Here is a 72,089-nt window from a genome sequence, read left to right as displayed (position 1 = left end):
TAATCAAATGACGAAGCCGTGAATACGAGCCAGGATCTGATAGATGAAAGTCGCGAAGCCGCCCTTGTTTGGTTGGCCGCTCAAAAACAACATATTGAGAGGTATTACAATCGAAGATCCAACATTCAACATTTCAATATCGGTGACTTAGTGTTAAGGAAGGTCACGCTAACCACCCGAACGAAGGGAAATTAGGGCTGAACAGGGAAGGTTCTTATCAGATTAGCGAGTTCACCGGAAAGGGATCATACAAACTCGGAACAATGAACGGTGAAAAACTACCGAACAACTGGAACATAACTTACTTGAAGTGATATTACTGCTAAGGTACGACCCAATTCATTCATTTCACTTATTTGCATTTTTAACTAACACTTGCAGGCGACCGTCAAAGAACGATAACATTTTTAGGCCTGAAAGCACGAATTGCACTATTTTTCCCTTGAACCGGTTTTGTCCCAAATGGGTTTTCCGATAAGGTTTTTAACGAGGCAACAGTAAATCATGCTAACTTAGAATTGAAGGCCGGCTACGAACCGGTGTTGAATATCACGACAATAGTATTCGGGGCTTCTTTATGATCGTCCTCGAACAATGGGGGCATCACCCTCGGATAACGACTTTAGCAAGGAAAGAAACTTTGTGATCGAATGGTCTCGGCTCGATCGATAGGATTTACTGTAAGGGCCAAATGGTGAAATTAACCGTGCCAACATAGACTGCTCGAGTCCTGACACAAATCTTGTACACATGTGTAACCATATATATTACGCACAGAAAAAAAAATTCTACCTTGCGGATAAATATCTTGTCCCTTAAAAAAATCCTTTCTTTCTTTTCTCTTAAGGAATTTCCTACATTCGATCCCCTAAATATATCGAGCCCAAGGGCCACCTTTATCCGGGTTCAAAGGATCACTCTTACTCGGGGAATGCCATCCAAATACAAACTCGGATAGCCCGGGCTATCGGAGCCCGGGGGCACAAGGCATATTAGGCAGTGCCCGAACCTTAAAGGCTATGGCCATCCCCATTCGGGAACTGTTATCTTGAGCAAGCTCGAATAACTCGGGGTAACCAGTTCACTGGGCAACACCCGACATAAAAAGGCTACGTCCATACTAAAATGGCTCGGAGACGTACGAGACTCGTAACAAAAAAATAAGGCCTTCAAAATTTCTAAACCGGTTCAAAAAGGCTACCTTCAACATAATTATTATATAAAAAGTTCTAAGTATTTTGGGGAAAGCTTCCTGTCATACCGAGCCCCGACAAATCGTAAACAAAATAATATCGAAAGAAAGGCTTGTTCGAACCTCCGGGTAAGACCTAAATATTACATGCTAAGGCATTTCGATATCTTCACAATCATAAAGAAAAAAGTGAAAAGAAGCAAGCTTAGAAACTGTCGAAGGGAAAAAACCTTATATATATAAAAATATCATTACAAAGGCCAAACGGCCTCAACAAAAAGCACAGAGGTGCAAAAACAAAGAAAATTTTACAAAGGCAAAACAACCTCGACAAAAAAGTACAAAAACAAGGAAAAACTATACAGAGTACTTAAACGACTTGGTCTCCACCGGAGCCCGCCTCGTCACCGGTACCATCGGAGTCTTCTCCGACTTTGGATCCTCCGAATCCCTCGAAGTATTCTTCATCCTCAGGGTACGTCAACTTCTTGGCCTCGGCCTCGAACCCCTTAGCGGTCGCGATCTCGGCTGACACACCGAAACCTCGAGAATGAACCTCCTCGAGGGCCTCCCTTCGAGGCTACCACCTCGTGTATTCGACCATAATTCTTACACGGTCCTGGTATGCCTCGACGTCGGCTTTATACTGGGCCACCATCTCATCGGCATCCATTTTGGTCACTTCAACCACCGACTTGGCCGTTTTGAGCAACTTGGCAAGGTTTTCTCGATCGGAGACGCCCGAGCTTAGATGAGACTGGAGCTCCTTAAATTTTTGGGCCTGCACCTCGGCTTCTTCCTTTGTTGCCGATGTTGGACCTCTACCGAGGTCAACTGCGCCCGGGCAGTATCCTTTTCCGAGGCCAGGCGGTCCATCCTGCCTCTCTATTCGTCGGCCTCGACCTTGACTGCATCCATCTCGGCTCGGAGTTGGTCGATCCGATAGATCTTCTGTTGGATGTGTGGGTTACGAATGTTAGTCACTATGTCTAGATTATCATCACTAACTTCAAATATTTTTACCTGTTCAACCAGGTCGGCGTGTTCCTTCCGAACCACCTCCAACTCAGCTCGAAGGCTCGTAGCCTCTCCTTCACGTTACTCGTTGAGGAGTCTATATGTGTCTCTCTTCTCAGTGAGACCTCGGACTTCGGTTTCTAGCTGGTTCAGCTCATCCGGATATCGAAGGAAATTTCATGATGAAGCACTGAGGCCTACAAATACAAAGAAAAATGTTAGGATTATTTATGGATTAGTCTAAGTACAAAAATAGAAATTGAAGTCATCGAGAGATATATGGAGTTACCTCGAATAGGAAAGGCGCGTCTACACTCGTTCATCTTGGCTTGGTCTTCCTCGGTCACCATGCACCGAAGATAACTAGCCATCCCTACGGGGGCAGAGAGGACCCGAGCATCCTCCGGAACAGAGATGATGATGGATCGCTTCCGGTCAGGATCCACACTCGGAGCTGGGAACCGGTTGATCTGTTTCGGGCTCGAGGAAGACCCGCTTGATCCCGAAGATGGACTCTTCTTCGGTACCTCTAAGTCACCCGATTCGGTGACATCCTCCATGGCGGTGGAATCCATGCCATCAAAAACGCCGCAGAAGGGGTCGTCTGCTCCACGGGCCCCCTCATTGGGATGCGCTTTCACTGTTAGGGCCTCGTTATACATGGACTCAGTAAACTAGGGAGATTCGGTGATGTCTATCACATCGAGTTCTTCATTTGAGGCACTGCCCACATCCCGGGAAGCCTCATCCCCAGCCTCCTCATCGACCTCCTTAACTTAAGGCAGGTCGGTCTCGAGGTTCTCTGGTTCGGAGGCCCCTTGCCCTTCGAGCTGGGACGTCACGCGGGCCATCAGGACAAAGGTTTATTCTTCTTCTTCGGATTCTTCTCTCAGCCGGTAGAGCGAATCCGAAGGTGGTGCTCGGGCACTGCTGCTGCCTTTTGGCTTGCGCACCAGCCTTCTTCTTGTTTTCTTTTTATTCGAGCTCTGGGAACTCAGAGCCCTCTTTCTTTTCTTCTCTTAGGCCTGCCTCAGAGCAGGGGACTCGGTAGGTAAGTCCTCGCTATCGGTTGGAGGACTTAGTTCGGCATCCTTGGATAAACCTGTGAAAAGAAGTAAAGGGAGTAAGGACTTAATGATAAAAGAGGAATCCAAATATTACCTACTCGGGAAAGGAGTCTCACCATGGGAACGGGCCTCCCAACGGCTCTTCGAGAGCTTGCGCCAAGAGCGTTCGGAGTAGGGCATCTGCGATACGATACCCTCAACCCACTCCTTGAGTCGAGGGACAGCATTTGGGTCCCGAGCGATGGTTGCACCGCCATAAAACATCAATAAGAAAGAAGGAAATAAGTATAAAATCAACTTTTGAAAATAAAATTTTACTTACGTGATGTATTCCACTTCTTGGGGAATGGCATGCGCTCAGCTGGGATCAGGTCGGAAGTCCTCACTTGGACAAAACGGCCTTGCCAACCCAGATCACGGTCTTCATCAATACTCGAGAACAGAGCTTTGCTCGCCCGGCGCACGAGCTTTATCAGTCCCCACAGGAAGATTCGAGGACTGTACAAGCATAGAAGATGGTCGATGGTGAACGAGCACTCATCGATTCTGCTCACGAAGAACTAGAGGAGGATCACGATCCTCCAGAACAAAGGATGAATCTGACCGAGGCATACCTCGTACCTCTTACAGAAATATATGATGACCGGGTCCATTGGCCCAATGTAAAGGGATAAGTGTAAACACTTTGGTATCCCTCGACATGGGTGGTAATGGCTTCATCGGGGTCAGGGATGACAATGCCCTTATCAGCCTAGTTGCAGCCTTTTCGGACCGTAGGGAGGACTTCTTCAGTGATCGAGCAAATGTATATCGAGACCTCCTTACACCGGCCTTGTACGGAGGAAGATTTCTCAACCTTGAAATCGGCATTAACCGAACATCTTCGAGGGATGAACATTTTCAAAGGGGGTTCCAGTACTGGTTCATCGATGGGAGTATGCGAAACAGTCTCATCGGCCTCAGTAGTCGGCCGCAAAGTAGAAGGGGTTTCTTTCTGGGGAACGATTTTCGAAGTCTTTGCCATTTCTTTAAAAAAATGGAGGGAAAATGAAGAAAGAAAGGAAGCTGAAGGATTGTAGTTTTGGCTTGAGATGAAGATTAAACAAGAGTTCTTGCAAAGGATCTCAGATAACCGGAGTGAAAGCGCTAGAAAGTATTGAAATCTTAAGGATACGAAGCTATAAGGTTTGGATGTAAAGTTAAAATGAACAAGGAAGAGGTATTTATAGTATTTCAGCGACGGTTCGCATCCAGGAGTGGCCGGCTAACATGCATTTAATGCCATCAAGACTTGACTGATGAGACGTTTAGGTTGTTTTGTCGTTTCTGTCATGATGTATCAAAGTAAGAATCAGAAGCTCATGTCGTTTCTCGTCGTCTACTCTCCGAAAAACGAGGGGACTATCTGTGTACGGTCAAAATCGAGCTCGTGATGCATCCTAATCTCCGATATGGTAAGCCAGGCTCGAGACATGACAATAAAGGACTAAAGATCAACCCCAAGTCCCACTAGGCAAGAACCCGGAGACAGCACCCCTGCCTTCGAGAATATCGAGGCCACATTCCCGGAATCGGTCCTAGCCGCAAACGACTTTGAAGAAACATTGTCAGCGTAGCCAACATAAAACCGAAATATCTGTGATCGGACGGATATTATGACAGGAATCTCGGCACGTACCGATAAAGAACCAGCAATCAGTAAATTAAAAGTTTTTTTTTACCTTTTAATAGAATTGTACCTAAAGTAGGACTTATCTACTATATAAATGGGGTTTGATAATTCATAAAGTACATTGTAATACACATTCCAAGGCAATATATTATTATTTTTTCTGTTATTAGTTCTTTTGTTGTCGTTCGTGAGTGCTTGTTGTTATGAGCCCGGATCGAGGGCAAATATTTCACCAAGGCTTAAATCGTCTTTCTCGTGTGGTTCGAGCTTACTTCATCCTTAATTATTTAATTTATCTTCATTTACTGCTTTGTCAAATAAATCAGTGTATCCTTAAAACCACTTACAAATTCAATTGTTATCCGATTTTGAGGGTAAACAACATATATATGTAGCAAAATGATATTCAAACTACCAAAGGTTGAGGTGAAGTGGTAAGTGTCCCTCTATCGTTAATTAAAGGTGTCAGACTCAAGTCATGAGTTTAGAATCGCCTTTAGTAGAAAGCGTTTTATCCCCAGAGTGGGACTTTTTGGCGCAAACCTTGGTTAGTCAGACTTAGAGCAAATACCAGAAACTAAGTAGACAATCAAATAAAAAATTATTCAAAATTCTACTACATTATTAGCTAAGGAAATGAGACGCATTTCTTTTGTTTAATTTCATTTCAGAAGAATAGAAAACAAGAGTGTAAAGGAGCATAAGTCCATATCTATGGTATGTCTAGCTGTTAAGTAGGGCTACATTGATTTTGATTACTTTTAAGCCATGAACTAATTAATAAAAACAGAAAACAAGAAAAAGTAGTATAATTGACATCATTTGAGTGGAACTATAGAAAAGAGGGTTTGATGATGCACTAGACTTTTAGTAAAAATCAATCTTCTTGGGATTCTATTCTTTTAATGTTTTTTTCTTTTTTCTTTTTCTTTTTTTAAATAAAAAAAAAGATAGTACGAATATGGAATGAGCAAATATTGCACATAATTTTGTTGCTGGCACGCATTGCCTTCTTCATCCTTGCCATGCTTGTGTTACCCATACGCTTCTCTGTTTATCAAGAATTCTCTTTCTTGAATTTCTTTGTTCTCTCATTTATCAATTTGGTAATTATTCATCATGAGTTAAAGGTTTTATACGTTGACAATATTAATAAATTTGCAATATCATGTTACTTAAAGGCTAATTGCAAATAATTATTCTGTTAGTTGAATTAGTAAACAAGATTAAATGTGTGTCAGCTTTGTAACGGCGAGAACATATTGATCTCAACTTTTAACGGAGGATAAAAATAAATTATTTCACAAACTGTAAAAGCAATTTTGGATTTTTTTTTTTCCTTTATTTATTTATCTTGTCCCATTTAAACAATTCTTTATTGGGGTCCTTTGCTTACCCATGATTTCATGAAATTCATGTGAATGAATAGAAGAGGCTTTAACTTATCAACCGAATGTTCCCTTTTCATTTTCAAGCAAAACATCATCCTGGAAAGATTTTTTGTTTCTTTCATACGTTTGTTTGTGTCTGTCTAGCACAGAACTAGAGAAAGCAAAACAGCGAAAAAGAAAAAATAAAGGATTTCGAGTGTTTCTTAATATATAGTATATATCTCTCTTAATATGTACTCTCCGGTGCACGGTCATTTTATCTTTTTATTTTGATCCAAAATAAATGTCCATTTGCATAATGAAAAAGGAATTAATTTTATTTTTCTAGAAGTTGCCGTTATTTACATATTTCAATGTATTAATGTATTAATTAATTAAGGTTAATTTAGTGAATATATATTTTTTCTCTCTAGGAATTTGTATTTCTTAATGGGTGTGTCAAAACTAAAATGGTCACTTATTATGAATCGGACGAAATATTAATTATTAACAAACTCTAAAAGCAACTCACTTGTCCTTTTTTCTTTCTTTTTGTTGGTGAGCGATGCCTAGAACAGAAAACAGGTAGAATTGAAGAGCAAACAATGAGAACCGCAGCAACTCTATATAATCTGGACGTGAAAATGACACCAGGTAGTCATTTTTAAATACCCTATTTAAAATATATTAACAATTTATAATGTATTTAAAGATTAGTCAATTCGTTCAAATTTTAGAATACCGTGTCCTAAAGTTTAAACCTCAAAGTTCAAACTTCAGAATATCGTGTTCTAAAATTCGAAAATTGTGTTCAGAAATTTGAATCTTATGTCCTGAATTTTAAAGTAGTAGTTCAAAAATTCTGGATACTTAGTCCTGAATTTCAAATTAACAGTTCAAAAATTTAAAACATTAAGTCCTGAATTCCAAATTAGCAGCTCAAAAACTCAGGATACAAAAATTCAGGATATTTATTCCTGAAGTTTGGATGAATTAACTAATCTTAAAATATATTACAAATTATAGATATATTTTAAACAATATACTTAAAAGTGGCTACTGGTTCACTTCGCTCTAGCAGGACTTCTTAAGATATCGGTTAAAAATCATCTCCTCCTTCAACTTTCTTTAAACAGAAAAGGTTCAAATATATCCATGTACTATGAGAAAGGGTCTAAATATACCCTTCGTTATACTTTAGATCCAAATATACCCCTATCTTTATACTATTGGTTCAAATATACCCATTTTTCATTAAGTTTGTCCAAGGTGGACATCCAATCCTACGCGGCACTGACATTTGATGAGGTGGATACTACGTGGCATGCTACCCCAACCTCCTCCCTCCCCCCCCCCCATTTTACCCCTCTTTTATTTTATTTTTTTCACCACTAAAATTTTCTTCCTTTCCGCCACAATTGCCATCATTACCACCACCATATATTTTAAAGTTTAGTCTTTTATATATATTTGTTTCTACATTCATCGCTCACATTGGATTTAATACAATAAGAAGCTTCTCGAATTTCAAGTGAAGTTCTCTTCTTAGAGAAACTAGATAATCTCTTTATGTACTACTAGTGTGCGTGATATTGGGGGTGACTAATTGAAGTATTTTTAATTTTTTTGCAAACCCAGGTGCTCAAAGCATTTATAGATGGGCAGCATTCAGTCTCATACTGTTCAGATGCTGCGATTTAGTATGAGTTTACTAGCTGAAAATTCAATATTGTTCATGGTGGCAGTTATGGTGGCAATGGTGGTAGGGGAAAAGAAAATTTTAGTGGTGAAAACAAATAAAGGGGAAGGGTAAAATGGGTTAGGGGCGCTGAGGTAGCATGACACATGGTATCCTCATCATCAAATGTCAGTGCTACGTAGGATTGGATGTCTACCTTGGACAAACTTAACAAAAGAGGGATATATTTAAACCAATAATATTACGACAGTGGTATATTTGGACCCAAAGTATAGCGAGTGATATATTTAAATCTTTTGTCGTAGTATAGAAATATATTTGGCATTTTTCCGTTCTTTAAAATAAATAGATTCTTCCTTTTACTTTAAAAAATACATTTTTCCCATCCTATCCTAAGTAATATCTAACTTTACCCGTGATACTTCCAGCCTCGCTATATGTATTATTCAGTTTTTTATTATAGATGATTTTTTTTCTAAGTGTTTTACTTTTAACATAAGTTATACCTTATTCAAGTAGTGATTTAAGTTTATTTCAAAAGGGAAAAATATTTATTATTCAAAGTAAGAGGTTAGGGGAGTGTTGGGTGTGTGAACGAAATCCCACATTGGTAGCTGAAAAGATTGAGAACCTATATATAAGGTGTAGGGATTTTTTAATGGTGTGAAGCCTTTGGGGAGAAAACTATGCGGGTTTGACCCAAAGCGGACAATATCACACCATGTTATGAGTTTATCATTGGGTTGTCTTAGCCCAACAACTGGTATCAGAGCCCTGGTTCAATGAAACGAGTATAGTGATGGCAGAGTGATGGTGTGAGACTCGATTTGAAGACGCGCACACAAAAAGAAGCTAGTTGCGGGTTTCAGTTTCCATAAATACTCTAAAAATATGGGTGATATACTTGAGCCGTGGATCGTGATAATAGGCCACATGGAACTTAGTTCGAGGGGAAGATTGTTGGGTCTGCAAATAAAGTCTCACATTGGTAGCCGAAAAGACTAGGAGCCTACATATAAGGTGTAGTGATATTTTAATGGTGTGAGACCTTTTGGAGAAAAACCATGCGGGTTTGGCCTAAAGCGAACAATATCATACCATGTTAAGAGTGTATCATTGGGTTATTTCTTCGACATAGTTGAGTGAGGAAAATGCTTTTCACCCTAAAAATTATTTCAAATGATCTTCTAGTACGTTTTCTTTTCACGTTTTTGTGTTGAATATTATATTGGTTAGTTTGTGATTTCTTACATAAGCTAATTCTTTATTTGGGTTTTCAGGGTGGAAATTTACGCCATATAGCTAACTTATACACTATATTTATTATATATAGTTACACTTTTAAAAAAATTACCAATCATAGCTATTATTTGAGTTTATAGAAAATTCACTCACATGTCTAATCAGAATTTTTCTTTGCTCTCCCAATCTCAATAATGCAAAGGCTCCAGATCCATAACCTCCATCATTGAAGGTCTAAAATCCGGTCGTGCTCCTTCTCCCTTACTCCGGCAAAGCTTTGTCTTCTCAGGCAAACGGCCATCACTGGCCAATGTTTAGATACATCGAAGGATTTCATAGATCTGGCCGTATTTTCGAATGGAAAATATAAACTAAATACTCCCTCCATTTCAATTTAGATGAGATAGTTTGACTTGGCACGCACTTTAAGAAGAAGAAAAAAGACTTTTGAAACTTGTGGTCTTAAAAGTTTAAGGGGTAAAAGTTTTATGGGGCCATGACATTTGTGTGTTATAAAAGCTTCTCATTAAGGGTAAAATGAGTAAAATGAAGAGTTTAAAGTTGAATTATTTCCAAATTTAGAAATATGTCATTTATTTTGGAACAGACTAAATAGGAAAGTACCTCATCTAATTTGAAACGGAGGGAGTATATTTTATTCTTAGATCTGACCGGGTTTTCGATATAGTTTATTCTTAGATCTGGCCGGATTTTCGTACGTCCCTAGTAACGCGAAGCCTGAAAGTCTGATTCTCAGATCTAATCGAATTTTTGAATGGTAAATACAATGTATTTGTTGAACATATGGATAAGAGTCGGACGTTCCTATCTAGTTAATTATTAATTGATATTGATAAAGATACAAGATCTTATTGTATTTGAGGTAGAGTAGAACTCATGTATCCTAGTAAGAGTAGAACATCTAGGCAGTCATCTGTTTATGCATATAAATATACACTTAATGTACTCACTTAAATATACTGAATACAAGCATATTCTCTTCTCCTAAATAACTAAGTTTCTACATGGTATCAGAGCTTTATCTCTCCATTGCACAACTCTACTCCAGATCTAAAAAAACATGACAAACTCCTCTTCATCAAACCAAACACCAGCCCCATCAACCGCGCTCTCACTCTTAACATCCTCACTTCACCATCTTATTGCCTCATGTCTAATCAAGTTGAAGCTACCAAACTATTTGATTTGGTGCACCCAAAAATTGTAGTTGATTCAAGCCATGAAACTGACTAGTTTTATCAAAGAAGGAAAAGTAGCGTCAAGCACTGTTGTGACTATGGGTGGAGGATTAACCACTACTGAAATTGTAGAAGTGATGAATGTTTGGGAAGAAAAGAATGTCTTGCTGCAAAGTTGGATCTCAGGTACATGACAGAAGAAAGTATGTTCCTAGTTGTTGGATGTTCCTCGGCAAATGAAATGTGGGACAACATTGAGGAAACCTATCTTCAGACAAAAATAAGGAATGTCAACTCAAACAACAGTTGTAGAACATTAAACTTTGTTCCAGAACAACTGATGAATATCTGAAGGAGTTTAAGAACATCTGTGATGGTTTAGCAGCCATACACAAGCATGTGGACGAGGACAACAAAGTGATTAACTTTACTAGAGGATTATGATACGAACGCGGAAGCAAAATTACAAGAACACAAATAAAATATAAAAAGATAGAGATTTAGTAAAGAACCAACTAAGAAAATTGAAAGAGCATTTGAAATAAATAAATACCCAATCAATTTAAGACTTAATTGATCCAAAACTATAGAAACAACCCTCAAGGGGAAGCAATTCCCTTGCAAGTTCACCTTAACAAGTAATCAACCAATATAGGAATTCATCCTAAACACTTTCAATGAATTTTCATTCACAATATCAAAATAAGCTAACTCTAAAATGAGAGCCTTAATGGCTATTTATAGTAGGGAGTTAAATATTATAAATATAGCCATCAAATATAATGTAGTCTTTAATTGTTGGTGTAATTATACATATAGCCGCCCCGTTATGAAAGTAGCATACAATTAGAATCCAAATTGCCCGATGGCTATCTAGATTGTATTATCCTCCCTCCTTTAAAAGAAATTCATCCTCGAATTTGGGGCTTTAAACAAAAGAAAGGGAGCTTCATTAGTAAAATTTTAACTTGGACATAAACAAGTGCCTCAAACTAACTAGTAAACCATATTTTAGTAAATTTATGGTATACCCAAGCATCCAAACCAATAAGTAAGACAAATCTATCATTCAAACCAAAATCTAATGATATCCATGGACAAAACAAAGCATAAAAGCTACCCAAAATATGAGAATTGTCATAAAATACCTCCAATCTACACACCAAGTGTGCCCCAATATAAGAATCATCAAGAAAAGTATTAACTCTTATAACTTTATCAAGTCCAAGCATAAGCATAAGCCAAATAAACAAGCCATTCTTGAATTCAAGCGGACAAGAAAAATCAAGAATAAGAATGGTATATTCAAACAAAATAAATCTTTTGGATTCACCAATATTATCATTCAAGAAAAATTTAGCATGCTTTTTAGTAAAATCATCACACCAATCCACATAAAAGTTATCAACTTATTTTAAATTCAAAGCACTAGTGTAGTGGAACAAATTAGCTCTATCAAATATATGAGTGAAAAAAGTTAGAAAGTTTACACAAAGTAAAGAACTTTCATCTTTTTCAAAAATTTTAGCTTCCAAAACAATCTCATTAGTAATCTCAAACAACTTCTCAAAAATGGAACCTTTGATCGGTAAATCCAATCAAACTCAAAAGATTCCATCTCACAATCAAACAAGAAGAATTAAATGGCTTAAAGCTTGAAACTTTACCACTCAATTCACCTTCAAATAAGAAATCATCACCAATTAAAGAATGATCCTCAAAATAGAAAGCATGAACCATAGGAATCAATGGATCAAACTCAACAAAACCACATAAAGATGCAACCTTTGCGCTTTCCTCAACCTCAATCAATACTTCTTCATAAGCAAATAGGTCATTCAAACCATCAAAACAACTAGAATCACTATGTAGTGTATCTTCACAACTCAAAGAACCGTTAGAATCAATAAATGTACCCAAACTAACACTTGAAATATCACTATGCTCATCACAAGAAGAAAATGTGTTAAGCTTAGAAATCATACCTTGATGCACTTCTAAAGATTCTATTTTACCTCCTTGAAGAATCGAAGAATCTTCACTTTGGGCTAGGGTGTATTCGGTCATCCCACTTGGAGTTCTTTCTTGAAGACTTTCACTTGAATGTTTCTTCAAATGATCTACACAATAAGCCAAACAACTAGCAAGAAAAACATTAGTCATGAAAGAATTATAAGAAGGATGTTCCTCACTTGAACTCTCTTATTTTCTCTCTTCTTTCTTTTCATTCTTCTTTTCAATCTTTTCCTTTCCTTATTTCTTGGATTTCTCACTCAATTCATTCATGTGCTTATAACCTTCACTCACTTGAAATGTATACAAAGGAGTAAGGACTATTTTTTTTGTCATTTTTCTCAAAAGAATATTTATTAGTACTTCCATCATGTAGAGCACCCTTGTCATATTTCCACGGCCTCCCCAACAATAAATGACTTGCTTGCATGGGCACCACATCACAAAGAATATCATCAATATACTTTTCAATTTTGAAACTCACCAAGACTAGTCTAGTCACTTAAGTTCACCACATTCATTAAGCCATTAAAGTTTATAAGGACAAGTATGTCTTTGAGTCTTCAAGTTCAATTTGTCAACCATAGAAGTACTAGCAACATTAGCACAACTACCATCATCAATAATCAAAGAACACACTTGATCTTTAATCTTACATCTTTCATTAAACAAGTTCCCTCTTTGGTTCATATCTTCAATCATTTGTACACTCAATACTCTCCTAACAACATACAAAAGTAGATTAGGAGTGTCATATTCTACCTCACTATCACATTCGGCCTCCTCTTCTTCACATGATTCTCTACTTTTTTCTCTTTCATAAGCTTCTTCCATAAGGATTATGGTTCTTCTATTAGGACATTTACTCATTTTATGACCATATCCTTGACATTTGTAGCACCTATTAGAGTTAGGATTTTAGAAATAAGGTTTAAAATTTGTTACCTCCCTCCTTAGCCTCCACCTTTGGTTTGCCTTTGTCATTTTGTCACTTGGAGTCAACTTTTGACTTGTTGTCATTTGAAAGAGATTGCCAAATTTCCTTGTTTTTGCTCCATGGAGTGTTGTAACTTTTACATTTGCTTTCTTTGAGTTTCCTCTCTTCTTGGAGTTTATTTTCAACTTTGATATCCCCTTGAAGTGCTTCATGTATAATAACACATTTGTGCAAAGTTATTTGGCTAGAGATTTCATGCTTAAGCTCCGCCCAAAATCTAGAAATCATGAGTCTTCCATTATCATCAAGATTGGATATAACCCTAGTTGTCTCCAACTCTTCAAAGTAAGTCTCCACATTCTTATTTTCTTGCTTCATGTTGTAAACTTTTGTAAGCAAGTCATTCACATATTCTTCGGGCACAAATCTTGCTCTCATAACCACCCTAAGAAACCCCCAAGAATCAATAGCAATATCTCCATTTCTATTTCTATCCCATTTCTCTTTCTCCCACCAAGAAGAAGCATAACCAACAAGTTTAGAAATGACATGCTTGAACCTCTTTGTATCGGATATATTGTTAACCTCAAACATCCTTTCCATTTGTATTTCCCATTCTAAAAATTCCTCTGGGTCACTACTTTCCTTGAAAGTAGGAAGTGAAGTCTTGATGTTATTAAGACCCCGATATTCTTCGTCTCCCTAACTTCTACCATGTTCTTCATTACCAATATTTTCATCATAAGCATCATTCAAGTTTCTACCTTGATAATTCCTACCATGCCTTCCACCTCTCCCTCTAAAGCCTCCTTGTCTATTCCTTCTAGGTTGGACTCTAACCGGTTCATCATATTGCTCGTCATAGTCCAAATCATCATCAAAGTTATTTTGCGGTTGTTATGGCCTAAGCGGGGTTGATGTTGATGCTTAACTCTTGCTTGTCTACCTTGTGGAAGTGGACCTTATCTTGGTACTTGATTATTAACACCTTTTAGTCCAGTTGTTAAAGCCACTACAATAAGAGTTATTTTCTCAATTGATGTGACATTATGTTGGCCTATAAGGCAACTATATGTAAAAAAATATATTTCTTCATGGCTCCTTATAAAAGGAAGTTTACATGTTCCAACCTCCAGGATTCATTGATCCCAAATATCCAGATCATGTGTGCCTACTAAAGAATATCTTATTCATCTTGGTTTTAAGTGCAATCGAGCAGATTCTTCTCTGTTTATTCTACACTGCAAAAAAAGGATAGTACTTCTACTTATTTATGTAGATGATATCATTTTAACAGGAAATAACTCTAAGCTTATTTCTGAGATAATTCAGCAGCTTGGAAGAGAGTGTGCTATGAAGGATCTTGGTTCCTTGAATTTTTTCTTAGGCATTGAAGTTACATACTTCACATGGGGTATTCAACTAAACCAAAGCAAGTATGCACCTGACTTGTTGAAGAAAACTCATATGCTACATGTTAGAAAAATGAAGACACCCTTAACTCAAGAACATGGACTGCAGGAAGTAGTTGAAAATCCAGTTGATCCATCAATCTACAGAAGCATTGTTGGTAGTCTGTAGTATCTTACACTTGCTAAACCAGATATAACACATGCAGTAAATCTAACTAGTCAATTCATACATAAGCACAATAAAGTACATTTACAGGAAGTAAAAAGGATACTTAGATATATCAAGGGTACATTGGACTATGGTCAGAAATTTATACAATAATCACCTCTCATATTATATGGTTTTTCAGATGCAGATTGAGCTAGTTGTTCTTAACAAGGAGATCAACTACATGCTACACTATCTGCCTAGGAGCAAACTTCATCTCAAGGTCTTCAAGAAAGTAACATACAATAGCTAGGTCTACTGCAGAAGCTGAATATAGAGCATTAGCTTCCACTACGACTGGGCTAAAATGGATCACCTATATCCTACATGATATTGGCATGTACTTGAAAACACCTCCAATACTATTCTGCGACAATCTTAGTGCTCTTTACATGACTACAAATCTTGTCATGCATGCTAGGACAAAGATGTAGAACTTGATTATCATTTTGTGAGAGAAAGGGTGGCACAATGACAACTTGTTACTTAGTTTATGCGATCCAAAGATCGGCTTGCTGACATCCATACAAATGCCCTCCTTAAGGATCAATACACTGCTTTTCGAGACAAGCTAGGGGTAGTGAAAACACCCCTCACTAGGTTTAGGGAAAATGTTGAAGATATGGATAAGAGTAAGAAATATATGTTTCTATCTAGTTAGTTATTAATTGATATTGATAAAGATACAAGATCTTTACACAAGATCTTATTGTATTTGAGGTAGAGTAGAACTCATTGTATCCTAGGAAGAGTAGAACATCTGGGCAGTCATTTGTTTATGCGTATAAATATACGCTTAGTGTACTCACTGAAATATACTGAATACATGTATATTTTCTTTTCTTAAATAACTAAGTTTCTACAGTATACAATGTATTTTTAGGTGTGGCCTCCATATTGAAGTAAATACAGTGTATATAGTATTTTTCTTGGCCGGAAGATGCCATCTCCGCAGACTTTCTTCTATTCTCTACTATTGAGTCAAATACAATGATATAGTATATACATTATATTCTCATATCTGGTCGGATTTCGAATGGTAAATACACGAGTGTATTCTTAGATATGGTCGGATTTTTGTTCGTCTCTGGTGACGTGAAGCCTGGAAGCCTGATTCTCATATGTGGTCGGATTTCAAATGGTAGATACAGTATATACAGTGTATTCACAGATCTGGTCGAATTTTTGTTCGTCTCTATTTCGAGCGTAAACACAATTTATACAGTGTTTTCCTTGGCCGGAAGACACCATCTTCGGCGAATTTTCTTCTCTTCTGGAGTCATATACAATGATACAATGATTGTATGTATCACTATATTTTAGTGTATTGTATGCAAGTGATACAAGCTGGTAACAATTTAACAGTATTTACGAATTGTAATTAGGCAAACTATAGTTACATATAATAATTAGGCTTTAAGTTGTAGTGCTTTATGAAAATTCCTCTTATCTTGTCATGACATATAAAGGAAACAGAACGACTCGACATCTCCATTGCAAGATTTATTTTCTTGTGATTCATATTTGGTAAATTGAAAAATGCTGAGAAAAAGAATTAATAAAGAATATAAAGTCATTAGAAAACAAGAAGACCACATAGGAGAATATATAAGACTCGCATAATAAATACCAGTTACAATCATAGAAGCAACAGAGATCGCACATAATAGTTTTGTTCAAAATCAACTTCTGTTCCAACTAATTATTATTCTTTCATTTGGGACAATATATAAAATGACTCAATAAAATAACTTTTGTTTGTCTTATACCAATAAAATCATTCAGGTTTTCCAAATTATCCTACAAATTAAAATAACTCCTACAATATGTCAAGCAATAGAAAATGACATAAATGATCCCTTAAGTTTAAGAGGATTAAGCATTTCCGTTTCATGTTAACACTGACAGTTAAAATTAAGGGCCAATCTCCTGGGGAAGATGCTGTGCAGTTTTCCGATACTTTCCTTTCATATTCCAAATAAAGTTTCCCAACCCTGAACCACAATTCACTCATAGTAAAAGTAAATTTTCCATATTAATATATGTACACCATTAAATACCAGCCTCATGTCTGTTCCAGTTAAGGATTTTGCTGCACATGGCCTTCATTTTCATATTCCAATTTTATAGTTGGACTCATTGAATATTTTTATCATCCCATCCAAGTCCATATTCCCAATAAGCTATAATTCATTTTGGCCGCTTAAAATTTTGATGCACCATTATTTTCCATCTATCATTTTTTTTTCTTTTTTTCAGATATTTTTCACAAAACCTGGGATTGCATCCCAGTAAAAGGAATTTATCTTGATCAAAATTATTAGTTAACATTGAGAATTCGATCTGAGTTTGATGCAAAATTGGGTTAGGACTAATTAATTTAATCAGCCGTCCCGTCATCCATCTAAAACTAATTAAATTATCAGAAGTTGTAAATACCCTTTAGTAGCCATTTATATTTTTCTTGTTTCACTCAGTATTTTAGATACGAGATCTATTTTAGATGTATTTAGCAAAAAGTAATAGAGGTCCAACTGATGAGAGATTTAAGTACTAGACATGGCGATTTGAATTGTAATTTCTTGACCTCTAAAACAAAATGAGATTTTGGAAGTAAACTAAAATTGAGTCCTCCATATCCTCAAATATGGTCATATTCCATATTCCAATATGTACAGTTTCCTTAGCACGTGATAGTCTTTCTGTTTTCTTTTCTTTTTATCTGTACCTAATATGCTTTTTTAAGATTCATGTTTGAAATGTTGAAAAAAAAAAATACTCCTGACAATATGATTTCTTTTCTATTATATCCCATGCTCTCATTCTTATTTCTTCTTTAAGAAATATGTCTAGACACTGCTAGGTTTTTTATTTTTTAAACATTACTTTAGTTTATATCGACTATCTTCGAGTTTATCTTAATCTTCTACTACCTCCGTTTTAATTTATATGAACTTATTTCCTTTTTAGTCCGTGCAAAAAATAAAAACTTCTTTCCTTATTTGGATGTAATTTACCTTTATGCAATGATTTATAATCACACAAAATATATATGTCTCATTTTACACCACAAATTCAAAAAACTTCTATATTTTCTTAAATTTCGTGCACAGTCAAATGAGTTCATATAAATTGAAAACGGAGGGAGTATTAAACAAAACAAATTTTAAAAAAACATAGTTGGAAATGTTAGTTTAACATACTACTATAACTTACAAGAAAAAATTTAATTTAACATACTATAACTAAAGCCGGTATTTTGATACTATTTTTGTATATACTATATATATAAATCTCTCTACTCTTTATATTATATCTCTATTTTTTAGCGTTTATTTTCATTTTCAAGGAACACAAACGATATATGAAGGTCAATGCATGTTTCATTTGCCCAAAAAAGCTTTATTTTTCCTATTTATTTTCTTAAATTTTCTTTTCAAACTTTTGCCCCCACAAATCCTAATCTTTTTCACTTTTTACCACCGCAAAATTTGGCCATAATCTAAAGAATAACTTGTCTTTTCTTAAACAGTGGATTCCCTTGTACTTTATAAACAACACTGCACCCATTTCCCTTTCAACTCCTTAAAATCATATACCCCACTTTTAAATAACTCCATTAGAAACCTCCTTGCTTCAAAGCTCTGAACAATAAAACACAAAGTTCAGAGCTTTTAAGGTACGTAGTTTTCAACTTCCGTTTTGGTTCATTCTGGTATGCTTCACTTACCCTTTTCCTTTCATATTTCAGTTGTTTTAATACCACAAAATGGAATCTTGAACGGACATTTTTTGTGATGTTGTATAATTAAGGGTGTGAAAAAAAAAACAATCTTGTTTTTATCTCTTATCTTCATTGTGCTGGCAAAGAAATGAGGGACTTCCCATCTTGTTTTGGTGAAAATGGGGTTCAAGTTGCTGATGCTTCTTGTTCAGCTGTTGGGGGTGTGACTAAAACCCCACAGAATTTAGTCACATGTGTTTATCAGTGTAAACTACTTGGGAAATCTTGTCTGATCACTATTGTTTGGACCAAGAGTTTGATGGGTCAATGCCTTAGTGTTGAAATTGATGATATGTCTCATCAGTGTCTTTGTAAAGTTGATGTAAAGCCTTCTCTCTTCTCCAAAAGAAAAGGGTCAAGGTCTTTAGAAGTAAATTCTTGTAAAATTGACCTACATTGGGACTTTTCACTAGGCAAGTTTGGATCTGGGCCAGAGCCTATTGAAGGGTATTATTTAGCTCTAGTTTGCAAAGGACAAATGGTTTTGGTCATTGGGGATCTGAGGAAAGAAGCATTTAAAAAGACTAATGCAACTCCTAGTTTTTCAAATGCAATGTTCATTTCTAAAAGAGAGCACATATTTGGGAAGAGGGTATTTGGTACAAAGGCTCAATTTTGTTATACAGGTCCAATTCATGACATTACAATTGAATGTGACTCTAATGGCATTGACGATCCGTGTCTTTTGGTCCGTATTGACTCTAAAACTGTAATGCAAGTGAAGCATTTGCGGTGGAAGTTTCGCGGTAACTATACTGTTTTAATTGATGGACTCCCTGTTGAAGTCTTTTGGGATGTTCATAACTGGTTGTTCAGTAGCAATTTTGGGAATGCAGTGTTCATGTTTCAAACTTGTTTATCGGCCGAGAAGTTGTGGACCACACAAACTTTGTCGGATCTCTCTGTGATGCCTTGGTCTTACACAGAGAGTTTCAGCAATTCCAAATCATCTGGTTTGGGTTTTTCTTTGGTTTTGTATGTTTGGAAGAACGAGTAATTGGAGTGTTCTTCTAGTATTCCCAACAAAGATATATTTTTTAAGATCTTGTTTGTGAACTTGGTTGAGTTAATTTCTAATGAATATACTTTTTTTTCCCCTTCTTTTTACCTTCTGTTTCATCTTCATGCTATGATTATTTGCATATGACCTTTTATCTTACTCCGCAAAAGAGTCAATTTCTTTTTATTACTCGTTGTCATCTAATAGTATGAGTAATAATTATGTCCATAAAGTAGAACTTTCCTTTGAGTATAAGCAAACAAATCTGCATCATTTGAGACTAATCAGTGATTCTAGTCCGCTGAGCTTGTAATGATGGTAGTCTTTAACATCATAACTTTGTATAAGCCAAAATTAATGAGTGACCTACCTAAACAAAAGAATTTTAATTGTTATTGGCACATTGATTATGTTCTAGCTTCTTGCTGAGGTAGAGAAGGGATAGGTATGGAAAAATTTCAGGTAATTGACCTAGATCTTTACAGCTTTTAATATACTATCTCTTGGTGAGTGTGTGTATGTATGTATGTTTAAGAAAAATGTGGGGATTTGTTATATATATTACTTTCAGGTTTTTAGATTGTTGTCTTTGGACTTATGTTAAGAGGCTTCTATAGTAAACCATAAAGTTATAGGGTCATGAACATTATTAAGCAGCTTCTATGTAAAAATGGAAAAGAAAACAAATCATGATTGAGCTTTTCTGTAGAAGCGGATTGGATCTCCAATTAATATCTTATAATTGCTTAAGTTATTGCAAAAGGTTCAAGCTCTGCGTGGTAAAATGTGAAATGACTCCTCAAACTGGGAAAAACACCTATAACCAAGTCCTGTGGAGAGCCCCGAACTTGAAAAGTTTGTGATATGGTTTCGAATTATGTATCCCATCTTAAGCTGATGACTGTTATGATAAATAACTTGGTCGCTGATTTTAAACTTCTTACTGTAACTTGCTGTGAGATAAAGAACATGAACATTGCATACTTTTGAGTTCAATTGGTCTGCAATTAGATCTTTAGGTGCAAGAAATGATATCTGGTTCAGAGATTTGCTGGTATAATCTTTTGAAGTAGCAGTGGCACTGAAATGGAATGACATCCATAAATTTGATTGTTGTGTAAATGAAAACTGGTGATTTTTTATTTCAATTTTCTTTTTCTGTTACCCCATTTCAGTGTGAGAAACTTAGTGGTGAAGAGACTTGAATCTTGATCATTTCTATCCAAACATTAAGCCATCAAGTATATGTAATTTCATATGCTGTCTCATTAAGTTTTCCGATATGCAAATTTATACGATTTTATATTTTCTCCTTGAGAATCTGGTGGATATCTTGTCTCTCTGACTGGTTTGCTTGTTTAGGCCTTAACGGTGAGCTGCTGCATTTGATTTTCTCATTTTTCCTTTCTTTTACTGTCTTTTAAGGTTAGCAATGTCATCCAATGATTCCTGGAGGATAACTTTTTATCTCCAAACGTTAGATCTGTTTGTCCTGTTGCATTAGAAGTGCTGTGATTCTAGGCAGCCAACTTTACATGGAAGATTTCAGCATTTAGACTTCACAAAAATTTAATATATTAAGAAAAAAAAAACAGTGAAAGCTTTCAGGATTAAAATATTAAATCAATTAATCAATCAAACTAGTCGGGTTAGCTACGTGCTTTGAACCCACACGATAACCTGTATGGCCAAACTTCTCCAATTCTAGAAGCATTTGTTTTTTTTACAAAGTATTTTTTTTTCAAAGTTGAAGTGTTTGGTCAAACTTTTAAAAGGAAAAAAAATGCTTTAGAGGAGAAGCAGAAAAAAATAATTTCTCTTCAAAAGCAGTTATTTGAAAAACACTTTTGAAAAAAATACAATCAACAAGACAAGCTCATCCTTGTTGTATTCAACGAGCTCGACACACACAAAAAAGTTGTCGGTCCGTATTCATAAGTCAACTGGACAAACTGGGATCAAATAAATCTCAGACTAATTAAGTTTATAACAACGAAAATTCGATTCCAATACTAATTATTTGTTGTTTAAGCGAATTAAGGGTTGCCGATTCTGTAATCTGTAAATCTAAATGAGCAAACTGAAACAACATAAATCTAATTGACAAAAGAACTACATACCAGGAGTTTAGCTTGATCTACTGATGTGTGGCTATAATTCCGTAGTTTCGTACATTATTTGCATTGCATTTTATATGCTTTAATGATAAACTACACTTTAATTGTGCTTAACGGAGTCTATTTTATGTGTAGGTGAATTGGAGATGAAAGTAGAGAAAAAAAGGATACTTACAAGTCGAAAGCGTGCGCGGGAGCAGTTGAATAGGAGAAGCTGGCGAAGCCAGGCTTGTAGCTGGCGAGAGACCTGGCGAGGCGAGGCAGTAGGCGAGATCGAGCAGGCCTTATACCTGGCAACGCCAGGCCTGGGGCTAGGTCCACCAGGCGTTATGCCTCGCGAGGCTAGGTTTGGGCGTGTACATTCTGAGCTTTGAAGACTTATTTCGTCTCCGGATTTGACTAGGACTTGGCCTACACGTTTAGGTCTTTTCCTACACATATAAATAGACCTAAATATGCCACTCTTCAGTACTTTTGCAACCGGAGGCAAGGATAGCTCATGGAACAACCGTTGGGAGTCAGACTCATCGATTTCTATATCTCTTTATCCTTACTTTGTAATTTAATTATGCAAAATACTTTGGATATTGTGATTATGAGTATGAGTAGCTAAACTCATAATCTAGGGTTTTAATGGAACCTATTGGAGGATGATTTTCCTGTTACATTAATATAGATTTGCCGTAGTATTTTCTCTATTTGTTCAACTATATTATTATTGTTGTTGATTGAAGGGTCCTCAATCGACTGTGCCTATTTAGTGTGTATTACTCGAAAGAGAGTGCATATTTAGGTAGTTGTTGAACAACATCACTCCAAACGTATATGCGGGATCAATATGAAGGGTTTAAAGGTGAGATTAGGGATAACAAAATCTTGGTGCAATCCGAGTGAGCCGTAATTAATGCCAGCTAGCGTAATTCGGGAGAATATGTCTAGTAAATTGTAGTAATTACTCGGGAGAGAGTTAAGACAGTCAGAGTGCTCATGATCGATAGAGAAAGCTTAGGCAAATTTATAAAAAACATAGCGGAAAAGATTCCGACAATAGGAGAAATCATAACCTTAGATCATTCCAATTCTTATCTACAACCCGTAGTAGTTAGTTATTAATTATTGCACTTTTATTACGTAATATTTAGTTAGTAAACATCCAAATTGTCACTTAAATATTTCTGAAGATTGATTGCGTGAGTTCGTGCGAGTTTAGTAGGTATGTTTGATAGGTTAATTTTCTGTGGGATTCGACTCCGGACTTATTAGCCGAAATTATTTGCAACGACCGCTTAGACCTTTTTATAAGGCATAGTTGGACGTGATCAAATTTTAGCGCCGTTGCCGGGGAGATAACGGTGTATTAATTGTAGCTAAAAGAATTGCTAGAATTCTTAATTTAGTCAAGCTTCTTCATTTTAAACCAAATACATTAAAATTTTAACGTTTGTAGTCTTGGGTGTTACAGGTGCATGCCTAGGAAGTCCTCGAGAACTGGTGAATTGTTCGAAGCATTATCAGATCATGAGAAAGTTTTCAAGGCATTGAATCGTGCAAATAAGAAGGACAAACATCAATAGAACTCAACAGAACGAATTGAACTAGACATGGATGACGTAATAGAAAATCCAAATAACAGAAATAATGCGAATGACCCGAACAATCAGGGTGTGGTGCCTCTTGTGCCAGAAGCAGCCTTGTATGATTGGGCATAACCCACCGTCGAAAATCTGGCAACCGCAATTGCAGTCCCTCAAATACAAGCGGAATCATTTTAAACCACAAACAACATGCTACATTTATTGCAGAACAAGGGACTGTTTTCAGTGTCTTACATTGAAGATCCTCAGCAACATCTAAAAAACTTTTCTGTCGATATGTGTCACACAAAGGCAACTTAATGTGACACCGGAAGCAATAAAGTTGTTATTGTTTCCATTTTCGGTGACAGGAGAGGCTCAGACGTGGCTCAATTCACTTCCCATAAACTCCATCACTACTCGGGAGAAATTAGTCAAGAAATTTGTAAACAAGTTCTACCCACCCAATAAGACTGCCAAACAAATTGATGAGATATTGAGCTTCAGGCAGAGAGCAACAGAAACACTACAAGAAACATGGGAGAGGTTCAAGGGTATGCTGGTTAAGTGTCCACATCATGGCATTATAGAGCAAATGTTGGGGCAGAGGTTCTACATGGGATTGGCAGACAGCTTAAAGGCCAATGTTGATGCTTCAGTAGGTGGAGAATTTTTGAGCAAAACATTCAGAGAATGAAAGATCCTAATTAATAAGATGGCCCAAAACTCAGGATGGATGACAAGAGACTCTACAATCACTCTTGTAGTTCATTCAGTAGCTTTGGACCCAAACAACTTCATAGCTGAAAATATGGCCACTCTAATAACGCAAATGAGTATTCTTACCAAAAATATCGATGAATCATGCCATAAGCAGCAGGTACACATAGTAGATGCAACTAATGGGGGCTTACGTACACCATGCATTAACCAACCATATGTTTGCTCATGGAGTGCGGAAGGTGAAAACCAACACTATCAGGAAGATATGAACTATGTAGCCAACTATGGGGGACAGAGGCAAGGTGGTCAGAATTGGGGGCAACAGAATCAACAATATAGACCGGCACAACAACAGTAAAATAACAGCAACAATCCTGGAGCTATGCGACCACAGGGTCAAGTGGTGCCTTACCAAAGGCAACAAGGTTACAACCAGCAAAATAAGCAGTTGGCTTATCAACAACCTTAACAACAACAGATTGTGAGACAAGATGATGGGTTCACTGAACTTAAGGGAATGATGGACAGCAACAACAGAATGTTGCAACAACTGATTGGGTCCTCTGGAAAAATGCAAGAGAGAGTAGACTCACATGAATCAGTGATAAAGGGTATTGAGGTTCAATTAGGACATATTTCTATGGATCTAAACAATCGTCCCCAAGAGACGTTACCTGCAGATACACAAATCAATCCAAAAGATCAGGGCCTGAAACAGCTTATGGTAGTGAGTCTACAAAATGGTAGAGACCTAGATCTGGAGGAAGAGATTGCTCGCGAAAGCCGACCTACTGAAACACTTGTTCCAGTACCCATTGAGATCGATGATTCAACAGGGTTAATTGAGGTGACGATACAACATGCACAAGAGAGCACAAGCAAAGAAAAAGAGGTTGCGAAAGAGACTGAGGTAGCACAAGAAACGATAGTAGAAGCAGTGCCTGAGCAAGATAAAACTCAAATCACAAGAAAGAAGCGACCTCCAGCACAATTCCCGCAAAGATTAGCAAAATATCATAAGGACGAGCAATATAAGAAATTCATGGAGATGTTGAAACAAATACAGGTGAACATTCCACTGATTGATGCGTTGCGAGAGATGCCTGGTTATGCCAAAATGATGAAAGATTTAATGCCTCGAAAATTCCACTTCCAAGACCTGTCCACACAGACCTGTAGTGCAGTCATGACGAGACCCATAGCTGAGAAGTTATCAGACCTAAGGAGCTTCACAATCCCATGCACGATAGGAAGCTATGCTTTTGCTAAAGCATTGTGTGATTTAGGGCAAGAATAAACTTGATGCCCTTGGCTATCTACAAAAGGTTAGGCATAGGAAGAGCTAGACCCACGTCTATGTTACTACAGCTAGCCGACCGGATAGTGAAGAGGCCCTCTAGTATCGTTGATGATGTATTAGTCCAGGTTGGAAAGTTTGTGTTCCCAGCAGATTTTATCATTCTAGACTGTCGGGTTGACGAGGAGATTCCCATAATTTTGGAAAGACCATTCTTGGCCATTGGAGAGTTTTAATTGACTTTGAAACTGGAGATCTAAAATTGAGACTAAATGATAAAGAGATAACATTCACATAAATCTATGCGGCGACCAAGTGAATTTGCTAACTGCTCTCTAATAGAAGCCGTGGATGTAATTTTGGAGGAGGAAGATGAGACCTTGAACGCAAAAGACCCTCTAGCAGCCCGTCTCTTGAACTTAGATGAGGTAAATGGAGAGGATTTGGCGGAGAGGGTGCTGGCTCTTGAAGGCCAAGGGTTTTGGAAAAGAGAGCTCGAATTTGAGCTTGTAATGATGGTAGTCTTTAACATCATAACTTTGTATAAGCCAAAATTAATGAGTGACCTACCTAAACAAAAGAATTTTTAATTGTTATTGGCACATTGATTATGTTCTAGCTTCTTGCTGTGAGGTAGAGAAGGGATTGGTATGGAAAAATTTCAGGTAATTGACCTAGATCTTTACAGCTTTTAATATACTATCTCTTGGTGAGTGTGTGTATGTGTGTTTAAGAAAAATGTGGGGATTTGTTATATATTACTTTCAGGTTTTTAGATTGTTGTCGTTGGACTTATGTTAAGAGACTTCTATAGTAAACCATAAAGTTATAGGGTCATGAAAAACAAATCATGATTGAGCTTTTCTGTAGAAGCGGATTGGATATCCAATTAATATCTTATAATTGCTTAAGTTATTGCAAAAGGTTCAAGCTCTGCGTGGTAAAATGTGAAATGACTCCTCAAACTGGGAAAAACACCTATAACCAAGTCCTGTGGAGAGCCCCGAACTTGAAAAGTTTGTGATATGGTTTCGAATTATGTATCCCATCTTAAGCTGATGACTGTTATGATAAATAACTTGGTCGCTGATTTTAAACTTCTTACTGTAACTTGCTGTGAGATAAAGAACATGAACATTGCATACTTTTGAGTTCAATTGGTCTGCAATTAGATCTTTAGGTGCAAGAAATGATATCTGGTTCAGAGATTTGCTGGTATAATCTTTTGAAGTAGCAGTGGCACTGAAATGGAATGACATCCATAAATTTGATTGTTGTGTAAATGAAAACTGGTGATTTTTTATTTCAATTTTCTTTTTCTGTTACCCCATTTCTCTGACTCAACTTTTCGACAACCACATTCAATCTCTTACCAACTATCTTTCTGGATGTAGATGTCATTGTATAATGAATAAAATAAAATTTAGGAGTTTGAATTTCTTACAACTGAGCTCTACCACACGTTCTAGAGTAAGAAGAAAAAGTGAGAGTCCTAAATGCCCTATAGCCTCCTGCTTGTAAGTGTGGTGCACAACACACCCATAAACAAGACTCTACTAGACACGGCTTGTAGACTCCTTAGAACAGAACTGCTCTGATACCACTTCTATCACGACCCAAACTGCAGGGCCGCGACGGGAACCCGATGCCTTACACAACCGAGTACCAACGTAACATATCTTTCTTATCTTACCGTCATGGGTAAGTGGGCCAAAAGGGTCGTCATGAGGTAACGGGAATAAAACATAAGGGAATACTAGACATAGGACGACCCAACATAATATAAAACTTATACATGTGACATACGAGCCTATAAGGTCGACATGATCATTTGTATACTCAAAACATAGGCCAATAAGGCCATACAAGTATCCATATACATGATATTTGTCTACAAGCCTCTAAGAGTACATAAATGTCATAAAGGTCGGGACTGGGCCCCCCATACCAATCAATACATATTCGAATCATACTAACCAAATAGGCAACTCCGGAGCAAGTGGAGTACACAAACACCTTCCGCTGAGCTGATAGCCTACTAAGAGGACTCTTAACCTGTCTATCAGGACCCGCGGGCCTGAAACGCAGTGTCCCCAGGTAAAAGGGATGTCACTACAAATAAAGTACCCAGTATGTAAGGCATGAAAGTAGTATATGAAAGACATGAAAGAAACATGGAGGAAAGAACTCAACATGTAATTCTGAATAGCTCTGTGAATCATGAAAAATTTATAATATCATGCATGTGCGTATAAATGTCATACCATACATATGTATATACGTACATAACATCATCAAGCCTCTAAGGGCATCCCATCATATCATCCCAGCCACTGTGGGAGAAATCATCAACGTATACCAGCTGATCATGTGGTGGTGCGCATATAACGTCATAACATTTCCCCATATCCCATATACAAATAATATACGTGTATATAACGCCATCTGATCATGGGTCAATGTACATGTATAAATGAATGCAGTGCATAATGAAGTAAGTCAGTAAGATTTCTCGGAATGTCATAAGAGCAATATGCCTTCGGATAAACTTTAGCAACTTACGCATTTTTCTGATACCCATGAACAGAAGATATAATAATAGGACACATGGGGAATCAAGAACATAGGCACTCCTAGTCCGCTGAGCTTGTAATGATGGTAGTCTTTAACATCATAACTTTGTATAAGCCAAAATTAATGAGTGACCTACCTAAACAAAAGAATTTTTAATTGTTATTGGCACATTGATTATGTTCTAGCTTCTTGCTGTGAGGTAGAGAAGGGATTGGTATGGAAAAATTTCAGGTAATTGACCTAGATCTTTACAGCTTTTAATATACTATCTCTTGGTGAGTGTGTGTATGTGTGTTTAAGAAAAATGTGGGGATTTGTTATATATTACTTTCAGGTTTTTAGATTGTTGTCGTTAGACTTATGTTAAGAGACTTCTATAGTAAACCATAAAGTTATAGGGTCATGAAAAACAAATCATGATTGAGCTTTTCTGTAGAAGCGGATTGGATATCCAATTAATATCTTATAATTGCTTAAGTTATTGCAAAAGGTTCAAGCTCTGCGTGGTAAAATGTGAAATGACTCCTCAAACTGGGAAAAACACCTATAACCAAGTCCTGTGGAGAGCCCCGAACTTGAAAAGTTTGTGATATGGTTTCGAATTATGTATCCCATCTTAAGCTGATGACTGTTATGATAAATAACTTGGTCGCTGATTTTAAACTTCTTACTGTAACTTGCTGTGAGATAAAGAACATGAACATTGCATACTTTTGAGTTCAATTGGTCTGCAATTAGATCTTTAGGTGCAAGAAATGATATCTGGTTCAGAGATTTGCTGGTATAATCTTTTGAAGTAGCAGTGGCACTGAAATGGAATGACATCCATAAATTTGATTGTTGTGTAAATGAAAACTGGTGATTTTTTATTTCAATTTTCTTTTTCTGTTACCCCATTTCAGTGTGAGAAACTTAGTGGTGAAGAGACTTGAATCTTGATCATTTCTATCCAAACATTAAGCCATCAAGTATATGTAATTTCATATGCTGTCTCATTAAGTTTTCCGATATGCAAATTTATACGATTTTATATTTTCTCCTTGAGAATCTGGTGGATATCTTGTCTCTCTGACTGGTTTGCTTGTTTAGGCCTTAACGGTGAGCTGCTGCATTTGATTTTCTCATTTTTCCTTTCTTTTACTGTCTTTTAAGGTTAGCAATGTCATCCAATGATTCCTGGAGGATAACTTTTTATCTCCAAACGTTAGATCTGTTTGTCCTGTTGCATTAGAAGTGCTGTGATTCTAGGCAGCCAACTTTACATGGAAGATTTCAGCATTTAGACTTCACAAAAATTTAATATATTAAGAAAAAAAACAGTGAAAGCTTTCAGGATTTAAATATTAAATCAATTAATCAATCAAACTAGTCGGGGTTAGCTACGTGCTTTCAACCCATAGGATAACCAGTTTGGCCAAACTTCTCCAATTCTATAAGCATTTGTTTTTTTTACAAAGTATTTTTTTTTCAAAGTTAAAGTGTTTGACCAAGTTTTTGAAAGGAAAAAAAATACCTTTGAGGAGAAGCAGAAAAAAATAATTGCTCTTCAAAAGCAGTTATTTGAAAAACACTTTTGAAAAAATACAATCTACGAGACAAGCTCATCCTTGTTGTATTCAACGAGCTCGATACACACGAAAAAGTTGTCGGTCTGTATTCATAAGTCAGCTGGACAAACTGAGATCAAATAAATCTCAGACTAATTAAGTTTATAACAACAAAAATTCAATTCCAATACTAATTATTTGTTGTTTAAGCGAATTAAGGGTTGCCGATTCTGTAATCTGTAAATCTAAATGAGCAAACTGAAACAACACAAATCTAATTGACAAAAGAACTACATACCAGGAGTTTAGCCTGATCTACTGATGTGTGGCTATAATTCCGTAGTTTCGTACATTATTTGCCTTGCATTTTATATGCTTTAATGATAAACTATACTTTAATTGTGCTTAACGGAGTCTATTTTATGTGTAGGTGAATTGGAGATGAAAGTAGAGAAAAAAGGATACTTACAAGTCGAAAACGTGCGCGGGAGCAGTTGAATAGGAGAAGTTGGTGAAGCCAGGCTTGTAGCTGGCGAGAGACCTAGCGAGGCGAGGCAGTAGGCGAGATCGAGCAGGCCTTATACCTGGCAACGCCAGGCTTGGGGCGAGGTCCAGCAGGCGTTATGCCTCGCGAGGCCAGGTCTGGGAGTGTACATTCCGAGCTTTGAAGACTTATTTCATCTCCGGGTTTGACTAGGACTTGGCCTACACATTTAGGTATTTTCCTACACATATAAATAGACCTAAATATGCCACTTTTGAGTACTTTTGCAACCGGAGGCAAGGATAGCTCGTGGAACAACCGTTGGGAGTCAGACTCATCGATTTCTATATCTCTTTATCCTTACTTTGTAATTTAATTATGCAAAATACTTTGGATATTGTGATTATGAGTAGCTAAACACATAATCTAGGGTTTTAATGGAAACTATTGGAGGATGATTTTTCTGTTACATTAATATAGATTTGCCGTAGTATTTTCTCTATTTGTTCAACTATATTATTATTATTATTGTTGTTGATTGAAGGGCCCTCAATCGACTGTGCCTATTTAGTGTGTATTGCTCGGGAGAGTATGCATATTTAGGTAGTTGTTGAACAACATCACTCCAAACGTATATGAAGGATCAATATGAAGGGTTTAAAGGTGAGATTAGGGATAACAAAACCTTGGTGCGATCCGAGTGAGCCGTAATTAATGCCAGCTAGCGTAATTCGGGAGAATATGTCTAGTAAATTATAATAATTACTCGGGAGAGAGTTAAGACAGTCAGAGTGCTCATGATCGATAGAGAAAGCTTAGGCAAATTTATAAAAAATATAGCGGAAAAGATTCCGATAATAATGGAAATCACAACCTTAGATCATTCCAATTCTTATCTACAACCCGTAGTAGTTAGTTATTAATTGTTGCACTTTTAGTTAGTAAACATCCAAATTATCACTTAAATATTTTTGAAGATTGATTGCGTGAGTTCGTGCGAGTTTAGTAGGTGTGTTTGATAGGTTAATTTCATGTGGGATTCAACTCCGTACTTATTAGCCAGAATTATTTGCAACGGCCGCTTAGACCTTTTTATAAGGCATAGTTGGACGTGATCAAATTTTGGCGTCGTTGCCGAGGAATTAACGGTATATTAATTGCAGCTAAAAGAATTGCTAGAATTCTTAGTGTAGTCGAGTTTCTTCATTTTAAACCAAATACATTAAAATTTTAACGTTTGTAGTCTTGGGTGTTACAAGTGCATGCCTAGGAACTCCTCGAGAACTGGTGAATTGTTTGAAGCATTATCAGATCATGAGAAAGTTTTAAGGCATCGAATCGTGCAAATAAGAAGGACAAACAGCAACAGAACTCAACAGAACGAATCGAACTAGACATGGATGACGTAATAGAAAATCCAAATAACAGAAATAATGCGAATAACCCAAACAATCAGGGTGTGGCGCCTCTTGTGCCAGAAGCAGCCTTGTATGATTGGGCACAACCCACTGCCGAATATTTGGCAACCGCATTTGCAGTCCCTCAAATACAAGCGAAATCATTTTAAATCACAAACAACATGCTACATTTGTTGCAGAACAAGGGACTGTTTTCAGGGACTTACATTGAAGATCCTCAGCAACGTCTAAAAAAATTTCCTGCCGATATGTGTCACACAAAGGCAACCTAATGTGACACCGGAAGCAATAAAGCTGTTATTGTTTTCATTTTCGGTGACGGGAGAGGCTCAGACGTGGCTCAATTCACTCCCCATAAACTCCATCACTCCTTGGGAGGAATTAGTGAAGAAATTTGTAAACAAGTTCTACCAACCCAATAAGATTGCCAAACAAATTGATGAGATATTGAGCTTCAGGTAGAGACCAACAGAAACACTACAAGAAACATGGGAGAGGTTCAAGGGTATGCTGGTTAAGTGTTCACATCATGGCATTATAGAGCAAATATTGGGGCAGAGGTTCTACATGGGATTCGCAGACAGCTTAAAGGCCAATGTTGATGCTTCAGTAGGTGGAGCATTTTTGAGCAAAACATTCAGAGAATGCAAGATCCTAATTAATAAGATGGCCCAAAACTCAGGATGGATGACAAGAGACTCTACAATCACTCTTGTAGTTCATTCAATAGCTTTGGACCCAAACAACTTCATAGCTGAAAATATGGTCACTCTAATGATGCAAATGAGTATTCTTACCAAAAATATCGATGAATCAGGCCAGAAGCAGCAGGTACACATAGTAGACGCAACTAATGGGGGCTTACGTACACCATGCATTAACCAATCATATGTTTGCTCGTGGAGTGCGGAAGGTGACAACCAACACTATCAGGAAGATATGAACTATGTAGCCAACTATGGGGGATAGAGGCAAGGTGGTCAGAATTGGGGGCAACAGAATCAACAATATAGACCGGCACAACAGCTATAAAATAACAGCAACAATCCTGGAGCTATGAGACCAGTGGGTCAAGTGGTGCCTTACCAAAGGCAACAAGGTTACAACCAGCAAAATCAGCAGTTGGCTTATCAACAACCTCAACAACAATAGATTGTGAGACAAGATGATGGGTTCACTGAACTTAAGGGAATGCTGGACAGCAACAACATAATGTTGCAACAACTGATTCGGTCCTCTGGAAAAATGCAAGAGAGAGTAAACTCACATGAATCAACGATAAAGGGTATTGAGGTTCAATTAGGACAGATTTCTATGGCTCTAAACAATCGTCCCCAAGGTACGTTACCTGCAGATACAAAAATCAATCCAAAATATCATGGCCTAAAACAACTTATGGCAGTGAGTCTACGAAATGGTAGAGACCTAGATCTGGAGCAAGAGATTGCTCGCGAAAGCTGACCTACTGAAACACTTGTGCCAGTACCCATTGAGATCGATGATTTAATAGGGCTAACTGAGGTGACGGTACAACATGCACAAGAGAGCACAAACAAAGAAAAAGAGGTTGCTAAAGAGACTGAGGTAGCACAAGAAACGATAGTAGAAGCAGTGCCTGAGCAAGAAAAAACTCAAATCACAGGAAAGAAGCGACCTCCAGCACCATTCCCGCAGAGATTAGCAAAATATCATAAGGACGAGCAATATAAGAAATTCATGGAGATGTTGAAACAAATACAGGTAAACATTCCACTGATTGATGCGTTGCGAGAGATGCCTGGGTATGCCAAAATGATGAAAGATTTAATATCTCGGAAATTCGACTTCCAAGACCTGTCCACTGTTACATTGACACAGACCTGTAGTGCAGTCGTGACAAGACCCATAGCTGAGAAGTTATCAGACCTAGGGAGCTTCACAATCCCATGCACGATAGGAAGCTATGCTTTTGCTAAAGCATTGTGTGATTTAGGGGCAAGCATAAACTTGATGCCCTTGGCTATCTACAAAACTTGATGCCCACGTCCATGTTACTACATCTAGCCGACCGGACAGTGAAGAGGCCTTCTAGTATCCTTGATGATGTATTAGTCCAGGTTGGGAAGTTTGTGTTCCCAGCAGATTTTATCATTCTAGACTGTCGGGTTGACGAGAAGATTCCCATAATTTTGGGAAGACCATTCTTGGCCACTGGAGAGTTTTAATTGACTTTGAAATTGGAGAGCTAAAATTGAGACTTCAACGCGCAGAAATCTACGCGGCGACCAAGTGGATTTGCTAACTGCTCTCTGATAGAAGCCGTGGATGTAATTTTGGAGGAGGAAGATGAGACCTTGAATGCTAAAGACCCTCTAGCAGCCCGTCTCTTGAACTTAGATGAGGTAAATGGAGAGGATTTGGCGGAGAGGGTGCTGGCTCTTGAAGGCCAAGGGTTTTGGAAAAGAGAGCTCGAATTTGAGCCTTTACACTTAGAAGAAAGAAAAATTCCTCCAACCAAGCCATCGATAGAAGAGCCACCAAAGTTGGAATTGAAATTGTTACCACCTCACCTCAGGTATGCTTTCTTGGGACCTAACTCAACTTTACCTGTTATTATCTCATTTGGTTTGTTAGATTTGCAGAAAGAACAGCTTTTTCACGTATTGAGTGAGTGCAAAACTACAATTGGTTGCACCATTGCAGACATTAAGGGGATCAACTCGGCCTTCTGTATGTATAAGATTCTACTGGAAGATGGCCACAAACCTTCCATAGAACATCAAAGAAGGCTGAACCCCAACATGAAGGATGTTATGAAAAAGGAAGTGATAAAGTGGTTAGATACGAGGATAATTTTCCCCATCTCCGACATAAACTGGATCAGCCCAGTCCAATGTGTGCCTAAGAAAGGTGGGATGACTGTAGTGCAAAATGTGAACAATGAGTTGATATCAACAAGAACAGTCACGGGATGTCGAATTTGTATGGATTACAGAATATTAAACAAGGCCACTCGAAAAGACCACTTTCCCTTGCCGTTCATTGATCAAATGGTAGATAGATTGGCCGGGAAGTCCTACTTTTGCTTTCTGGATGGATACTCGGGGTATAATCAAATCTCCATTGCCCAGGAAGATAGAGAGAAAACATTATTCACCTGTCCATATGGCGTTTACGCCTTCCGGAGGATGTCGTTCGGCCTATGCAATGCACCTTCCACATTTCAAAGGTGCATGGTGGCCATCTTCCCGGATATGGTAGAGGACATCATGGAGATCTTTATGGATGATTTCTCGGTGGTGGGAGACTCATTCAATGATTGCCTAATGAATTTGAAAAGAGTGATGAAAAGATGTGTCGAGACTAATCTGTTGCTCAATTGGGAAAAGTGCCATTTCATGGTACAGGAAGGTATAGTCTTGGGGCACCTAATGTGGAGTAAGGGTATTGAGGTAGATCGTGCAAAGGTTGATGTGATCGAAAAGCTTCCACCACCCACTTCCGTCAAAGAAATAAGAAGTTTTCTTGTCCATGCTGAGTTCTATAGACGGTTTATAAAAGAGTTTTCCAAAATTGCTAACCCCTTATGTAAATTGCTTGAAAACGATCACCCTTTTGTGTTCTCTGCTGACTGCAGGGTGGCTTTTGAGGAATTGAAGAAGCGGCTGGTGACAACACCTATCATAGTTGCTCCTGACTGGGAGCAACCATTTGAGATGATGTGTGACGCAAGTGATTATGTTGTGGGAGCAGTACTTGGGCAGCTCAAAGACAAAGTCATGCATCCAATATATTACGCAAGTAGAACTTTGAGTGGTGCAAAACTAAATTACACAGTGACCAAGAAGGAGATGCTAGTAGTGGTGTTAGCATTTGACAAATTCAGGTCATACCAGATAGGATCGAAGGTAATTATTTATACTGACCATGCTGCTCTCAGGTACCTAATTGATAAGAAGGAGTCAAAGTCGCGCCTGATTCGATGGTTGCTACTGCTGCAAGAATTTGACTTGGAAATCCGTGACCGAAAGGGAACAGAGAACCAAGTGGATGATCACTTGTCTAGGCTGGAAGGAGCCGAAAATAAGGTTGAGGGGGAAGAGATTGTGGAGACTTTCCCGGATGAACAACTACTAGCCACGAGCCTTGAGGTAGCACCATGGTATGCAAACATTGCAAACTACCTGGCAAGCGGTATTGTTCCTTATGACCTTTCCTCTGTTCAAAAGAAAAAGTTCTTTCGTGACTGTCACATGTATTATTGGGATGAACCTTATCTGTTCAGGATTTGTGTTGATAACATGATCCGGAGATGTATCCCCGAAATAGACCATGAAGAATATATTCACCCGATTTGGCATTCCAAGGGCAATAATCAGTGACGGAGGTACTCATTTCTGTAATCGAGCCTTCACAAAGTTGTTAGAAAAGTGTGAGATACGCCATAAGGTTACCACCCCATATCATACACAGACTAGTGGGCAAGTGGAAGTTTCGAACAGAGAAATAAAGAGTGTTTTGACAAAGACTGTGAATGCTACAAGAACGGATTGGGCGAGAAAGTTAGATGATGCACTCTGGGCCTATCGTACCGCTTTTAAAACTCCGATCGGTATGTCGCCGTACAAATTAGTTTTTGGGAAGGCGTGTCACTTACCAGTGGATTTTGGAGCCTAGAGCTTTGTGGGCATTGAGGCAGCTAAATCTTGATATAGTAGTTGCCGGCACAAGTAGAGTCACAGAGTTGCACGAGCTTGATGAGTTTCGCTACCACGCTTTTGAGAGCACAAGACCATACAAGGAGAGAATGAAGATGATGCATGACAATAATATTCTTGATCGGAGTTTTAGACCCGGAGATATGGTATTGCTATACGATTCAAGATTGAGGTTATTTCTGGGCAAATTAAAGTCAAGATGGTCAGGACCATTTTGTGTGGTAGAGATTCACCCCATTGGTGCCATAGAGATTGCTGCGGAAAATGACTCCCGCACGTTCAGAGTCAATGGGCACATGTTAAAACATTATTTGGGCATGGATGACACGAAAGTAGTGTCGGTGACTCATTTGCTAGAGCCACCAAGGTTAAGCGAGCCTTAAGTGCAATCTCCTGCATCGTGTCGCGACATTAAATCAGGCGCTTCATGGGAGGCAACCCATTGTAATGTTGTAATGTTGTAATGTTGTATTCGTCGTGCCGTGATATTAAATAAGACGCTCATTGGGAGGCAACCCAATTCGTAATTGATTTTTAGTGTAGTTATAATTTTTCTTTTCGTTTTTAGGTACTAACAAGTTTTCAGGTGATTAAGCGGCGCATGAAGAAGACCAAGCGAGGAAGGGGCATTCAAGATTTGGGGTTGAGCTATGTATTCAAGAACACATGGGACATTAATCTCAATCTAGTTCGAGAATTCTATGCAGGGTTTGATCCGCAGAATATTGAACAGCTGGTGCCGATTCGTGGACGATTGATAGATTTTTTTAGCCACAGCCATATGTAACTTTTTAGGTGCTCTGGATGTTCCTGTGGAGCCATTGGACCACTTCATTCGCCAGCCTACATATAGAGAGATGAGACACACGCTTTGTCGTGTCGATTCTACGGCAGCATAGGTCCGGGATAAGAAAACAAATCGGCACAAGAGGTTCCCCAGGAAGAAGATGAGGGCGGATGCTCAAGTGTGGCTTAAACTGATAAATGCACCGTGAAATCATGACATGCTCATTAGCCGTGAGAGGACCTGTGCGCTCTACTTCCTCATGACGGGTCAAAGGGTGAATGTGGGTCATCTGATCCGCTACCGGATGTCTTTAGTCAGAACGAGTAAGAAGGTCGATCGAATGCCATTTGCCAAATTTTTTAACTTAATTCTTAAGAAACGAGGAGGTTGCGGAGGAGCCAGAGTTTGACCACACCAACGATCAGCCCCTACATCAAACGGACATCACTAGTCTCCGGCTGAAAGAAGAGATTTCCATGAAATCTTTGATAGGTGCCGAGCGCAATGCTCGTGATGATAGTTTTATGGCCCATCTCTATGGGATGATGGATTTGCAGCTGAGGATAGGGGGTCAGTTGGCCACATCTGAAGAAAGGACCTTATTGGAGCAGTGGTACCCACTCAATGCTCATACCCAACAGCTGGTTGGGGTAGGTGATGGCTACAGACTCCCCGGTGATGAATACCTGAGCAGCCTGAGGCCGAGCCGGAGCAGTCAGATGATGAGGACGATGATGATGATGGGGAAGAAGCGCATGATGAAGAGTGGAGAGCCTCAAAGGATGAGGACGTAGTTTGATCAGGGAGTTTCCTTGCACCCTACTCATTTTTCTTGTTTTGTCAATTTGTGCATGCACTGAGGATAATGCATGATCTAAGTGTGGGGTGGGGACTTGTAGAAATTTCTTGTAGTTGCTTGTTTTTGTTGTTTTAGTAAGTGTCGTTTTCGTTAGATAATTGTTTTAGTTATTTGTTTTAGTGAATTAGTTTTAGTGATTTTGTTTTTGTTATTTATTTTGGTTAGAAAAAAATAATATATATATATATATATATATATATATATATATATATATATATATATATAAATCGGACTCTTCCCGACGATGGATCTCCTAGACAGTTTTCTTGAGGGAAGCAAATCTAGAGAAAAATACCAATTTTTTTTTAGGTAGTGTAGTAATTCCCTCTTGGTTTTTCTTTGGGTCGTGGTTCTTTTTCAAGGGTTTTTACTTGAACCGGATAGAGTTAGTTTTAATATTATGAGTAGGAACCACGAGGCTATGCATTTAATGGAAGCAATATCTCTTAGCTTTGTTATGCCTTGAGAATAGTTAGTACTACGGTTGTGACGCTTAGGCTCGGTTTTTGACTCTAGTATAAGTACCTTAAATCGTAGATTCTTAATTTTTCTTAACTTCTTTGACTGGAGTGTCGTGGTAAAACCAATCCTGAGTGAATTATGTGCCATGTCTGTGTGAGATTTGTATGTATTCTGAGCATTGCATTTGATGTCTAGAACTTGCCCTGTGTGTGTGCAAAGCGAAATAGTAGTCTTGTTCAGTCTTAGAAGTGATATAGGCGTTTCTTTGTTAAACCAGATATATATAGTTTACCCACCTAAAAGTTATGTATCGTAGTTAACCCCTTTGAGCCTATAATCATGTTTCTTTGGTAACCATATTACAAGCCGTACCCCTTTGTTTGAATCGACCATATATTCGAACCTTGTCACCTCTCATGAGCACTTGAATTGTGATGAAGTATGAAAAAGTTAAAGTGTGGGGTGGTGGGTTGGCTTTTGAGTGGAACAATTGAAATAAGGAGAAATGTGCACTTTCTTGAAAAAAATAAAAGTGAAAAAAAAATGATAATAGTTGTATTGTATGAAAAATAATTCTTGATGGCGGTGGCTAGTGATATAATGGTGCTTAAAGAAGTAGGGGGTAATATAAAGTGAAGTTAAGATGGAGTTTTGGTTTGACATAAGTATGGGCTTGAATATTAAAGTGTATATATAAAAGTGCTTAAGGGAGGTGTAGTCACTTATATCCAAATGTATCCTGCCCGACCCGCAACTTACATTATAACCAATCAAAGTTCTACTTGATCTCAGACTGAATGAACTCGATTAGTAGAGTATTATACTACAGGCAAGCCTATGATGCATCATTTGTGGCATATGAATGTTATTTCTGAGAGCGAGTAATTTTTTTGCCTATCTTGAGTTCCTACGCTCTTAAAATTTATTGTATGTGGAACTGAGCTCTTTATTGGGTGAGGGCATGTGATTCATAAAGGAAAGGTAATGTCGTTGACCTCCATGTTAGAGTAAGTAAGTGAATTGTGAACAAGTCATGGTATTTGTGAGTCAAATCTTGAGGCGAGGATGTTACACCTTAGTTCTTAGACTATTTTAAATATTCTTGGTGTAATGAATTATGGGAATTGCTTAGTTAGGTTATGCCTGTAAGTGTAGTTTGATTGCGCGAGGACGCGCAATGTTTAAGTGTGGAGTATTGATGTGTGGCTATAATTTCATAGTTTCGTATATTATTTGCCTTGCATTTTATATGCTTTAATGATAAATTACACTTTAATTTTGCATAATGGAGTCTATTTTATGTGTAGGTGAATTGAAGATAAAAGTAGAGAAAAAAGGATACTTACAAGTCAAAAGCGTGCGCGGGAGCAGTTGAATAGGAGAAGTTGGCGAGATACCTAGCGACGCTAGGCTTGTAGCTTGCGAGAGACCTGGCGAGGCGAGGCAGTAGGCGAGATCGAGTAGGCCTTATACCTGGCGAGCAGGTCCACCAGGCGTTATGCCTCGCGAGGCCAGGTTTGGGCGTGCACATTCCGAGCTTTGAAGACTTATTTCGTCTTCGGGTTTGACTAGGACTTGGCCTACACTTTTAGGTCTTTTCCTACGCATATAAATAGACCTAAAAAGGCCACTTTTGAGTACTTTTGCAACCGGAGGCAAGGATAGCTCGTGGAACAACCGTTGAGAGTCAGACTCATCGATTTCTACATCTCTTTATCCTTACTTTGTAATTTAATTATGGAAAATACTTTGGATATTGTGATTATGAGTATGAGTAGCTAAACTCATACTCTAGGGTTTTTATGGAACCTATTGGAGGATGATTTTCCTGTTACGTTAATATAGATTTGCCGTAGTATTTTCTCTATTTGTTCAACTATATTATTATTGTTGCTGATTGAAGGGCCCTCAATCGACTGTGCCTATTTAGTGTGTATTACTCGGGTGAGAGTACATATTTAGGTAGTTGTTGAACAACATCACTCCTAACGTATATGAGGGATGAATACGAAGAGTTTAAAGGTGGGATTAGGGATAACGAAACCTTGGTGCGATCCGAGTGAGCCGTAATTAATGCCAGCTAGCGTAATTCGGGAGAATATGTCTAGTAAATTGTAGTAATTACTCGGAATAGAGTTACGACAGTCAGAGTGCTCATGATCGATAGAGAAAGCTTAGGCAAATTTATAGAAAACCTAGCAGAAAAGATTCCGACAATAGGGGAAATCACAACCTTAGATCATTCCAATTCTTGTCTACAATCTGTAATAGTTAGTTATTAATTATTGCACTTTCATTGCGTAATATTTAGTTAGTAAACATCAAAATTATCACTTAAATATTTCTGAAGATTGATTGCGTGAATTCATGCGAGTCTAGTAGCTGTGTTTGATAGGTTAATTCCCTGTGGGATTCGACTCCGGACTTATTAGCCAGAATATATTTGCAACGACCGCTTAGTCCTTTTTATAAGGCATAGTTGGGCGTGATCATCTACTTATAGGGAAAATGTAATTTTACAGGATCAAATCGAACAAATAACTGTCTACAACCAGTACAGATCTACAGTTTCATTATATGAATTAATTTCGAATGAGAAACAAACGCAGACATGACAACCAATTCTAGATAAACCAAAGCATTATATGAATGCCGGATTTATAAGGAATGGATTACAAGATATCAAATCTGAAACAGAACAATCAACTGGAAACGAGCCTTGCCAGATTGGACTGACCAGAAGGTACATCTCATCAAGCATTCCAGAAATATCAGAAAAAATAAACATTAATCACATGCACAATGAAGCAACATGGATAACAGTTACTATTATAACTATTATTATTATTATTATTATTCTCAAGGCACAACCAAGATTATTTTCCAGCAGATGTGAACTCGATACATATTTACAAGAAACAAGTTACCACAGTTTCTCCTTCACTACTAACAACAGCTTCAACTACCTATGTCTCTTTATCATCTATTCAGCAATCTCAATGCTGCCCTTTCTTCTTCACTGTGACCAAATCTAAAGTAGAGCCATATGCTTTATGCAGAGTTTGAGCAGACCAGGCATGTCCATCATCAACTGTAGGCATCCTAACTTCCATGAAAGGAGGAGGGCATTTCGCCCCTGGAATGATTACACCAGCAAAGACTCTCAGCACATTAGAAGCATCAATGTCCATGCACACATTAATCTCCGGTACACCTTTAGGTACGGGAGGTATTCCTGTGATCTTAAAATACCCTAAGAGATGGTTATCTTTCACAGTTTTCTTGTCACCTTCATAAACGAAGATCAATGCTTCAGCTTGGTTGTCATGGACGGTAGTGAAATTCTGTTCTTTCCTTACCGGGGTTGTGGTGTTCTGATGAATAATTGGTACAAAGTTGCTTCCATCAGCTTGAATGCCAATGCTTAAAGGAGTTGCTTGAATGGTTAACAGGTCCAAACTCCCAAAAGGATCACTAATTCCGGAAGCCACTGCTCCTTCCAGTGCTGCACCGCGTACAGCTGCCTCCAGCGGGTTCATTCCTGAATAAAACTCTTCTCTTTTGCATATACTCATCACAATATTCCGAACCTTTGGAATGTAGGAACAGCCACCAACAATTATTACATCATGTACATCTTCTGCTTCTAGTTTAGCATCACGCAAGCAACGTTTTATCAAAGTCCCACATTTCTCGAACACCTCTTTATTTACCTCTTCAAATTCTGCCCTCTCAAGAAACTTAGATATTTTTGATCCGCTTCCCAAGTCAACATCGATTGGGACACTCATTTCGGATGAGAGTTTGTGGATAGCATCCTGGGTGGCAACTCGAAGCAACCCCATTCTCTTTATTTCTTCAATCCCGTGGCTCGAGAATAAATCATCCATGTTGGGTAAGAGGTGACGCATAAGATTTTGAAGTAGATCCTCACCACCAACAGTGCTGCCGGCCAAGGCCTTGATCTGAGAAACACCTCCGGCTGTAGCTGTTAGAGCTACATCACAATACCCTGCGCCCATATTGAATATAAGAGCTATCTTCTCACTTCCGCTACCCATATTTTCATCTGCAGACTGTTGTTGCTGCTGAGCATACAACAGAGCAACTGCAGTTGGTTCAGGCATCAATCTTAGAACATGAAGCCCTGCCATGGCGCAGGCTCGTTCAATTCGGGTCAACTGGAATCGGCTAAATGAAACTGGAATTGTTAAAACCACATTCCTTACAGGACGTCTCAGTTTAACTTCAGCCATGGCTCTTAGTTCAACTAGAAAAATAGCAAGAACTTCTTCAGGAGTAGTGGACCTCCACATATTGTTCACTAGGGCAGCAATAAATGGCCTAACACCGATATCTAAAGTTTGAACCAAAAAGGGGAGGTTCTTGCTGGCGTGAACCACAGGATCTGTATCAACTCTGCCAATGAGACGTTTCATGTTGAAGATTGCAGCTCCAGACAACATATCATATTCGTGAGCCAATTCATCGCTAACACCACCAGCTGGAACCTCATCTTTGAAGGTAACATATGATCTCATCAATTTCCGATTTCTCGTGTTTCTAAGGAGCTCAACCTGAGATCCATTCCAAACTGCCACACTGCATTGAGATGTACCAATGTCAATTCCAATCGCTATCTCAGGGAAAGCAGGTGAAGTCTTTTCCTCCCCGGTTGTTTCACTGTCGGATGCCACAGTGTATGCTTGTTCAGCCATGAACACACTACACAGACTAAAGAACACCTGCAATGAAAATACATACATATCCGCTGATTAAAAAAATTGAAAAGTAATCCATTTGATACTTCGCACAAGAATAATCGGTAATATCTATCATGTTCAAGGCCCATCTCTCTTGTCCCTCACGCATACACACACACACCAAAATAAATTAGGAAATATGTATAACATGATTTTTTTTTTCTGCACTTGTGTATTCAATTACCATATGTGACTGTTTTCATTCCAAATTCTGGAAAAAGGAAAAGGGGGAAAGGAAATTGAATCAAAATACAGAAACTCAAGCAACATTCCAGAATTAATTAGTACCAAAGCGAAGAAACACGACTTCATTTGTGATTAAGTAGATTAAGGATATGGAATAACAAAAATACTTTTACCAAACCCACATGAGTTAAAGCTGAACTTTTGCACTAGACAAGCCAACATTGATGAATGAAATAATCAAACAAAATAAAATATCCATATTCATTCAGAAAGAATCATTCTTTCTTGTGATAAGTTTGAAACTAATGGATATGACAAAGAGATGGAATAATAAAGACAGTATTATCAACCCCACATGAGTAAAAACTGCAGCTTGATTAGTGACAAAATCAAACAAAGAAGATACACATGTTCATTCACAAAGCAACATGCTTTCTTGTATACCAGTAAGCTTTAAACTAAAGAGTATAAAGCAGAGATTGAAATGGAATAAATATGATAGTATTATCAACCCCACATAAGTAAAAATTGAAACTTGCAATAGACGTACCAACAGTAATGAATTAAGCAACCAAACAAAGAGAAGTAGAGAACTACATATTCATTGTGAAAGAACAGCTCTTTCTTCACTTGTGATAAGTTTTAAAGTAAAGGGTATCTATTAAAATCAAAGAAAGCTCAAGAAAATGCACAATATAATAATATTATTACCACACAAGGTAGAAGAACTCACTGTTTAAGCAGAGAGAGAGTGGAGACTTACTTATAGAGAGCAGAATATTGGTAATTTGGTACTATGGGGGAGCAGAGTAAGTGGAGAAAAAGAGAAGATAATACAGAAAGTGCTGAGCAAATGAAAGAGAGCGCCAGAAACTTCTAATATCTAATACTCCTAGAAAGAAGACTGAATGAAGCGCCGAACATGTTCTAGAGAGACAGAGAAGGGTCATGAGAGACTTCCAGGGTCGGGTCAGGTCGGTTCTGCTTAACCCGTTATAATTGAGAACTAGGGGAATTATCATGTTGTGGTTCTTTAAAGCCCGTTTGGACATTAGAAATTTTTTTCTTTTTTTCAAAATATTTTCACGTTTTTTTGAAATTGTATTTTGAAAATTTTCAAAAATTTAAAAAGCTCCAAAAAGTTATTTTTTAAAATTTTCACTCAAATCATCCACAAAACTTCAAAAACAACCCAAAATTATATTCATGTCCAAACACAATTCTAAATTTCAAATACCATTTTCACTTGAAAAATAATTTTCCCCATTTTAGAATTTTACAATTCTTATGTCCAAACGCCCACTTATAATCTTTACAGCACTTTTGACTTCATGCCATTTAATTATTTTTGGCCAATCTAAATTTTTACTAATAATACACACAAAATTTTAAAACCTAGGAAAAAAAAGATTTTTTCCAATGGGTAGGATTATAATTCGTAAAAAAGAGGTAAAATACAAATTTGAGGTGACTGGTCTGGAGTTAAAAATCTAGTTAAAATCAAATTAAAAAAAATACACAGGAAACTTCATCTTTCGAATCATAGCTTAATTTCAATGCAAACAACCTTAAATCTCCATAAAATCATTCCAAAACTGACAATCAAATTTTTTAAGATATACACAATCTATTGCAATACCACACACTCAAAACAAATTAAAATTTAAAAAATATTCAAACTCAAGCTTAAGCAAGCTTCAATGGCTCTCAATAGAGTTTTAGCTCATCTTATTCACTTTTCAAGCACCCAAATAATATTCTACGCATGAAATAAATTCACAATGATGTACCCAATTTAATCTAGCAATGCTTACTCGAAATAAAATCTAGTTTCAAAAAATCAGTCTAACCATCAACAAAAATTATTCTTTGGACAGATGATATCCCTTGCAACGTAAATTCAAGGTAAAATTCCGAAATATCTCACAACCAAACACTAGAGAATTGTTTAACAATCAATTACTATCATTAAATTACAATCTGACCTCTGAATTGTCTCCTCTGTACATGAGACTTATATTTACAGTATGCTCATTAACAAGCTTACAATGATATAATTAAGGACCTTAATGCAGAAAAATAAAAAATCACACATACTATCACGCCCTGTATTTGTTTGTCTGCGTCAAAATACTTACAAGTCTACATTAACAGATGAAATATTTTAAGAGTATGATAGAACACATTAATGCAAAGAGATTTTATATGTATCTTTTAACGTAGAAGAAATTCTTTTTGTATATTTAAAAATAAAAAAGAAAAATGAAGAGTTTTTTTACACGGTTGGTCCTTTCTTAAAAATTATTCTCTTAAATAAAACTACTTTTTGTTTATTCCAAAAATAGCAACTTCTTTTACATTTTTAGCAGTATTGAAATATTATGAGATTGATTAAAACATTAACAGGTCCACAAAATAAGGGATTAGTTAAAAATAACATTTGACCCACTAATTAATAGATTTTATACCCTATTAACCTATTATCCTCTCTCCCCTCAAATTTCTCGTATCCCCTACCCCATATCTATTATCCCCCCCTCTCTCTCTCTCATCTTCCACCTTCACCCTTTTCAACCTAACCACCATAGCCTCTCCATTTTTAACCTCTGAATCTGTCAACGACCAGCAAAAGAAAATGGTGAATCCATCACCTTCATATCTGAAAAAGGAACCCCTTCTTATCTATTTTTATCTCTTCTCACTTTGGAAGAAAAAAGAGCAAAGAAAATAAAAAAGAAAAAAGAAAAAAGAAAAAGAATAATATGTATACTTTATAGTATATCTAATGTATATTGGATGTATATTTGATAAAATTACCATGTTATGCCATTTATATATTTAAACATTCAATATACCATAAATATTATGTAAATATACCAAGATTATTCTAAATAGAAGACTCAAATATACATAGAACGTATATACATTATACCATTATTATTCCACTTATATAATTGAGTATGAAAAATATACCAATTTATTCTAAATAGAAGACCCAAATATACATAGAACGCATATACATTATACCATTATTATACCACTTATATAATTGAGTATGAAATATACCAAAATTATTCTATAAATATATAATGGCATCGTTTGAGTATTATACCTTTTATATAATTAATATTGCTAATTGAATATATATTATACCAATAATTATTTCTTGTGGAAGTCATTCTTGCGAGAAATTAAGAAACGATTGTGTGAGAAATAAAAGCTTATGCCGTTATACGTGAATTTAGAAATATTTTATTTGTGATACATACGTTTATGATTTAAATAAAAATATATTGCTGCCATTGGATATAAATATCATTATCCTGCTAGGAATTTGTATTTAGTTTTGAAAGCCTAGACAATTTTGAAACTACCCCAAGATAGAAATTATGTGGTTGTGTAGAGTCACCAAAATGGGCCTGGTATGTGGGGCCAGCCTAACACACGCTACTTGGATTGGAAAAGGTTAGGATTTTTTGAGTCAATTTAAAAGCCCGACCCAAGTTAGTCCCATACCCTTAAGGCTTGACTGATGCTAGGCCTTAATCGGCCCATGAGCCAAAAGTTTAATTAAATTTGAATTTAAATATTTAATATTTTAGAAAAAGTAAAAACTAAAAACTAAGCTATTAGCTAAAATTTCTAATTACGAAATTCATTGTCAAATATCATGCTTTTCGTACCGATCTAAGAAAACAGAAGTTGTTCACATGATTAGGCGATTATGTCACAAAGATATTCTTATAGATCTGAAAAAAATAATTTTAAAAAATAAAAGGCTGGCCCATCCTAGCCCGCGGGCTTCTTAGGGCTGGGTTGTGTTAGCCATTTTAAGACCCATTCAAATGACAGGCCATCACGTCCTAACCCATTATATTCAAAAGCCCGCAAGGCTTGGGTTGAGTAGGGTTGGGCTGGCCCGTTTTGATAGTTATATGTGATCGTATAGTATTATAATTTGATATTAGAAAGAATGATTTTTTTTAATAAAAAAATAGAGGGAGATGGAGAAGGTTCTGCTAAGGTTTTTGGACGATAGTGATTGAGATGAAGTATGGAGAAAATGTTGTATTGTGAAGATTTGGTAGAATGAATAAGATGTGATATGGTGGAGATTTAGTGTTAGGACGACGGTTAATGAATTTCAGAGAAGAGAGAAAGTAAGATGAAAAAGAGGGAGCAGGACTTAGATTTTAAAAAGTATTTGGCTAAAGTGTTAAATTTAGGTCAAAGCGGGTAAATAGTGGATAGTTGGGCGAAAAATAATCACTTAGATGTTTGGCGTGTATTGGGTCGTAATGAGAAACCCGTTTCTCAAACATAAAATAACAAACTTAAGCCATGTGTGAGAGGGTAAGTGCATATATATCCGATTTTGGGGTCATCCGTTTAGCCATACCCATATTACATAAAAATAAGCTTACCTACTTTAGGATCAACTTCAGACTAGCATGTCTGAAGCAAAAAAAAAAAAATTGCGTGCGAAGTTGCAAACTTAAAACATAAAAACATGTGTGAAGTAAGTCTAACTTCAAACAAAATATCTAAAGTTTGGTATTATTATTTTTATCTGAAGTTTTAACTTGAAAAAAGTAAACTTCAAATAATTTTATCTGAAGTTGAACTTGTTTCACTATATTACCTTGATTCATTTTACTCATGGTACCTCAATTTAATTTATTCCTTCTGAAATTTAGCCCAAAGTAAATAAAATCACCCGAGATTTATAATATAATAAGCTACGAGATCTATGTTAACTAACACCAAAGTCCAAACAAAGCTTATGGAGGAAGAGGAGGATAAGGAGAAAAAGAAAAAGGAGGAGGAGTAGGAGAAAGAGTAGTAGAAGAAGAAAGAAATGCAATTAGGACATTTTAGTTTGAAGTGTAGCCAATTATTTGCTTGTACTTACGACTAAAATGTCTTAAGTGCAAAAATTGCACTTATGACATTTTAGTGTGGAGTATAGCCAATTTTTTGCATGCACTTAAGATATTTTCATTTGAAGTTCGTTACTCAGAAATATAAATTTATTCTTCAAATTTTAACAATCCAACAGATGATTCAATTCTTAAATCTATTCCAATTGAGCTCAAATTTGAAATATAATGTTCCAAAATCATAAAGAACAAACACCAATCAATAATTTGTCAAAACAATAATAAATTTAACAAACTCTAATAAATAATTAATCGCTCTAATATATGTCATAAGTACACCTCTAGACTCTAAGCATCTCCATAAAACTTTCCTGGAAATTTGTCATATGCCTTTTTTAAGTAGATGAACATCGTATGTAAGTCTATATTTTTATCCCTATACTGCTCTGACAATCTCCTTAAAATATGAATAGCTTAAGAATTTGATCGCCCTGACATATATCCGAATTGGTTCTCGAAAATAGACATATTCCTCATCATCTTCATCTCGACCACCATGTTCCAAGCTTTCATTGTGTGACTTAGTAGTTTGATACTCCTATAGCTGTTGAATATCACATTTGTTCTTGTACAAGGGTATCATTGTACTCCACATCTATTCATCGGGCATCTTGTCGTCATAAAAATAATATTAAACAACTCAGTTAGTCACTCCAACCCCACTTTTCCTGCAATGTTTCAAAATTCTACGGGATTCTCGTTTGGCCCGATCGCTCTTCCCTTCTCATTTTACGAATTTCCCTCTTAACCTCCTCAAACTTCATACACCTACAATATCTAAATTCTCGACAGCTTTCAGAGTGCTCTACATCACCCAGCACACATATTCCTATCCCCCTCTATATTTAAGTGTTTATGGAAATATTTCTGCCATCTTCGTTTAATATGTGCATCTTCTACCAGTACTTTGCCATCCTCGTCTTTAATGCACCTCACTTGGTCTAGGTCACGAGTCATCCTCTCTCTCGCCTTAGCAAGCCTATAATGTTTTTCCCTACCTTTGTCCTCTAGTTCTTCATAGAAGCGTTTAAATGATGTTGATAGAATATAAGGGTCTACTAAGCTCTATAGAGAACCAGGTTCTCTATCAGTTCCACTTAGAACACACACACACAGCAGTAAGTAGATGACAAGAGGAATTTTACGTAGAAATTCCCAGCTCAATGGGATTAAAAACCATGACCTACCCTTGTAGGATTTCAACTTCACTACTGAGCAACTTTTAGATTACAACCTATGCAACCTAGGAATTAACCTCTTAATACTTCACTAACTTGTAATACTCTATTACAAGCCACTTTGTAATAACTCTATTACAAAGACTTTACAACTCGACTAACTCTAGCCAAGACTCAAACACAAAGGTTTAAGATTTACAAATAGTTTCCTACATAGTACTTCTGAACAAGCTAAGTAGGAAATACAATTTAAGAACTATTACAAAGTTACAGCTCAACTAAGGACATACAATGACTTGTTGTAGGGAACTGGTCCGCAGTAGTGTTGTTCTTTGTTCTTGATCACTTGAGAGTTGATTGCTTGATCATCAATCACCGTATGAGAGCTTCAATGATTTTTCTAAGTGAACAAGTGATTTGTTTTACCTTCCTTGATGTTTAATAATACATTTGTGACATCACTAGAATGATGTAAGCAAGGAAGGTAAAAGACACTCCCCATAAAGTTGACTGCTGCACTGTTTCTGCATTGTAGCGTGTGCAGGCAGCAACTTTACAGCTGAGGTAGTTGGCTTGTACTGTTTTCTAAGGAAACGATAGTTATCTATTCCCTCTGTTGTTCCTCTGACTCTGAAGAGTTAAAGCATATTCCAAGCTGGAGCCTTTCGATCTTAAGGTCTTGAGGATATGTAACTGGTTCCTTATCTGGTTCTTGGCAGTAAGTTTGTTAGATCATCAAAATATAAAATAAGGTAGTTGTAACCTATTAATTCCCCCCTTTTTGATGATGACAAACTTATAATTTTAGATCCCAAAGAAAATGCACAAAACCAGAACATGAACCAGAAAAGACTTAAGTTTCCCCTAAGTCTATATTCCCCTTTAATCAGTGCTCATTAATCAATTATGCACATTAATCTTCCCCCTTTTGTCATCATAAAAAGAGGAGGAACAAACATATAGCAAAAAGAAGTCTAGCTCGAGTTAACTCATGCCACTTGTGTGCACACAACATGACTAAAAACAGAGCATAAATACAAGGCATAGTTAGAAAAAAGGGAAAAGCTTGCATTATCATTAATTTGGATTTTTTAACAGGAGCAGAGTCAATGTTACTACCACCATCCACAGTTTTGAACAACAAAAAAACACCACAAACATCATAAAAACAAAGAACTAACACTGAGGGAATAGACTGATCACTAAAGACTGGACACTAAAGAGACGTTGTTTAGGGAGCATTGGAAAGAGATGGCTTAGAAAGGGCGTGGAGGACTAAATCCATTCGAGCATTTGCTGACATTTGCTCATTGAGCAGTCTCTCGTTTAGGTCCTCCACTCGTTTCCTGAGCTCAACATTCTCTTTGGTTAGACGAGCAACCTCTTCTCCTTGAGAAAAATTGGAATCAGGTGCCTCATGCAGCTGACTTAACTGAGTCTCAAGGATAGCATTCCTTGCTTTTAATTTCCGTATCTCCGAGGTAGAACTGTTCTTAGCATTGATCAACTGAGATGTGGTAGAAGTGCTTCCAACCCCTCCAATTTTCTCGATACACTCACATTCTTCAAGCGTAGCTTTGGAGAAGGTTTGCTTCTTTGTGCCCACTTTAGCTTGTCCTAGAGGAACCTTGAAGTGATTAAAGACCTTGGTGAGAAGGAATCCATACGACAGCCCATGATTACTATCTTTAAAGTCTGCCACTTTGTTCATGTGCTATATCAGAATCCCAGGTAGATTGATGGTAGTGAAGTTGTCCATTGCTTCCATGAGGAACAGGTTTGCACGAGAGGTGATAGATTTTCTCTCAGCTCGAGGTAGCAGTACTTTATTCACCATCTCAAACAGCAGTTGATGTACAGGAATAAGGGCCTTCTTCTGAACCCGTTCCCCCTGCTGAACTGCTCTGTCATTTAATATGGCATTTCTGAAATTTTGAGAACAGGATCCATGGACACTAGACAACCCTTCAGCAGGCACACCAAGAATGTATCCCAACAAGGCAGAGTCCATTACCATATCAACTCCATTCACTAATACACAGATGTGATCATCTCAACTTTAAAAAGGTCAGTGTAGAAACTTTGGACTTTCTCTTCATACACCATTGGGGCATCATTCGTGAACAAATGTGTCCACTGTTGGAACTCACAGATCTCAACCAGTTGTCTCATAACAGCCTCCTCCAAGATATCAGGGGCAAATGTGCGGCCCCATAATATTTTTTGACTTCTTAACCTCTCTTTCCCAACACTCCTTGGATCACTCATTCTGGCCTTCTTTGATGAACCAGGTTCCTTATCCGTATCAGCTCTTCTCTTAGCAGATTTGCAAATATTCTTTCCCTTTTCATCAGACTTCACAGACTTTTCACCAAATTCTTCCATCGCCCTGGCAGCAGACTCTTATACCAACTTATCATCAGATTCTTTCACCAAACTTTTACTAGCAACAATATCATCAGACTTGTTCAAACCTTCAGCAGACACAGAAGATACCCTTTTAGGCTTAGGGAGACCATGCTTTTGTGAGCGCTTCCTAGTTAAGGAACTAGGTTCCTCTTCTACTTCATCATCCACGTTCACAACTAGTACTGACTTCTCCCTCACAACCTTCCCATCTTGCACTAATTTTCTTCTCCTTGACTTAGCTTGGCTGTTCTTAAGTGCAGACTCAAGATCCTCCTTCCTTTGTAATCTTGTAGTAGGTTTCTTATGAGTGGACTCTTGAGCAACCATTGGTCTACGCCTAGTCATGCTAGCAATCGGCATATCATCAGAATCCTCTTTACTAACATATTTTTCTTCTCTGGACAAACATATTTCCTTAGGAATCACCACACACAAAGGCTCAGCATCAAAATAAGGAGAGGGAACAGGGTCAATACTGACCTGGGGCTCTTGAGAGGACCCCTGAGTTAAATCCTCCTGGGAGGAATCAGGTTCCTCATTTGGTACCCCAGTAGTATTATCCTGTGCCGATTGTTCAAAAGGCACAATCTCTCTATCCTCTTTCACAGTCTTAGACTCTTCTCCCTGAGTCCCAAAACCATCATCATCTCTTTCTATAACAACACCTTCATGAGCTATGGACATCATGTTCTCTATTGCCTCATTTTCTTGTACATCCATAGAAAACTTAGTAGAAAAAGGAGTGTTACCTGTGGACATACGATCAAGAGAAGTCTTTGTTGAGTCAAGCTTCTCGGAACTATCAGTTGGATCTACTTTTGACCCCTTTTTCATAGGCGAGCTTGAAAATGCCTAATTTTCTTCTTTGTCAGCAGTACTCTGTTCATCCCCTTTTTCTGGCGAAGTAGGAGAAGGGATCTGGGCTACAAATCTTTTGGGAGTTGAGATTTTGTGACTCCTATGAGAACCAGAACTCGAGTGGGTAGGAGAGGAGATAGAATGTGGGGGTGACTCTGTCCTATGGTTTTGGTTTGCAGTGGTGTGGGGTGAAGAGTCTAATATGGGTGTATTAACAGGTGAGGACTCAATGGGGATGCCACTTGGAGTACTCGAGGTTGTTTGATTTTCATCCATGGTGAGAAGAAGAGAAGGGGTTTGGCAGTTTAAAAAGAGGCAGAAGAATGGGGTTTTTGAAATATGATAGGAGGAGTAGTGATAGTGATAGATGAATTTATGATGGATTAGGGACCGGTTAAGAAAGGGCGACAGTTTTGGGAGTCGAGTCAATTATTATTAACAGGTGAGATGTTTGGGTTCACAAGTCGTAACATGACGTGGCACTTGTTTTAACCGTTCAAAATTGTGCATGAGAGAACAAAGAAACTACTAACATGTGTCAGGAGAACCAGGTTCCCTGACTAATCTTGCATCTGTAAGCTTTGCCTTTTTTACCAGTGCGTACTGCATCAACTGCCTATTTGCTATGTAATCATCATGTGTGTCTACCTGTAACGGTATAGAGATGAGTTAGACTTTGTCAGAAAATACTTTTTAGCTAATTTTACCTGAACATGTCTTTCATAGCCAATCATCGGGACCAGGTTCTCATTTGGGCTTTATCAATCCCAGAGCCAGACAATTTCTTTCAAAATGTTCTCTACTCAGGGCCTTGGTAAATATGTCTGCAATCTGATCTTCTGTGCTACAGAATTTCATGCAAATGAGACCCTTTTCAACATTGTCTTTGAGGAAGTGATGACGCACGTCAATGTGCTTAGTTCTCTTATGTTGGACTGGATTTTTGGCCATATTGAGTGCACTTGTATTGTCGCATAGGAGAGACACACAATCTGAGAATACTCCAAAGTCTTCCAGTTGCTGCTTGATCCACAACAATTGAGCACAGCAAGAAGCAGCTGCTACATATTTCGCTTTTGCAGTTGAGAGTGCCACTGAGTTTTGCTTCCTTGTACCCCACGAGATTAGGCAAGAACTCAGGAAATGTGCCATTCCAGACGTGCTTTTCCTATCTACCAGATATCCTGCATAATCAGTGTCAGCATACCCAATAAGATCAAAGCTGTCACCTGAGGGATAGTAGAGAACCAGGTCATGCGTTCCTTTGAGATATCTCAATATTCTCTTGGCAGCCTTCAGATGAGATTCCTTTGGATTGGATTGAAACCTTGCACAAAAGACCATGATGAACACAATGTCTGGTCTGCTTGCAGTAAGATACAAGAGTGACCCTATGATCCCTCTATACATGGTCTGATTTACAAGGGAACCAAGTTCATCCATGTTTAGACGGGTAGCTGTGGCAATAGGGGTGTCAATGACTTTTGATGCTTCCATGTCAATCCTTCTCAGCAATTCCTTGATATATTTTTGCCGACTTATCAATGTTCCCTTCTGAGATTGCTTCACTTGAAGTCCTAGAAAGAAATTTAATTCACCCATCATACTCATCTCGAACTCACTCCCCATGAGTTTTGCAAATTCTTCACAAAGAGAGTCAGTTGTGGCTCCAAAAATGATATCGTCAACATATACCTGAACAATGAGCAGGTTCCTCCCTAGTTTCTTCAGAAAAAGAGTGTTATCAATTTTTTCTCTTGTAAATCCATTTTCTAGAAGGCATTTTGACAACCTTTCATGCCAAGACCGGTGAGCCTGCTTTAGCCCGTACAATGCCTTGTCCAGTTTGAACACATGCTCAGGATGCTCGTGACTCTCAAAACCAAGAGGCTGCTTGACATAGACTTCTTCTTTCAGATAACCATTTAGAAATGCACTTTTGACATCCATTTGGAACAGTGTGAACTCTATATGAGATGCAAAGGCGATAAGAATTCTAATGGCTTCCATTCGAGCAACCTGAGAAAATGTTTCATGATAATTGATCCCTTCTTCCTGATTGTAGCCTTGAACTACAAGCCTTGCCTTGTTTCTTATTGTATTTCCAAACTCATCAAGTTTGTTCCTGAATACCCACCTGGTTCCTATGATGGTTCAATCTGCAGGTCGAGGGACCAGGTGCCATACCTTGTTTCTTTCAAATTGATGCACCTCCTCTTGCATGGTTGTGATCCAGTCTGCATCTTTCAACGCTTCTTTAATGTTTTTGGGCTCTATTTGAGAAAGAAAGGCTGAGAAGGCAAGTGAATTTTTGGCTTTTGATCTGGTTTGAACACTTGAGTCAATAGGGGTGATTATGTTGTCTAGAGGATGTGAGCTTTTGTGCTTCTAGTTTGGTACCTGAATCTCATTTGTAGAGGACCCAGGAATATCTGACAGAGGTTCTTGGCCGCTTGTTACTTCAGCAAGTGGAGTACCTTGTACTGCATCAGCAACTCTATTTTCAGCTTCAATTGTTGTGATCGTGGGACCAGGTTCCTCTCCAATGGATGGAGATGTATTTGAATCATCTTTACTGGATTCCTTGACATTACTCATCATGTCTGCCTTTCCATTTGTCATGTCAATAACTTCACCTGGAATAGATAAAGGTTCTCCATCTTGGTCAACACGTATGTCCTTCTCACAGGAGAGGTGAGATTCATCAAAGATCACATGTATACTCTCTTCAACACATTGAGTCCTTTTGTTGTATACTTTGTAAGCTTTGCTTTGGGATGAGTATCCTAGAAAGATGCCTTCATCACTTTTGGCATCGAATTTTCCAAGAGCTTCATTTCTATTGTTGAGGACAAAATATTTACACCCAAAAGTCCTTAGATGTGTCAGTTTGGGCTTCCTTCCATTCAGCAACTCATATGGAGTCTTGTTCAGAAGGGACCTGATCAAGCACCTGTTCACCAAGTAGCAAGCAGTATTGACAGCTTCTGCCCAGAAATTCTTTGCGATCCCACTGTCAATCAACATTGTCCTTTCCATGTCTTCAAGAGTTCTATTTTTCCTCTCCACAACACCATTTTGTTAAGGTATTCTTGGAGCCGAAAAATTGTGAGTGATACTATTTTCAGTACAAAACTCATCAAATTTGGCATTGTTGAACTCCGTTCTATGATCAGACCTGATGCAAGCTACATTATTACCCATCTTCACTTGAATCCTTTTGACGAAAGCAAAAAACACTTCAAAGGTTTCATCTTTGGTTATGAGAAATAGAGTCCAGGTGAATCTGGAGTAATCGTCAACTATAACGAAGATATATTTCTTTCCTCCCCTGCTTTCCACCCTCATGAGTCCACATAGATCCATGTGAAGAAGATCAAGCGACTTTGAGGTGCTGACTTCCTTTTTGGGCTTGAATGAGGATCTGACTTGCTTGTCTTTTACACATGCATCACACACTTTGTGATCCTTGAAACACGACTTGGGCAGACCACGAACCAGGTCCTTCCTGTACAATTTTTTTAGCAACATGAAGCTTGCATGACCCAACCTCCTATGCCATAATTCAGCATCATCATCAATAGCACTTAGACAATTGAGATCACCATTCTGCAGACTCAAAATCAGTAACATAGATATTTTTGTATCTTTTTGCTACTAGCACCACCTCACCAGTCACTATGTTTGTGACTGTACATATTTTTGACACAAATTCCACCTTGTTTACCTTGTCACAGATCTGGGAAACACTTAGCAAGCTGTACTTCAATCCGTTCACGTAGTATAAATTTTTGATTGAGTGTGAGAGAGACTTCCCAATCCTTCCAACTCCCAGAATGTATCCTTTCTTGCCATTTCCAAATGATACACTCCCTCCTTGCACGACTTTAAGTGAAAGGAAATCATTTGTACTTCTAGTCATGTGCTTTGAGTAGCCACTATCCATGTACCATTGTAGGTTGTTTCCTTTCACTGTTTCCTGCACAAGAAAATCAGGAGTTAGACTTAGGAACCCAAACAAGTTTGGATCCCTTGTAATGAGGAAAAGGGTGAATAAGAAATCTTCTGGTCCAAGCAGGCATCATGTGTTTTTTATATGACGGACCGGGTTCTCTACCAGCAGTTACTTTTTTAGCGAACACTTTGTTTTTCTGTTGTGACTGAAATCTGGCCTTATAGTTTTCTTTAAAGTGCCCAGTGTTGCCACAGTGAGTGCAAAGATAATTATCAGGTACAGTAACATACTTTCTATGAGGGTTGTAGGGAATCTTTTCCCTCTGGAACCCAATCCCCTGCCTGTTTCCCCCATTGTTGGTGTACATGGCAGTGATAGCATCAGAGGACCAGGTCCACTTGAGTGATTTTTCAAGATCACTCTTCTCTCTTCCTAGTTCTTCATGAAGTTGTTTGTTTTTCTCAAGCTCAACACACAGACTAGACTTCACTGAATTTAACTCACTTTCAAGCTTAATGTGTGCCTCGCTTGAAACTTTCTTTCCCTTTTGAGAATTTTTAGGCCTACTCTCTATTTTAGGTTTTCCAATTGTTTCCTTCAAGTCCACTACCACTACTAATATATCATCTCTTTCATGCTCAATATTAGCAACTCTCTCAGCTAAGGCTTCTTTTTCCTTTCTTACATACTCAAAGGTCTCTTTTAGGTCTACCACAATGACCATTAGATCATCTCTTTCATGTTCTATATTTGCAATGTTTTCATCTAAGGCATCCTTCTCTTTCTTCAGGTTCTCAATTGTTTCCTTTAAATCAACAATAACGATTACTAAGTCAACCCTGGTTTGTTCTGCTTCTCCTAACTCCACAGTTAAAGCATCTTTATCATTTATAAGACTGTGATAAGCATTAATTAACACATTTGCCAAAGACATGAGTTTTTTAGGAGAATAAGATTTCAGATTTCTCTGAATATCTAGAAAATTTACCTCATCATCGTCGTCATCTTCATCATCATCAAACTGAGCCATCAAGGCAAATATTGAGTCATACTCAGTTGCTTCACTTTCCACTGCCATCATTGAACTATCACCATGATCATTTTCTTCTTCAGATTCGCTAGAGGAGTCTCCCCATGCAGCAAGAGCTTGCTTTACAACATTGCTAGTGGCATTCTTTCTCTTGAAGTGTTTATCAGGAACAGGGTTCCTCTTGCTTGCTTTGTTAAAGTTGTTTTTGTAATGATCTTGCTTTAAGAGAGGGCACTCCTTTATGAAGTGTCCTGGCTTTCCACATTTATTACAGAGGTCATAAATTTTTGACTTGCTAGAGTTTTCCCTTTTTGGAATGCCTGTATTCCTGCGAACCATCTTCTGGAATCTTCTTGTCAAGTAAGCCATATCACCATCCTCACCACTTGAATCATTGCTATCTGTCTTAAGGACCAGGTTCTTCTCCCTTTTGGGTTCTCTTCTTTCATTGTCCTTCTTCTTTTTCATTTCATATGTTTTCAGATTGCCAACAAGTTTATCTATTGTCAGTGTCTGCAATTCCTTCGCCTCTGCAATGGCGTTCACTTTGCTTTCCCAAGAACTGGGCAGAACACTAAGGATTTTCCTAACAATATTGTTTCTTGGAATAGTTTCACCAAGAGAGTGAAGCTCATTAATGATGGAGGTGAAGTGAGTGCGCATATCTTGGATGGATTCATCATCTTTCATCCTGAAGAGCTTGTATTCAGTTGTGAGCATATCGATCTTGGATTGCTTAACCTGTGTTGTTCCTTCGTGAGCTGTCTGAAGAGCCTCCCTGATTTCTTTTTGCTGATTGGCATGCCGATATCGTGTTATATTCATCAGGACCAATGCCAGAAACAAGAATTTTCTTTGCACGAAAGTTCTTTTCTATGGCCTTTCGATTAGCGTCATTGAATTCCTTCCTCGTCTTAGGAATAGCTATAGCTGGGTCGCCAAGATTCTTGGTGGGAACAAAGGGTCCATCACATATGACATCCCATAGCTCAGAATCTTCAGCCATGATAAAGTCGTGCATCCTAGTTTTCCACCATCTGTAATACTATCCATTGAACCTAGGTGGTCTGTAAGTAGACTGGCCTTCTTCAAAGTTTGGAGGAGCAGCCATGAGGATCCTTTCTAGGTGTTAACCTGATAGAAAGAACCTGCTCTGATGCCAATTGATAGAATATAAGGGTCCACCAAACTCTATAAAGAACCAGGTTCTCTATCAGTTTCACTTAGAACACACGCACACAGCAGTAAGTAGACGACAAGAGGAATTTTACGTGAAAAATTACCCGCTCAACGGGATTAAAAATCACGACCTACCCTTGTAGGATTTCAACTTCACTACTAAGCAACTTTTAGATTACAACCTATGCAACCTAGGAATTAACCTCTTAATCCCTTACTAACTTGTAATACTCTATTACAAGACACTTTGTAATAACTCTATTACAAAGACTTTACAACTCGACTAACTCTAGCCAAGACTCAAACACAAAGGTTTAAGGTTTACAAAGGGTTTCCTACAGAGTACTTTTGAACAAGCTAAGTAGGAAATATAATTTAAGAACTATTACAAAGTTACAACTCAACTAAGGACATACAATGACTTGTTATGGGAAACTGGTCCGTAGTAGTGTTGTTCTTTGTTCTTGATCACTTGAGAGTTGATTGCTTGATCAACAATCACCGTATGAGAGCTTCAATGATTTCTCTAAGAGAACAAGTGATTTGTTTTACCTTTCTTGATGTTTAATAATACATTTGTGACATCACTAGAATGATATAAGTAAGGTAGGTAAAAGACACACCCCATAAAGTTGAATGTTGTACTGTTTCTGCACTGTAGCATGTGCAGGCAGCAACTTTACAGCCGAGGTAGTTGACTTGTATTGTTTTCTCGGAAAGCGATAGTTATCTGTTCCCTCTGTTATTCCTATGACTCTGAAGAGTTGAAGTATATTCCAAGCTGGAGCCTTTCGATCTTAAGGTCTTGAGGATATGTAACTGGTTCCTTATCTGGTTCTTGGTAGTAAGTTTGTTAGATCATCAAAACATAAAAGCAAGGTAGTTGTAACCTATCAGCTGTCGTTTTAACCGCCATAGCCGCTATCCTTGTTTTCTTCTCTGCAATCTTATACCTCTCCCTATTCGTCCTCTTTTTCTCCTTGTTTTTGCCCTTCACTAACTTCATGTAAGCAGTTTTTTTGGCTTCCACTCTCCCTTGGACCTCTCCATTCCACCACTAATCCCCTCTATGTCCACCAAAGTTACCTTTCGTGATTCCTAATACATCTCTAGCGGTTTTCCTAATACAATTAGTTTTTCTAGTCCACATACTATATGCGACCCCACTAATCTCCCAAGCCACCATATCCATCAACTTCTCCTCCAACTCCTAAATTTTATCATTAGTCAATTTCCCCCCTCCCCAACCCAATCCATGGTTGGTCATAAAAGTCCTCTTTTTCCGCTTCCTTTTAATTTCTAAATACGTTACCAAGAGCTTATATTGGAAAAGTTTAAACAATGTGAGAAAAATTTTAGTCAAAGAAAAAGTGTTCTGATTGACTCTTCAATTAATTTGTTATTGTATAAATTGGAATAGAGGAGAGCTGGTATGGCACTTACATTTGAATATTTTGTTTCTTTTGATCTGATCATATCACAGTCTTACCTTTATATTAAGTTTAAAATCAAGAAACAATAATAATTATATCTCAATTCCAAGTAAGTTATGTTCCGCTACTTACTATATGAATTCGCGCAATGCATGTTCACAACAGCTAAAATCAGGAAATGAAGGAAAAAAGTCTCTGAAATTCAAAAGACAAGAAAGTTGGTTTGTGTCCAATTTTTAGGTTGTGTTTTTAAGTTTAGTGTATTTCTTATGCTCCTATGTAAACTGATTTTTTCAGTTCTATGTCAAATTTTCAGATATATAAATGATTAGACGTGTACTGATATATTTTAGTACCATGCTGGTAGAAATTTAAAAGTGAAAATTATAGTAAAAAATATTTTATAGCATCAACGAACACAAAGTAACAAATAAAATAGGATGGGAGAATCATTTTAATGCATTTGTCCTTACATGTTGCAACTGCCCTTATATGTCTAGCTGGATATGAATCATTAAAATAGTTAAAACTTCACAATAAAAGGTATTCATAATTTCAGGAGGAGAATTACTTTCACTGTTGAGTATAGGACCAGGGGTGATGAGTAGTGAACTTCCTCCAAAGATTGAGCACTTACATGAAGACTCAACAATAACAACAAAGCCTCATATACAGGAAGTTAGAGTTAGTTATATGAATTCTCATTGTTCATGTCGTCATCTTTATATTAAGACTCAAATGTATAATATTATATCAACAAATAAGCCGATGTATCTAAGAAATGAGGTAGATTTAGAGTGCTTCTGCTCAAACTGTCACAAGAAACATGTTGTAGTGATATTGTAGACTTCTCACACACTACACTCAAATTTACTAATTAAAGTTAAATAAACACTCAATCTTAGAGCTGTCTACACATAGCTCTTATGTTCTCACTTGTTGCCCGATGCCTTGAAGTCCCAAAGTCACCAATATATGTTGGAATCTTAGAGTTCACACTTTATGATCCTATTTGTGCAAATTATGAACACTTGAATAGATGATGGAAATACTGTGTCTGTTATTGAATGCCTCAATGGGTTTAAATACAAGTTACAATAGCCATCTTTCTAGAGTTTTATGTAAACCAAATAACTGACGAATCCTACTCTGAATACCTAACTATAATATCATATAATCTAAAAGATAAATGCAATCTAATCTAAAGAGATAAATACTAAAAACAAACTTATAACTAATAGTAACAAGGACTATTGATCTAATACACCCCACTCAAGTTAGGCTATGTGTCACTAAGCCTAACTTGAACAAATTGCGTTCAAAGGATGGTTTGGCTAGTGCTTTGGTGAGCATATCAGCTAGTTGGTTAGCAGAATGAACATGAACAACTCGAACCACCTTTTATTCAACATGGTTGCACACAAAATGAAAGTCCACCTCAATATATTTCATGCGACTGTGAAGGCCCGGATTCTCACTTAGATAAGTGATACCAATGTTATCACAGTAGATTGTAGGGGTATATCTGACAGGAATTTGCATCTCAAGCAATAGGTTTCTGACCCACAGTAGTTCGGCACGTGCATTGGCGACAACTCTATATTCAGCTTCAGTTGATGAGCGAGCTATATTCTTCTGCTTTTTAGAGGACCAACTGATATGATTTCTATCAAGAAAGAGAATATAACCAGATATGGAGGATATATCAGTGAGATCTTTAGCCCAGTCCGCATTAGAGTATATGCACAGATTGAAATCAAAATTTGGGGACACACGTAGGCCAAACTTGATCGTACCATGAAGGTACCTAAGAACTCGCTTCACAGCTTTCTAATGAAGATCAGATGGCGATTGCATAAATTGGGATAATTTATTAACTGCATAAGAAATGTCTGGCCTTGTAAAATACAAATATTGAAGTCTTCCCAGGACTCGACGGCAGCGAGTCACATCAGTTAATAGAGCCCTATCATTGAGTTTGAGCAACTCAGAAACACTCATCAGTGTGTTTGCGCTCTTACAATCGGCCATCAACTTATCATTCAGGATTTCATTGATATAAGTGGCTTGAGAGAGAATAATGTCATTAGAGTTTCGAACCACATTAACACCAAGAAAATAATTGAGATTTCCCAAATCTTTAATGGACAAGCGATAGGCAACAGAGGCTATAACTTTATTGACATTGATGGGGTTACTGCCGATCACTATTATGTCATCAACATGTACCAAAATAAACATAAAACCAACATGACTAATTCTGATGAATAATGAGTTATCAGATTCAGCCTTAGAAAATCCCATATGGGCAAGCTGGCCTTTGAGCACATTATACCCAGCCCGAGGCGCTTTCTTCAGGCCATAGATTGCCTTGTGCAACTTATAAATATGAGTTGAATTATCAACACAAGCAAAGCCCCAGGGTTGTGTCATGTACCTTGAAGAAAAGCATTGTTGACGTCGAATTGACGAAGTGGCAAGTGAAACCGAAGGGCAACATCAAGCATGATTCGTACAATAGTGGGTTTAACCACCCGACTGAAAGTCAAGTGAAAGTCAACGCCTGACCTCTGAGTGAATTTTACAACTAATCTCCCCTTGTAACGATCAACTGACTCATCTGCTTTTCTTTTAATCCTGAAAATCCACTTACATGAAACAACATTCTTAGGGGGGTCATATGGAACTAGTTCCCAAGTATGGTTTTTCAGTAACACATTAAATTCTGAATTCATGGCTTTCCTCCACTCAGGGTACTTTTAGGCTTGTTTAAAGGTGTGTGATACAAGATATGGTTCTAAGTAGGCTAGGCAATCAAAAATGTGTTTTGGTTTCTGGATGTTATTCTGTGAGCGGGTGACTATACGAGTTGGAGGGGTAGGTACGTGTGGCAGAGTAGGGGGAGGTGCCATTGAAGTGGTTAATTTGGGGCGTGGGGAACGACGATGGTATACTAGCAGAGATGAAGTGGGGCTGTGAGGCAGATTGGTTGGTGGAGTAGGTGATTTTATAGAGGGATTAAAGGTTTGGGGTCTCACAGTAGGCATAAGGGATGGGTTTGGGTAGCAGGGGTCTTGGGGAATTAGAGTTGGAGGAGGAGTAGTACACATACCTGGAGTAGAACTCTGTGAAGGAGGGGAATCCGCATCTGCCGCTGGTGGTACGCCGGATATGGTGGACTGAGGCCTGTTCAATGGAGAAAGGGGATGAGGTATTGTTGGGGGGATGGGAATCATCTATTACGTATGGGATGTGTGTTTTAATGAGAGGGGGCAAATCAAAAATAGGAAAAAAATTAGGGGTGGAACTGGGTAAATCAACAGTAGTGATATTTGTCCAATCTAACTTAGTGGGTCTAATAGTAGTATTAGAGAATAAACTTTTGAATGGAAAATTATTTTCAAGAAATGGTACAACTCGTGATAATTAAATTTTTGAAGAAGTAGGATCAAAGAACTAAAGACAATGATGGGACAAAGATAACCGAGATATACACATGGTTTAGACTTGAGTTCAAGTTTATTTTTAGAGTACGGTTTAAGCCAGGGATAACATAAGTGTCCAAAAGTCCTTAGAGAGGCATAGTCAGGTGACTTGCCAAATAATTTTTAAAATTGGGAGGAGTTATACAAGAGTGATATGGGTAGACGATTAATTAAATACACAGCATAGTGACATGCGAATGACCAAAAACTGGTGGAAGAGACACCTCATGTAAAATTGTACTTGCAGTTTCAATAATATGACGATGTCTATGCTCAGCAAGAGTAACTCTTTGAGGCGTATAGGATGGGCTGAAAAGATGTTCGATACCATGAAGCGAGAGATAAGAGTCAATACTTTTATACTCTCCTCCACCATCAGTGTAAAGCGATTGAATTTTGGTATCAAAATATTTTTCTGTTAAAGGGTGGAATTTTTGAAAAAGCTCTTTAACTTCGCTTTTATTTTTTAGTGTGTAGAGCCACATGTATCTTGTGTATTGGTCAACAAAGATTCAATAATATAATTTTTTTATCAATGGACAAAACATGAGAGGGCCCCCACAAATCGCTAAAAATAATTTGAAGCGGTTTAGAGCTTTCCAAAGTTAATGTGTGAAACGGATGCTGATGGAATTTATTAGACAAACAGGAATTACAATAATGAAACTTAACTCGTTCAACAAATAGTAGCGAGAATTTATTCAAGACATAATTAAGAACTCTAGAATATGGATGACCTAGTCTTTGATGCCAAGTGGTTAGAGAGGTTGTAGTGGTAGACATGTGAGCTTGTGAATGTGAATTGGCCCACTCATATAGTCCATTTCTCTTCCGGCCATACACCAATGGGGTTCGCGTTTTCAAATCCTTCAGAACAAAAGAGAAGGAAAAAAATTCAACAGATGTTAGATTATCATGACATAGCTTGGATACAGATATAAGATTGCGTTTAATGGCTGAAGCACAGAGTATCATTTAGCTTAAAAATATTATTTGATGCTTATAACTGAGTAAAACCAGTATGTGAGATGAGAATTTTGTTAACATCACCCATGGAGACATCCTCGTTACTGTGGTATGGTTGTAGGTTATGCGGCTCCTTTGTGATGTGATGTGTGGCACCAGAATCAACTATCCACGGGTTAGCAGTAGTGTTGAAGCCTGTGATGTAATTGGCTTTAGCCTCAAAGTGATTGTATGACTTGGATCGGCAAACACTTGCAATATGTCCGATCTTGTTGCATAACTGACAAGGAATAACAGCAGTGGTGTTATTGTTTGGGGGATGATATTGGCTGGCAGTATTGGGGCGAGTATTCTTGCTCCATGGTTGAGAGTTGTTGTTGTTGTTGTTGTTGTTGTAGTATTGGCGGCGATTGTTGCTACTGTTAGAGTTGTAGTTTGACTTGTTGTGAGTGGCAACCGCTGTTGTGATAGGACCAGGGGTTTCTTAGCTTCCTCATGTCAAAGAAAGAGCTCATGGTCAAGAAACATTTCATATAGTTCTTCATAGGTAACTGTAGTGTCACGTGCCCATATGGCACCTGAGATCTCACGAAAATCAGGGCCAAGTCCACTGAGGATTTTGACAATGAGTTCGGAATTAGTGACAGAGGCACCTGCAGTAGCAAGTTCATCTGAAAGGGACCGAATACGTTGAAGGTACTCAATGATAGCAGTGGTGTCTTTGGTAATTCCGGCAAGTTGATCACGAAGATCGAAAATTTGGGTTTATGACTTGTTTGCGTAGGCAGTGGCAAAGAGTCCCAAGCCTGTTTCGATGTGTTAGCAACGGTAACTGTGGAGGCTATGGTAGGGTCAACGGAAGTCATAAGGGCATTTTAAATAAGTTGATCCTGACGGAACCAAAGTGTGTAAGCAGGATTAGGGGTTTTGTTGGTTCTAAAAGTGGTGCTCGGAATGGGGGCTGGGGTGGATCCATCAAGGTAACCATAGAGGTCATGACCATGCATAAGCATGGAGAACTAAGCTTTCTAAGTAGCAAAATTGTGACTGCCACTAAGTTTGATAGGTAGTTGGGAAGCGGGGTTGAATTGAACTATGGTGATATTACTAGCAGTGTTGTCGGCATTAACAACTCTGGTTGTGTTTCCATCTTTCGTCATTGGAGGATTTGGTGTGTGGAAAAAAATAATAGGATCGTGCTCGTTAGAGTAGTATAGGTTCTGATACCATATGAACACTTGAATAGATGATGGAAATATTGTGTCTGTTATTGAATGCCTCAATGAGTTTAAATACAATTTACAATAACCATCTTTCTAGAGTTTTATGTAAACCAAATAACTGACGAATCCTATCTAAATCAAAGGGATAACTCTGAATACCTAACTATAATATCATCTAATCTAGAAGATAAATGCAATCTAATCTAAAGAGATAAATACTAAAAACAAATCGAAAAAGGGCCAACAATACCCTTAACATATTGAAAATGACTCAAAAAACCCTCTGTTAACCTTTAGGTCCGCAAATGCCCTAACGTTTGTTTTTGGGCTCAAACTTACCCCTATATCTAACAGAAGGGCCAACAATATCTCTAACGTATTGAAAATGGCTAAAAAATAACCTCTGTTAACCTTTTGATCTGCAAATGCCCCTAACGTTTGTTTTTGGGCTCAAACTTACCCCTATATCTAACAGAACTAACCTGGTCAATGTTTTGACTTTAACTTCATCATGTGGTATTTTCTTAATCCGCCATGTATATTATATATATTAAATAAACCCATCTTTATCTTTTAAAATATCCAACGACACTAACCCACTCCTATATATTTGGACAGTCGGTTAAAAATAATTATATCCGCTAGTTAAATATATAAAAAATATACATTGATTATATATAAAAATATATATATTATACATTAATATTTTAATATATATTTAATATGATATTATTTTTAGAAGAAATTATATGGTGTAGTTTTCCCTTCAAATTTTGCAGATCTTAACAAGTTTAACAAATATAAATTTTAATTTGCAAACATAAAAATGATAATGTTCTATTTATATGATTCTAAAGGAGAAGCAAAGAAACAGATGGAAACAAAATTATTTAAAACCTTTAATTATATACATATCTAATTGCTTAGCACATTAATGGACTTCACATGATCTTTTCAATGGGAACTAATAGTGTTTTAATATATAATGATAGATCTAAAATATTAGCAAAATCTGTCGTTCCATTGTCATATTTGCTTAATAAATTTGAGTTATAGATCATAATTAATAGGAAAAACTACACCATATAATTTCTCCTAAAAATAATATCATGTACAATATATATATTAAAATATTATATATATAAATATTAATGTATAATAATACATATTTTTATATATAATCAATGTATATTTTTTTATATATTTAACTAGCGAATATAATTATTTTTAGCCGACCGTCCAAATATATAGGAGCGGGTCAGGGTCGTTGAATATTTTAAAAGATACAGATGGGTTATATTTAATACAAATAATACACGTGGCGGGTTAAGAAAATACCACCTGGCGAAGTTAAAGTCAAAAAATTGATCAAGTTAGTTCTGTTAGATATAGGGATAAGTTTGAGCCCAAAAATAATTGTTAGGGGCATTTGCGGACCAAAAGGTTAACGAAAGTTATTTTTGAGATATTTTCAATACGTTAGGAGTATTGTTGGCCCTTCTGTTAGATATAAGGGTAATGTTTAGCCCAAAAATAAATGTTAGGGGCATTTGCGGACCGAAAGGTTAAAAGAGAGTATTTTTGAGCTATTTTCAATACGTTAGTGGTTGTAACGACACGACCGGTCGTTTTGAGTATTTACGCTCCTTTCAACTAATTGAAGTCTTGAATAACTTCCTACGAGGTATTATGACTTATGTGAATTGTCGGTATTGGTTTTAAGGTATTTCAGAGTTAGCTTGGAAGAATGAACTTCCATGTTGGAAGCTTAAGTTAAAATAGTTGATCGGATATTGACTTAGGTGTAAACGACCTTAGAATTTAATTCTGATGATTCCAATAGCTCAGTATGGTGATTTTGGACTTAGGAGCATACCCGAAAAATTATTTGGAGGTCGGTAGAGAAATTAGGCTTGAAATGGCGAAAGTTAAATTTTGAAAAGTTTGATCGGGGGGTTGACTTTTTAATATCGGGGTCGAAATCTGATTCTGAAAATTTGAATAGGTCCTTATGTCATTTATGACTTGTGTGCAAAATTTGAGGTCAAACGGACGTGATTTGATAGGTTCCGGAGTCGTTTGTAGAAATTGGAAATTTCAAAGTTCATTAGGCTTGAATTGGGTCGTAATTCATGGTTTTAGCGTTGTTTGAGGTGATTTGAGGGTTCGACTAAGTTCGTATGATATTTTAGGACTTGTTGGTATATTTTGTTGAGGTCCCGGGGGCCTCGGGTGAGTTTCAAATGGTTAACGGATCAAATTCAGACTTAAGACCACTGCTGGAAATTTTGCTTCTGGTATTTTCGCACCTGCAGAGGTCTGATCGCAGGTGCGAAGTCGCATGTGCGCACCAGCCATCGCAGAAGCGACCAGACGTAAAGAGGAGCAGTAGTCGTAGGTGCGAAGAAATTTCCACACCTGCGAGGAAGCAGGTGCGGAAAGGAACGCGCAGAAGCGGAGGGAACCTTTTGGAGGATCGTAGATGCGAACATTTAGTGGCACCTACGAGACCGCAGATCGGCTAATCTAGTCGCAGGTGCGACAAAGCCTGGACAGAATAAAATTGGAGGAGTCCCGAGCTTTTGCCATTTTTGGGCATACCAAGCTCGGGTTGGGCGATTTTTGAGCAAGGTTTTCACGGGAAAACTTGAGGTAAGTCCCTTGTGATCATTTCTACTCCATAATATTGAATTATCATCGAATAATCCGACTAGATTACATGTTTTTGAGGTGTAAATCGGGGGTTTGAACTTAGGGATTTGAAAATAAGATTTGAAGATTTGGAGGTCGAGTTGAGGTCTGATTTTGATAAAATTGGTATGGTTAGACTCGTGGTTGAATAGGCTTTCGAATTTTGTAACTTTTATTGCGTTCCGAGGCGTGGGTCCCACTGGCGATTTTTGAGCTAAATTTCGAATTTTTATGGAAAATTAGTAACTCCTTATGGAATTAATTCAATAAATCTTATTGACTGAAACGAATTATTTATGACTAGATTCGAGGCGTTTGGAGTCCAATTCACGAGGCAAAGTCTTAGCGGAATAAGAATTTCACGGTTTGAGGTAAGTAACAGTTTTAAATTTGGTTCTGAGGGTATGGAGCCTCGGATTATGTGTTATGTGAGTGATTTTAGGGTGACACACATGCTAGGTGACGGACATGTGAGCGTGAACTGTAGGAATTATGACTTGGTCAAATTTCTTGAAACTGTGTAGTTGAATTATCTGTTGATATCCGTACATTCTCAACGTGATAGGGAAAAATTGAGCTGAGACTTGTATTAAAAATCATGTTTTGACATATGTTATTATTATTTGTACCCACTAGGGTCATTTATGTGGTTGAATAATATGTTTAAATCGTAATTTTCACTCAGTCATGTTTATTCATTTTATATCATACCTCAGTCTCTCTTATTTATTATTGATGCATTATATCACTATTGATGGGCTGCTTATCATGATTTCTGAGAGCCCGAGAGACTGGAGAGGTTGATGACTGAGTGAGGTCGAGGGCCTAATTGTGAGAATATTTATGGATCGGGCTGCACGCCGCAACATATTTATTGATTTATGCCATGATTGGCTTGATATAGTGCTTGGGATGAAGGAGCCCCTCCGGAGTTTGTACACACCCCTAGTCAGCGCATGTACCTATTGAGTGCGAGCGCCGAGTGTGAGTGCCGAGTGCCGAGTGCTGAGTGCCGAGTATGAGTGTCGAGTGCCGAGTGCCGAGTATGAGTGTCGAGTGCCGAGTGCCGAGTGATGAGTGACTGTGAGGAAAGAGTGACTGTGAGGTTGGAGTGAATGGGAGGAATGAGTGACCGTTACTCGGAGAGGATGCATTGATTTCATTAATTGCTGCATTTCAACTGTCATATATCACTAATTTGAAGATTTTTGGAAAACTATTATTTATGTTTCGGTCAAACTTGATATGAAATTTTAGTGAAATCTTAAATGTTGAACTTGTGAGCATGCCTACTCTTTTATATTGAAAAGTATTATATTTGGACTTAGCTGAGAAACTCGTCACTACTTCCAGTACTTTATTTATCATTGTTACTTACTGAGTTAGTTGTACTCATACTACACCCTGCACTTCGTGTACAGATCCAGGTGATCTCGGATATAGTGGGTGTTGATTCTTTCACACAGTCGATTTTTCGGAGATTCAGAGGTAGCTGCCATGTTTCGTAGACCTTGTTTCTCCTTCCCTTTATTTTTTTGTCTATTGTATTTGGTCTCAGATTATTATAGATCCTGTTTCCCAGACTTGTAATATATAGATGCTCATGTACTCAGTGACACTAGGTTTTTGGGAGTGTATTTATTTCTAATGTTTGTGGGATTTACTCTTAAACTTAATTATTATATTTTCGGTATTTAAAGGAAATAGTGGGTTATTGATGTTGTTGGCTTGCCTAGTATCGAGATAGGCGCCATCACGACAGGTGAGATTTTGGGTCGTGACAAGTTGGTATCTGAGCTCTAGGTTACATATGTCTCACGAGTCATGATCAGGTTTAGTAGAGTCTGACAGATCGGTATGGAGACGTCTGTACTTATCTTTGAGAGGCTACCGAAATCTTAGGAAAATTTTACTTTCTTGTATTCTATCGTGCGTAATTGATTCATCTTGAAACATAACTCTTGGAATTCCTTCTACGCATTCGTATGCGCACATGAGCGCCCGGTATCAGCTGTGTATCGCCTGCTTGTGATTCCATGAATGATGTTTGAGATGTGTATTCCGTGTTCTGGTGATGGGCCTATCTGGAGGACTTGAGGCCAGGTTTAGACCGCAACTTAGGCTCGGTAGCTTCAGGTGTAACGTGTACATTTGGACTCATATGTCTGGTAATGTCCTTACGAGTGGAATTTGTGACTCGATGAGCGGTGGAATGGCTTTGTGATGAGTATGATGTAACTGCAGGATGTGTTAAGATGATTTGAATGTTATTTTATTCCAGCTCAGTATCTGAATTTGTTTTTATGATTTCGAGACTGTGCACGGGTTGCTGCGATGGCTATGTGTTATTATCGCACAATATTGGTGTAATGGTAAGGTTCTCGTTATATGTTGAGGCGGTGAATGGCTCGAAGAGAGGATTTCTCATTGCATGATTAAGGGGTTCAGCAATTAATTCCAGCGGAGAAAAGGCAATCGGACTATAGATGTCCAAGTTTGGTTATTAAAGTAACAAAACTTGGTAATTGCGAGCATGGTCGAATTTCCATTGTGATGCTATGTCGCCGTCCTTGTTTGAATGTATTATGGTCCGCCGGTGTTACGGTCTTCTTGGATTTCGCCTTCAGGGTAGGGTGTTATGAAATGGTGCATGAGGGGTGGTTGCCAGAGATAGCTGTGTGCAGCGGTTCAGAATCGAATGGGTATTTCTAATGTTGATGGCTCGAGAAAGATGATCTTCCAAGAGGCTTAGAGTCAGTAACAATTTATTGGTTCAGGTGCTACAGAGATGCATTTTGATTTGATGCAACAATTGGACAACAAATTATGAGGGAAGATATGACGGGAAGTGTTTCGCAGTGGTTGAAGTACTAGCAGGTCAAGTAGGAGAAGTAGAGGTTAAGAAGTTGCTTAAAAGAGATGGTTCAACTGAATTAACATTGGTAGATTAGCATATGGATTATGTGGTAGGGTAGTCGCGCATCTTGAGAAAGTGTAGAACAGTTTGGAATTGTGATAGAATGTGATTTGGCATACGAACTTTATTTGGAGTGATGGTCACTGTACGAAGAAAGATTGAATATGGTAGAAAGGAGTTTGTTTGAAATGAAGAGGGATGTGAAGATCTGATTATCGTTTCAGGCGCAATATGACTTGAGTTCGGAAGGTATTGTTGAACTTTCAGTTAATGTCAATAGGGAAAGTGCAAACTTATACAAATGGTGAGCGAGCATGAGCTCGGGAGAATTTACTGATTACGTGGTCGTTGCACCTAGTGCAGCGTCGTTGGAAGATGTCGGTAAGGAATTCCACATGTGGGTTGTCTCTGGTGAGCAGTTAGCGGTGGCGTGATGTTGATAAAGCTTCTGCGAGGAATATTACTTGCTACCCGGTAAGAGGTCAAGTGTGTGACTGTGGCTGGCTATTCAGAATGTTCATGAAA

The 72,089-nt window shown here is 37.7% G+C and overlaps 4 protein-coding genes, 2 long non-coding RNA genes and 2 other non-coding genes across 11 annotated transcripts; 4 read left to right on the top strand and 4 right to left on the bottom strand.

Moving 5' to 3' along the window:
- The first annotated feature begins 18,501 nt into the window (after positions 1–18,501).
- Positions 18,502–22,627, top strand: LOC138899599 (uncharacterized). The gene is made up of 2 exons (XR_011411334.1): positions 18,502–18,707; positions 22,065–22,627. It is a non-coding gene; the product is annotated as an uncharacterized lncRNA (long non-coding RNA).
- LOC104097132 (uncharacterized) lies at positions 18,632–19,919 on the top strand. The gene has a single exon (XM_009603657.4). The coding sequence runs from the start codon at positions 18,901–18,903 to the stop codon at positions 19,807–19,809; it is 909 nt and encodes a 302-aa protein (XP_009601952.1). The 5' UTR covers positions 18,632–18,900; the 3' UTR covers positions 19,810–19,919.
- Positions 22,628–23,530: 903 nt separating the features above from the next.
- On the top strand, positions 23,531–25,523 carry LOC138898677 (uncharacterized). Its single transcript, XM_070184758.1, has 3 exons — positions 23,531–23,622; positions 23,816–24,161; positions 24,705–25,523. The coding sequence occupies exons 1-3, from the start codon at positions 23,531–23,533 to the stop codon at positions 25,521–25,523; spliced, it is 1,257 nt and encodes a 418-aa protein (XP_070040859.1).
- LOC117276083 (small nucleolar RNA R71) lies at positions 23,982–24,088 on the bottom strand. Its single transcript, XR_004506303.1, has one exon. It is a non-coding gene; the product is annotated as a small nucleolar RNA R71 (small nucleolar RNA).
- Positions 25,524–28,192: 2,669 nt separating the features above from the next.
- Positions 28,193–30,630, top strand: LOC138899507 (uncharacterized). Its single transcript, XR_011411201.1, has 2 exons — positions 28,193–28,328; positions 30,075–30,630. It is a non-coding gene; the product is annotated as an uncharacterized lncRNA (long non-coding RNA).
- A 1,345-nt stretch (positions 30,631–31,975) lies between these two features.
- Positions 31,976–32,082, bottom strand: LOC117276660 (small nucleolar RNA R71). The gene has a single exon (XR_004506931.1). It is a non-coding gene; the product is annotated as a small nucleolar RNA R71 (small nucleolar RNA).
- A 9,082-nt stretch (positions 32,083–41,164) lies between these two features.
- LOC104087918 (heat shock 70 kDa protein 8) lies at positions 41,165–44,209 on the bottom strand. 4 transcript variants are annotated; one of them, XM_070186208.1, is made up of 2 exons: positions 44,034–44,209; positions 41,165–43,096 (listed from the first exon to the last, which is right to left on the bottom strand). In XM_070186208.1, the coding sequence occupies exon 2, from the start codon at positions 43,067–43,069 to the stop codon at positions 41,348–41,350; it is 1,722 nt and encodes a 573-aa protein (XP_070042309.1). In that variant the 5' UTR covers positions 43,070–43,096; positions 44,034–44,209; the 3' UTR covers positions 41,165–41,347. The 4 variants fall into 4 exon arrangements, with proteins under 4 accessions (XP_070042309.1, XP_009590791.1, XP_070042308.1 ...); XM_009592496.4 differs by having other exon boundaries at positions 44,064–44,209; XM_070186207.1 differs by having other exon boundaries at positions 44,012–44,208.
- Positions 44,210–55,766: 11,557 nt separating this feature from the next.
- LOC138898676 (intracellular protein transport protein USO1-like) lies at positions 55,767–58,390 on the bottom strand. Its single transcript, XM_070184757.1, has 3 exons — positions 56,813–58,390; positions 56,413–56,664; positions 55,767–56,294 (listed from the first exon to the last, which is right to left on the bottom strand). The coding sequence occupies exons 1-3, from the start codon at positions 58,388–58,390 to the stop codon at positions 55,767–55,769; spliced, it is 2,358 nt and encodes a 785-aa protein (XP_070040858.1).
- Positions 58,391–72,089: the final 13,699 nt, after the last annotated feature.

This window comes from Nicotiana tomentosiformis, chromosome 9 (assembly GCF_000390325.3).
Source record: "Nicotiana tomentosiformis chromosome 9, ASM39032v3, whole genome shotgun sequence".
In the NCBI taxonomy this organism is placed as follows: domain Eukaryota; kingdom Viridiplantae; phylum Streptophyta; class Magnoliopsida; order Solanales; family Solanaceae; genus Nicotiana; species Nicotiana tomentosiformis.
Note: the sequence above shows the minus strand (reverse complement) of the source record. Positions and strands in the feature narration are given on the sequence as shown.

Bases quoted from the DNA above. Each gene is read 5' to 3' on its own strand.
- LOC104097132 (XM_009603657.4), top strand. From the start codon at position 18,901: ATGAGGGACTTCCCATCTTGTTTTGGTGAAAATGGGGTTCAAGTTGCT.
- LOC138898677 (XM_070184758.1), top strand. From the start codon at position 23,531: ATGGATGACGTAATAGAAAATCCAAATAACAGAAATAATGCGAATGAC. The intron at 23,623-23,815 runs GTATGATTGGGC...TGTCACACAAAG, and splicing joins CTTGTGCCAGAAGCAGCCTT to GCAACTTAATGTGACACCGG. The intron at 24,162-24,704 runs GTAGGTGGAGAA...TAACAACAACAG, and splicing joins AGGCCAATGTTGATGCTTCA to ATTGTGAGACAAGATGATGG.
- LOC104087918 (XM_070186208.1), bottom strand. From the start codon at position 43,069: ATGGCTGAACAAGCATACACTGTGGCATCCGACAGTGAAACAACCGGG.
- LOC138898676 (XM_070184757.1), bottom strand. From the start codon at position 58,390: ATGCTCACAACTGAATACAAGCTCTTCAGGATGAAAGATGATGAATCC. The intron at 56,665-56,812 runs GTAACTGCTGGT...TTTCTTGTGCAG, and splicing joins ACAAAGTGTTCGCTAAAAAA to GAAACAGTGAAAGGAAACAA. The intron at 56,295-56,412 runs GTAAACAAGGTG...TTGAGTCTGCAG, and splicing joins TTTCCCAGATCTGTGACAAG to AATGGTGATCTCAATTGTCT.